The sequence below is a fragment of the Papaver somniferum genome, chromosome 7 (assembly GCF_003573695.1).
Source record: "Papaver somniferum cultivar HN1 chromosome 7, ASM357369v1, whole genome shotgun sequence".
NCBI classification, from domain to species: Eukaryota; Viridiplantae; Streptophyta; class Magnoliopsida; order Ranunculales; family Papaveraceae; genus Papaver; species Papaver somniferum.
The window spans coordinates 153,842,744-153,914,832 of NC_039364.1; the positions used below are offsets into that span (position 1 = coordinate 153,842,744).

Genomic DNA, 72,089 nt, shown 5'->3' on the forward strand with positions numbered 1-72,089 from the left:
TCAACCAAAACAAAAAAGAATCATACCTTGAGAGTAGAGTTGTGCAAAGGATGAATAGATTTGTTAATTTAGAATAAAAGAAACTGTTTGACATTAAATGTGAGGTATAACTCCCAAATAAATGACATTAAAAATATACATTCATTGTCTTAAGTAAAATTAATATGTGAATTAATCTGGACCATTCTTTATATGCCTAAAATGTGGAAAATTAATATGTGAATTAATCTGGACCATTCTTTGTATGCCTAAAATGTGGATTGAAAATCTTATTAAATATTTAGCTTAATCTGGACCATTCTTTATATGCCAGAAATGTAGTTGAATAACTTAAATATTTATCTCAATCTGCGCCATCCTTTATGTGTCCAAACTGTAGATCTCCGTCCATTAGTAAAAACACCATTCTCCCTTAATATAGAATATTAGGCGTGAGGCACCATGAATCCATTGATGTTAAAAAAAAAACTTAAAGAGAAAAGCTAACAAAAATTATCTCAATCAAGCGAAATAACAGAGAATCATACTTTGGAAATAGAGTTGTGCAAAGGATGAAAAGCTAACAAAAATTAAAGAGAAAAGCTAACAAAAATTATCTCAATCAACCAAAACCAAAAAGAATCATACCTTGAGAGTAGAGTTGTGCAAAGGATGAATAGAGTTGTTAATTTAGAATAAAAGAAACGGTTTGACATTAAATGTGAGGTATAACTCCCAAATAAATGACATTAAAAATCTACATTCATTGTCTTAAGTAAAATTAATATGTGAATTAATCTGGACCATTCTTTATATGCCTAAAATGTGAAAAATTAATATGTGAATTAATCCGGACCATTCTTTATATGCCTAAAATGTGGATTGAAAATCTTATTAAATATTTAGCTTAATCTGGATCATTCTTTATATGCCAGAAATGTAGTTAAATAACTTAAATATGATCTCAATCTGGGCCATCCTTTATGTGTCCAAACTGTAGATCTCCGTCCATAACGGCACGGGGCAATGAGTTGTTTTTGTGTTGGTTGGATATTTTTTTTCTTGTGAGACTACCAAGAACTGAGCGTGGAAAACTTAGGGGAACTATAATCTTTCTCAAACTGAATTCGAAGCTTTGATCAATATTATTAACATCAACCGGATCGGTTTCTTGTTAAATGGCGATTATGATGTCCATATGGATGTACACTGACATATATACATCATAAAGTATTTTTTTGGTGATAAAGATATCCAATGTAAGTGTGTATACTTGGATCTGCACCCATTTTCGTTTATGGTAATTGAGATAACCATCCATTCATAGTTGTTGGAAATAATACCAACAAACTTGAAAACCTAATGTCCCAAGAGGGAACACGTAGAAGTTCCAGGTTTGAATAAAAGTAAGTTGTCAATTGCATTCCAACTTACAAATACAGTTCGGTCATCATTTAAATAGATTGTCATTTTGTGCTAAAAAATAATTTAGTAATTTTTTTTTCGAAATTCAAAAATTTGAATCTGAGTTGGGAAGCCTTCTTTCATATCCTTAAAAAGTGTTATATCTACATAAATTTTTGGAACCGCCAACAGTTTTAAAATACAAATATTGAATTTGTGCTTGTGTCAATGTATAATTGGCATGGTTACACATTAGTAATACTCGAATCCATGGTAAAAAAAATTAATCGGTTGGGTTAATATACTTTACGGCCAGTCATTTTACGACCATTAAACGTCATCATTCCCTACAATATTCTAGGTTTGAGAGACGTTATACTGTAATATGAAACCTCCTGATAAAGAATGATAACTATACATTTGTGGTTTAAACTAACATATGAAAAACGCTCATCTTACAGCGTCACAAAAAAATAAAAATATATAAATAAAATGTTAAACATTAAATCCTACAGCATTCCCTTGGATATTTGTGATACGAAGCGTCCTTGAATCTTTCTTAGCGGTGAAAAATGACGCGCGTAGTGATACTGCATATATCATATGCCAAATATGCTTTTCCTTACAAATTAATAATACAATCTTATTGTCTTAACTAAGTAGTGAATGATTCTCATTAAATAAAATTGCATATCCAAACAAAATAAACTTCCCCCTCTAATACGATACATGTATAAGAGAGTTTCTCTTTATCAGCATATGCGTTTGAGACCTAGAAGTAAATAAGAGACCCAGTCTAAATATCAATGGTATGAAAACTTGCAAATGGAACTGATATTACACCTTAACCTAAGAGTACATAAGAGACCTAAAACATTCATAATATTATAATTTGCTAGCATAAAATGAAAATGAAAATGAAAATGACAATTCAATTAAATATTAAAATATTTTTAAATCAACTTCTATAAAGTATAAGATATTTGTACCAACTTTGGTTAGTTGGTATATTCAATGAAATAAAATAAGCTCAAGTATTAGATGATATCCACATAGTAAAAGATAGGTAATGGATCAAGTATTAGTCATGGTATCTTTAGATGCAAAATGTAGATGGATTCCCATGCACTAAGCTCTCTTAAACCAAGATAATCTTTAAAAAACTCGACAATTTAGTCATTGCAATCACGTCTGTGCATATGAACCACATCTTCTAGCAAAAATTAAACTTATACCTTTCTGGAATACCGAAACTTCTTCATTTGCATCAATGATAAAATGCATGCAATGAAAATTTGTGCAGTCCTGACACATATAGATATAGTGACGCATCCCACAGAAAAAGAATTGTATTATTGTATTGCTCCATAAACAACTTTCTTCATTGCTTAAAAACAATCTCTTGAAATCATAAAATGAAAGATTATATGTGAGTTTCAATAAGCCAGTTCTGCGTTGCTTGTTTTGAGGCTTCTTAAATTTCAGTATTAGCAAGATGGTTGACCATGTATAAAGAATTTAAGACGATCTTCTAAGAGAATACCTATTTTTAGATGTCAGCTGCATATAACCATTATTTGACTATGCATGAAGAATTTAAGATAAACTTTGTAAACCATCAAAAAGGTTATAAATATGAAGGTAATTTTAAGTTTCACATGATACAAAAAAATTGAAGAATAATATACATACATAATCAAGAAACTTTAATCCGTTTGATACGAACATGTACACGACTCTAATCCAACAAAGAGTATGAACTCTCTAACAACAGTAGCAATACAGTTAAAAAATGCTATTTACCGACCCAAGTTAAGTGCATAACAATAGAACATCGTTTTCTTCGTCATTTATTTTCACTCCATGTACATCCTCTGATATTGCCCCGAAAAAGTCAAATTCTAATTGGATAATTTCCTGTCCGGAGAAAAATAAAAAATTTAGTGTAAAAAATAGAAATTAAATAGTATGGTATTAAAAAGAACCTAACATAAGAATAAAAATGAATAAATAGCAATCATATCTGATCAGTACCTTTTCACTGCAACTGAAAAAAATCGAGATAACAAAATACAATATTAATGAAAAGTAACAAAGGGAAATTAAACTACATAAATGACACAAATAATAGGCGCGAGGCACCATGAATCCATTGATGTTAAACAAAAAATTAAAGAGAAAAGCTAACAAAAATAATCGCAATCAAGCAAAACAACAGAAAAATCATACCTTGAGAATATAGTTGTGCAAATGATGAAAAACTAACAAAAATTAAATAGAAAATCTAACAAAAATTGTCTAGAAAAATTAAACTGCATAAACGACACAAATATTAGGCACGAGACACCATGAATCCATCGATGTCAAACAAAAAATAAAGAAAAAAGCTAACAAAAATTATCTCAATCAAGCAAAATAACAGAGAATCATACCTTGAGAATAGAGTTGTGCAAAGGATGAAAAGCTAACAAAAATTAAACAGAAAAGCTAACAAAAATTATCTCAATCGACGTAATAATAGAGAATCATACCTTGATAATAGAGTTGTGGGATGAATAGAGTTGTTAATTTAGAATAAAAGAAACGGTTTAACATTAAATGGGAGGAATAACTCCCAAATAAATGACATTAAAAATCTAAATTCATTGTCTTAAGTAAAATTAATACGTGAATTAATCTGGACCATTCTTTATATGCCTAAAATGTGGGTTGAAAATCTTAAATATGTAGCTCAATCTGGACCATTCTTTATATGCCAAAAATACAATTGAATAACTTAAATATGTATCTCAATTTGGGCCATCATTTATGTGTCCAAACTGTAGATCTCCGTCCAAAGGGAAAAACACCATTGTCTCTTATAATATAGATCTGTATATGCCTAAAATGTGGATTGAAAATCTTAAATATGTAGCTCAATCTGGACCATTCTTTATATGTCAGAAATGTAGTTGAATAAGTTAAATATGTATCTCAATCTGGGTCATCCTTTATGTGTCCAAACTGTAGATCTCCGTCCGAAGGGAAAAACACCATTGTCCCTTATAATATAGACTAGGATATGACCCGTGACGTAACGGCATGGGTTTCGGTTCGGAATGTTTGCTTTACTTGTTCGTTTAGTTATATTATTGTAGATCATACTCCTTAGGAGTTCAATGTGGAATAAGACATCTTTATTGTGACGATTTCGCAAGACTATGAATTTGTATCATGTATATTACTTTATGGCATTAGTTGTTAGTGCGATGGACCTGTTGGTCGATATATCAGCAATGAAACCTTTTTCCACCAATGTTTTTATGTTTATGAAGTTGTAGAATGTGATGGTCCTATTGCTATACCGCCAAATTATCACTTACCGTTTTCTACCCATTTCAATCATTCGATGATGTCTGTGAATGCAGTTCAATTACTTCGAATTACTGTAATTTTTTTAGTATTCCTACTTAAAATTAAATGAATATCCAACAATATTATTATTAGTTCGGTTAGAGCGCCAATTCGTATACGTTAACCCAGAAAACTCAACTACATATGTGTCTCCCAGTAAAGAAATCCCGCGGTTGCTAATATTTTCCCGTCATTCGATTTTAGGCTCCCTTTGTCATTGCTTGAATAATTCTATTAGTTTTTCCATTTGGGTTTATCAGTGTAACCTTCAAAGACAATTAGTGCAGTATGTTAGTTTCTATTGGTACTGAACGACTATTAAACCTAAAACGTGTTCCAATTATGGTAACGTTTTTAAATTCCTATCCCGTCGGCGGTCAACCTAGCTAGGAGAGAGGTAATGTATTTCTAGGATATTTTTTGGTCTTATTTTATGTTCTTGGTGTATGAAAATTTTCAATAAACTTGCATTAATTATAAATTTTACAAGTGATACGTGAAAATCTGATTGATACCATATGATTTCAACCAAAGATTGTGAAGTAACACATGAGAGGGTGCTCTGTGATCATTCTATTTTAAAATCCTACATGAAGGATGTGCCAATCAAATCCTCATACGGATATCAGTAGGCATAAGCTGATCAATCAATGGTTCTTCATGTTCTAATGCAGTTTGTTTCATCCAATATAATTCAAAACCAATCACATCCTCTTGGAGTTTTAGGAGCTAGGGTGGGAAAGTATGGATCTTAAAAACGGGTTTGATTCATATTTCGTGTTAGTAAAACTTTTGCTTATTGTTAGATTCCTAGACAATAATGCTCTATAAATCTAATGCGAGGCTTCTAACAATCCGCGTCATAACAATATGCAAAATGGTTGTTCTCGGATTCCCCAAAAAAGAAAGGAAAACCTTTAAACATTTAAGATATACCTGCACCCTATGAAGAGATGTAATTTCAAGGTTCATATAATATAAAGAAAAAGAATATTAATCAGGAATCCCCAATCCATTTGATACCAACATGTACATGACATAGTCCAAATAAGAAGCAGAAACTCTCCCGCAGAAGTTGCAATACAGTTAAAAATTCTAAGGGCAATAACAATGGAACCAGGGCTTTCTTCGTTAATTATTTTCACTCCATGAAAATCTTCTTGATTTTGGCCGAAGAAGTCAAATTTAAATTGGACAATGTAAAAAAATAAAAGATTAAATAATATGGGTATTAGGAAACCTAATATAAGAGTAAAAATGAATAAAGAACAATCATATTTGAATATGTTTGTACTGCAAACGAATAAAAAAAATCTAGATCACAAAATACAATATTAAATGAAAAACAAAAAGAAATCGAATTGCATATATGATCAAAAAAATCAGGCATGAGGCACCACCATTCTTTATATGCTAAAAATGTAGTTTTTGATTATGAAAGGGATTAAGTTAAAAGGGTATTTAATTTAGAAGAAAAAAAATGGATTCACATTAAATGGGAAAAGTAACTCCCAGATAAATGACATTAAGAGGGTGCAATCTAAATTCAAAAACTTATTAAATATGTGGCACAATCTAGATCACTCTTTGTATGCTAAAACTGTAGATCGAAAATCTTAAATCTGGAGCTCAATCCCGGCCCTTCTTTATGATAAAAATGTATATTGAAAAACTTAAATCTTGACCGTCCTTTATGTGTCTGAAATGTAGATAACCGTCCATATGGAAAAACACCATTGTCCCTTAAAATATAGACTAGGATATGGCCCGTTCCGCTTTGATTCATAATGTTTGCTTTACTTGTTCGATTAGTTATATTATTGTGAATCATACTCCTTAGGAGTTCAATGTGGAATAAGACATCATTATTTTGACGATTTCACAATACTATTAATTTGTATCATGTATATTACTTTATATCATTAGTTGTTAGTGTGATGGACCTGATGATCGACCTATCAACAATGAAATATTTTTCCACCATTGTTTTTATGTTTATGAAGTTGTAAAATGTGATGGTCCTATTTCTATATCGCCAAATTATCATTTACCGTTTTTCTACCCATTGCGATCATTCAATCATGCCTGTGAATGCAGTTCAATTACTTCGATTTACTGAAATTTTTTAGTATTCCTACTTATAATTAAAGTGAATCTCCAACAATATTATTATTAATTCGGTTAGAGTGCCAAATTGTATACGTTAACCCAGAAAACTCAACTACATCTGTGTCTCCCAGTAAAGAAATCTTGTGGTTGATCATCTTTTCCCGTCATTCGATTTTAGGCTCCCTTTGTCATTGCTTGAATAGTTATATCAATTTTTCCATTTGGTTTTATTAGTGTAACCTTCGAAGAAAATTAGGGAAGTATGTTAGATTCTATTGGTACTGAACGACTGTTAAACCTAAAACGTGTTCCAATTATGGTAGCCTTCTTAAATTCCTATCCATCGGCGGTCAACCTATGAGGGAGGTAATGTATTTCCATGATATTTTTTGGTCCTCTTTTATGTTCTTGGTGTATGACAGTTTTCAATAAACTTTCATTAACCATAAATTTTGCAAGCGATACGTGAAAATCTGATTGATACCATCAGATTTCAACCAAAGATTGTGAAGTAACACATGAGAGGGTGTTCTATGATCATTCTATTTTAAAATCCTACATGAAGGATGTGCCTATCAAATCCTCATATGGGTATCAGTAGGCATAAGCTGGTCAATCAATGCTTCTTGATATTCTAATGCATTTTTCTTTCATCGAATATAATTCAAAACCAATCACATCCTCTTGGAGTCTTAGGATCTAGGGGTGAGAAAGTATGGATCTTAAAAACGGCTTCCCTTCAGATTTCGTGTTAGAAAAACTTTTGCTTATTGTCAGTTTTCTAGACAATAATGATATATAAATCTAATGCGATGGCTTCTAATGATCCACACCATAAACAATATACCAAAAACCAAAATAGTTATTTTTAGGAAATGTATTTTTGTCTGACATTTCCCTAAAAAAGAAAGAAAAAAAAAATAAAATCTCTAAGATATGCCTGCACCGTATGAAGAGATGTAATTTCAAGGTTCATATAATATAAAGAAAAAGAATATTAATCAGGAATCCCCAATCCATTTGATACCAACATGTACATGACATAGTCCAAATAAGAAGCAGAAACTCTCCCGCAGAAGTTGCAATACAGTTAAAAATTCTAAGGGCAATAACAATGGAACCAGGGCTTTCTTCGTTAATTATTTTCACTCCATGAAAATCTTCTTGATTTTGGCCGAAGAAGTCAAATTTAAATTGGACAATGTAAAAAAATAAAAGATTAAATAATATGGGTATTAGGAAACCTAATATAAGAGTAAAAATGAATAAAGAACAATCATATTTGAATATGTTTGTACTGCAAACGAATAAAAAAAATCTAGATCACAAAATACAATATTAATGAATAAAAACAAAAAGAAATCGAATTGCATATATGATCAAAAAAATCAGGCATGAGGCACCACCATTCTTTATATGCTAAAAATGTAGTTTTTGATTATGAAAGGGATTAAGTTAAAAGGGTATTTAATTTAGAAGAAAAAAAATGGATTCACATTAAATGGGAAAAGTAACTCCCAGATAAATGACATTAAGAGGGTGCAATCTAAATTCAAAAACTTATTAAATATGTGGCACAATCTAGATCACTCTTTGTATGCTAAAACTGTAGATCGAAAATCTTAAATCTGGAGCTCAATCCCGGCCCTTCTTTATATGATAAAAATGTATATTGAAAAACTTAAATCTTGACCGTCCTTTATGTGTCTGAAATGTAGATAACCGTCCATATGGAAAAACACCATTGTCCCTTAAAATATAGACTAGGATATGGCCCGTTCCGCTTTGATTCATAATGTTTGCTTTACTTGTTCGATTAGTTATATTATTGTGAATCATACTCCTTAGGAGTTCAATGTGGAATAAGACATCATTATTTTGACGATTTCACAATACTATTAATTTGTATCATGTATATTACTTTATATCATTAGTTGTTAGTGTGATGGACCTGATGATCGACCTATCAACAATGAAATATTTTTCCACCATTGTTTTTATGTTTATGAAGTTGTAAAATGTGATGGTCCTATTTCTATATCGCCAAATTATCATTTACCGTTTTTCTACCCATTGCGATCATTCAATGATGCCTGTGAATGCAGTTCAATTACTTCGATTTACAGAAATTTTTTAGTATTTCTACTTATAATTAAAGTGAATCTCCAACAATATTATTATTAATTCGGTTAGAGTGCCAATTTGTATACGTTAACCCAGAAAACTCAACTACATCTGTGTCTCCCAGTAAAGAAATCTTGTGGTTGCTCATCTTTTCCCGTCATTCGATTTTAGGCTCCCTTTGTGATTGCTTGAATAGTTATATCAATTTTTCCATTTGGTTTTATTAGTGTAACCTTCGAAGAAAATTAGGGAAGTATGTTAGATTCTATTGGTACTGAACTGTTGTTAAACCTAAAACGTGTTCCAATTATGGTAGCCTTCTTAAATTCCTATCCATCGGCGGTCAACCTATGAGGGAGGTAATGTATTTCCATGGTATTTTTTGGTCCTCTTTTATGTTCTTGGTGTATGACAGTTTTCAATAAACTTTCATTAACCATAAATTTTGCAAGCGATACGTGAAAATCTGATTGATACCATCAGATTTCAACCAAAGATTGTGAAGTAACACATGAGAGGGTGTTCTATGATCATTCTATTTTAAAATCCTACATGAAGGATGTGCCCATCAAATCCTCATATGGGTATCAGTAGGCATAAGCTGGTCAATCAATGGTTCTTGATATTCTAATGCATTTTTTTTCATCGAATATAATTCAAAACCAATCACATCCTCTTGGAGTCTTAGGATCTAGGGGTGGGAAAGTATGGATCTTAAAAACGGCTTCCCTTCAGATTTCGTGTTAGAAAAACTTTTGCTTATTGTCAGTTTCCTAGACAATAATGATATATAAATCTAATGCAATGGCTTCTAATGATCCACACCATAAACAATATACCAAAAACCAAAATAGTTATTTTTAGGAAATGTATTTTTGTCTGACATTTCCCTAAAAAAGAAAGCAAAAAAATAAAATCTCTAAGATATGCATGCACCGTATGAAGAGATGTAATTTCAAGGTTCATATAATATAAAGAAAAAGAATATTAATCAGGAATCCTTAATCCATTTGATACCAACATGTACATGACATAGTCCAAATAAGAGGCAGAAACTCTCCCGCAGAAGTTGCAATACAGTGAAAAATTCTAAGGGCAATAACAATGGAACCATGGCTTTCTTCGTTAATTATTTTCACTCCATGAAAATATTTTTGATTTTGTCCGAAGAAGTCAAATTTAAATTGGACAATGTAAAAAAATAAAAGATTAAATGATATGGGTATTAGGAAACCTAATATAAGAGTAAAAATGAATAAAGAACAATCATATTTGAATATCTTTGTACTGCAAACGAAGAAACAAAATCTAGATCAAAAAATACAATATTCATGAATAAAAACAAAAAGAAATCGAATTGCATATACGATCAAAAAAATCAGGCATGAGGCACCATCATTCTTTATATGCTAAAAATGTAGATTTTGATTATGAAAGGGATTAAGTTAAAAGAGTATTTAATTTAGAAAAAAAAATGGATTCACATTAAATGGGAAAAGTAACTCCCAGATAAATGACATTAAGAGGGTGTAATCTAAATTCAAAAACTTATTAAATATGTGGCACAATCTAGATCACTTTTTGTATGCTAAAACTGTAGATCGAAAATCTTAAATCTGAAGCTCAATCCCGACCCTTCTTTATATGATAAAAATGTATATTGAAAAACTTAAATCTTGACCGTCCTTTATGTGTCTCAAATGTAGATAACCGTCCATATGGAAAAACACCATTGTCCCTTATAATATATACTAGGATATGGCCCGTGCCGCTTTGATTCGGAATGTTTGCTTTACTTGTTCGATTAGTTATATTATCGTGAATCATACTCCTTAGGAGTTCAATGTGGAATAATACATCATTATTTTGACGATTTCATAATACTATGAATTTGTATCATGTATATTACTTTATATCATTAGTTGTTAGTGTGATGGACCTGATGATCGATCTATCAACAATGAAATATTTTTCCACCATTGTTTTTATGTTTATGAAGTTGTAAAATGTGATGGTCCTATTTCTATATCGCCAAATTATCATTTACCGTTTTTCTACCCATTGCGATCATTCAATGATGCATGTGAATGCAGTTCAATTACTTCGATTTACTGAATTTTTTTAGTATTCCTACTTATAATTAAAGTGAATCTCCAACAATATTATTATTAATTCGGTTAGAGTGCCAATTTGTATACGTTAACCCAGAAAACTCAACTACATCTGTGTCTCCCAGTAAAGAAATCTTGTGGTTGCTCATCTTTTCCTGTCATTCGATTTTAGGCTCCCTTTGTCATTGCTTGAATAGTTTTATCAATTTTTCCATTTGGTTTTATTAGTGTAACCTTCGAAGAAAATTTGGGAAGTATGTTAGATTCTATTGGTACTGAACTGTTGTTAAACCTAAAACGTGTTCCAATTATGGAAGCCTTCTTAAATTCCTATCCATCGGCGGTCAACCTATGAGGGAGGTAATGTATTTCCATGGTATTTTTTGGTCCTCTTTTATGTTCTTGGTTTATGACAGTTTTCAATAAACTTTCATTAACCATAAATTTTGCAAGCGATACGTGAAAATCTGATTGATACCATCAGATTTCAACCAAATATTGTGAAGTAACACATGAGAGGGTGTTCTATGATCATTCTATTTAAAAATCCTACATGAAGGATGTGCCCATCAAATCCTCATATGGGTATCAGTAGGCATAAGCTGGTCAATCAATGGTTCTTGATATTCTAATGCATTTTTTTTCCATCGAATATAATTCAAAACCAATCACATCCTCTTGGAGTCTTAAGATCTAGGGGTGGGAAAGTATGGATCTTAAAAACGGTTTCCCTTCAGATTTCGTGTTAGAAAAACTTTTTCTTATTGTCAGTTTCCTAGACAATAATGATATATAAATCTAATGCGATGGCTTCTAATGATCCACACCATAAACAATATACCAAAAACCAAAATAGTTATTTTTAGGAAATGTATTTTTGTCTGACATTTCCCTAAAAAAGAAAGCAAAAAAATAAAATCTCTAAGATATGCCTGCACCGTATGAAGAGATGTAATTTCAAGGTTCATATAATATAAAGAAAAAGAATATTAATCAGGAATCCTTAATCCATTTGATACCAACATGTACATGACATAGTCCAAATAAGAGGCAGAAACTCTCCCGCAGAAGTTGCAATACAGTTAAAAAATCTAAGAGCAATAACAATGGAACCAGGGCTTTCTTCGTTAATTATTTTCACTCCATGAAAATCTTCTTGATTTTGTCCGAAGAAGTCAAATTTAAATTGGACAATGTAAAACCATAAAAGATTAAATGATATGGGTATTAGGAAACCTAATATAAGAGTAAAAATGAATAAAGAACAATCATATTTGAATATCTTTGTACTGCAAACGAAGAAACAAAATCTAGATCACAAAATACAATATTAATGAATAAAAAAAAAAGAAATCGAATTGCATATACGATCAAAAAATCAGGCATGAGGCACCACCATTCTTTATATGCTAAAAATGTAGATTTTGATTATGAAAGGGATTAAGTTAAAAGGGTATTTAATTTAGAAGAAAAAAAACGGATTCACATTAAATGGGAAAAGTAACTCCCAGATAAATGACATTAAGAGGGTGCAATCTAAATTCAAAAACTTATTAAATATGTGGCACAATCTAGATCACTCTTTGTATCCTAAAATTGTAGATCGAAAATCTTAAATCTGGAGCTCAATCCCGGCCCTTCTTTATATAATAAAAATGTATATTGAAAAACTTAAATCTTGACCGTCCTTTATGTGTCTCAAATGTAGATAACCGTCCATATGGAAAAACACCATTGTCCCTTATAATATAGACTAGGATATGACCCGTGCCGCTTTGATTCAGAATGTTTGCTTCACTTGTTCGATTAGTTATATTATTGTGAATCATACTCCTTAGGAGTTCAATGTGGAATAAGACATCATTATTGTGACGATTTCACAATACTATGAATTTGTATCATGCATATTACTTTATATCATTAGTTGTTAGTGTGATGGACCTGATGATCGATCTATCAACATTGAAATTGGCAATGAAACGTTTTTCCACCATTGTTTTTATGTTTATGAAGTTGTAAAATGTGATGGTCCTATTTCTATACCGCCAAATTATCATTTACCGTTTTTCTACCCATTGCGATCATTCAATGATGCCTGTAAATGCAGTTCAATTACTTCGATTTACTGAAATTTTTTAGTATTCCTACTTATAATTAAGTGAATGTTCAACAATATTATTATTAATTCGGTTAGAGTGCCAATTTATATACGTTAACCCAGAAAACTCAACTACATCTGTATCTCCCAGTAAAGAAATCTTGTGGTTGCTCATCTTTTCCCGTCATTCGATTTTAGGATCCCTTTGTCATTGCTTGAATAGTTCTATCAATTTTTCCATTTGGTTTTATTAGTGTAACCTTCGAAGGAAATTAGGGAAGTGTGTTAGATTCTATTGGTACTGAACGGTTGTTATACCTAAAACGTGTTCCAATTATGGTAGCCTTCTTAACTTCCTATCCATCGGCGGTCAATCTATGAGGGAGGTAATGTATTTCCATGGTATTTTTTGGTACTCTTTTATGTTCTTGGTGTATGACAGTTTTCAATAAACTTTCATTAACCATAAATTTGGCAAGCTATACGTGAAAATCTGATTGATACCATCATATTTCAGCCAAAGATTGTGAAGTAACACATGAGAGGGTGTTCTATGATCATTCTATTTTAAAAATCCTACATGAAGGATGTGACCATCAAATCCTCATACGGGTATCAGTAGGCATAAGCTGGTCAATCAATGGTTCTTATATTCTAATGCATTTTTTTTCATCGAATATAATTCAAAACCAATCACATCCTCTTGGAGTCTTAGGATCTAGGGGTGGGCAAGTATGGATCTTAAAAACGGCTTCCCTTCAGATTACGTGTTAGCAAAACTTTTGCTTATTGTCAGATTCCTAGACAATAATGATATATAAATCTAATGTGAAGGCTTCTAATGATCCACACCATAAACAATATACCAAAAACCAAAATAGTTATTTTTAGGAGATGTATTTTTGTCTGACATTTCCCTAAAAAAGAAAGCAAAAAAAATAAAATCTCTAAGATATGCCTGCACCGTATGAAGAGATGTAATTTCAAGGTTCATATAATATAAAGAAAAAGAATATTAATCAGGAATCCTCAATCCATTTGATACCAACATGTACATGACATAGTCCAAATAAGAGGCTGAAACTCTCCAGCAGAAGTAGCAATACAGTTAAAAAATTATTTAAAAATTCTAAGGGCAATAACAATGGAACCGGGGCTTTCTTCTTTAATTATTTTCACTCCATGAAAATCTTCTTGATTTTGGCCGATGAAGTCAAAGTTAAATCGGACAACATAAAAAAATAAAAGATTAAATGATATGGGTATTAGAAAACCTAACGTAAGAGTAAAAATGAATAGAGAACAATCATATTTGAATATCTTTTAACTTCAAACGAAGAAACAAAATCCTTATCACAAAATACGACATTAATGAATAAAAATAAAAAGAAATCAAATTGCATATATGACCAAAAAGTTTAGGCATGAGGCACCACCATTCTTTTATATGCTAAAAATGTAGATTTTGATTATGAAAGGGATTAAGTTAAAAGGGAATTTAATTTTGAATAAAAGAAATGGTTTCACATTAAATGGGAAAAATAACTCCCAAATAAATGACATTAAGAGGGTGGAGAGGAAATTCAAAAATTTATCTATATTATAAGGGGGCTCACTATTTGGATGCTAAAAATGGAAATTGAAAATCTTAAATCTGGGGCTCAATCTCAACCCTTCTTTATATGATAAAAATGTAGATTAAAAAACTTAAATCTAGACCGTCCTTTATGTGTCCCAAATGTAGATAACCATCCATATGGAAAAACACCATTGTTCCTTATAATATAGATAAACACCCTAAAAAAGAAAAACAGTATATACAACACCATTATCTTGGTACATACATAAATTTATGCATGCATAAAACCCTTAAGAAAATTGATTGACTGCAAATGTCATTTATAGGAACGAAATATTTTGATTATGATGAGCACAAAAATGAATAGAGAGACAATCTTAAGTACAAACTGAACAATCCATTCATTTATAACCATAACTGCAAGAAAATTACCAGATGTGTGCATGAAAATTCAGCTGTATCACATTGGTTCTATACTTCTACTCCTTTGTTCCTTCAAAACCCACTTTATGTTGGCCTGGAACAACATTTTCAAAAAAGATCTATCTACAATTTAATATTTTGATTAAATTACATCAACAAAATCCAAACCAAATTAAACCGAAAAAGGCCATAAAAATGAACTTGTTATTACCACGTCCATGTACTGCGCATTATTTGATATTTTCGTTTGATAAATCATAAGTACCACAGGAATAAAGTTAACAAAGATCATCATACAAAAAGAGAATCATTACCTTACTTATGCCTTCAGATTCAATCTTATTGTTCCAGGCTTGACTATGAGGTTCATTCAAAGAACAAATTATAAATATAGATCAACCGTAAAAGGAATAAAAAAAAAAGATTAATGGTTGCTCAATATCGTATTTCTGTTTTGGCAAACAAACTCCTGTGCACGAAAGACAAAAGTTCATCACATCAATAGTAGAAACAAAGATTGCATCATAGCAAAAAAAATAAATAAAAATAAATTTAAAGATATACCATGAAAAAGAAGCTCATTACTTTATCTATGCACCTGTACAAAATAAAACCTACAGATTCAATTTTATTGTTCAAGCTTGACAATGAGGAGCAACAACTGCAAAACGAAACAAAATAAAATATAGATCAACGAAACTTTGAATTATGATTCACAGAAGTTCATTACCTCAAAAGTACACCAAATTATTCCATCTAATCGGTCAATCATTCATTGATTGAGAATATAACACCACCATTTACAAAAAGCCCAAAATTTCCAAAATAAGAATTCAACAAAATCAAAGAACAATAAAACAGTATAAGAAGAAAAAACCACAGCATGAACGATGAAAGCTTGTCTTTGTCCGCTTTATATAGAATTCGACCAAGCAGAAATTCCATAAACTTAGTACGATATTTTGGAAATAATATCATTTTATATCTTTAAATTTATACTAAGGATATTCTTTGATTCTTTAAATTTATATCCTTAAATTTAGATATTTTTGGATATCTCCATATTTACTTGTTAACTTACAAAAAAAAGATAACATTTTTACTTGTTGCAATAGTTTCACTCTAAAAAAATATAACGACCATCATTACGAATAAAATTCTTTTATTTTGTTTTTATGGAATGAAAAATATTAAGAAGTTTATTTTATGGAATGAATAATATTAAGAAAAAAGAAATTGATGCTCATTATTTTCTTTTTTGTTCTTCTCCAGAGTTAATTAATAGTACTTTGTTGTAAACATACACAATTTTCTACTAACCATTTCCTATTTCGACTATTGTGCAGGATTATTGTTTATTTATTTTTTTGTGGAAGAAGCACCTCCCGAACCACTGGTACGTATCGAAAACTTTATGCATTTTATTTAAATTTTTGATCACCCCTAATCGCTTTTTGATGCTTTATTAATTATATTCAAACTTTATGCATTTTATTTAAATTTTTGATCACCCCTAATCGCTTTTTGATGTTTTATTAATTATATTCAAAATGCAATTATAAAATTTTAATTATAATTATCGATTGTAATGGACATAAGTTTAATTATTAATTTGGAATTGTAATTAAGATAACTTTATAGTTATGAGAAGTGTAACCGGAAATTGGATTTTTTTTAATACTTTTATGATTGATTTAATTTTTTTGATTAACTTGTGATGAATGGTTTAATATCCTTTATTAATTGTGATTTTATCTAGTTTATTTATTTACATCCGTCACTTTTAATTTTAATATTTAATTAGCATAGTTAGAATATTTTTCATTTTTGTAATTTTAGGAGATTTTATTAGTTTTATCTTTGATCATATCATAGTGATACATGCCAGTGTTGACAAGTTTCAAGATAATGGCATACCACGAAAGAAAAAGATTGGAAAGAGGAAAGTAGTATCAAAACTTGCAAAACATCAGCCTGCTCGTTCTCATGAAAACATATTAAAGGCAAAATTAAGATGATAAATAGCAAATGCAATGACACGAGTATTGGGTGTAGCCAGGGAGATACAGAACGGGAAACTAATTTGGAAATTTTCTAATCTGAAAGTGAATATAGAACAACAAATTGCACAGATACAAGGTATTATCACCTGTTAAGAGCTCAATCCTGTCTTTTCTGAGCCTTTGGCGGTCTAAGATGATTCCAGTCTAGTTTCTCACGTTTTTGCTTCTTATGAGAACCTCTACTGTTGTTCTCATATTGTTGGCCACGTCCACCACGAAGATCTTTTGGAGGTTTATTTGGTTGCTGAATCTCAGTGACGCATTCATCGTCGTCTTCATAGTAACCATCGAGTTTAGCTACACTTGCCCTATCAGATTCCGCTCGCAAGGATCCATTTTCTCTACATAACATAGTAAGCTATCAGTAATTTTCTCGGACAGTTTCCACAGAGTACCACAACAAAAACCAGCCTCTTAAAGGGGGAAATACAAATATCAAATGACCATCTCCACTGACTTTCCACATGTCACATAAGTAATTTTATAAAGCAATTTTAAGGTTGAATCAAAGGTCACTCACCTATCAGGTGCTTTTCCATCAGAACTAGGAGAAGGCATTTGTGATTGACCGGGATTTGCTGCTTCTTCATTCAATTTCTACCAAAATAGGGCTTTGAGATGAGGAGGGTGAAAGCCAAAAAAGGAGGACAGTTTTTGAACAAAAAAAACAGTAAATTCAAGATACTTTATATCTTAATACTCACATCGATTACAGGATTAAAACTTTGAAATGACATCCTTCCTTTCACCGAACCTGGATGGGGATTCCCTTCTATTATGACAACACTGCAGGAAATAAACAGATATATGTTAGAAGCTTGCTTCATCACTCGTGAGTCGTGAACTTACAATTGATATGGTTGATACTGATAGACAGCCGAAACCTATTTACACCATAACAATAGACTTGTCACGTTCGCACAACCTCATGTACAATAAATTAACGTGCAGAAAAAGGCACTACAAATAATTGAAATCCGATAATAGCATAGTCTTAAAACAGTTTTGAGGAGCGTGGTAACTGGCACCTGAATTAAAACAGCTGAATGAAGCAACATAGAATAATAGACTGATTTTGATGGTTGAGGCCAACCAAAGCTAACTATCTTAGCAGTAGCTGCAACTTACAAGAACTACAAATTCCTACTATATATTATGTCGCCTCTTATCCTGGTTCTTACATGAAAATTGATCCCTATCTTCAACACGCTATCCGTTTCCTCCATATGTATCACAGCTAAACCATATGAATGTCATCACGACAAAAGTTAGACATACTTGTTCATACGAGTCCTTAACTCTCGATAATCCAACTTGGTTTTCACGAATTATTGACAATCAAGCGATAACACCAACATAAACATTACTGAACATATCTTCAAGGGTGTATCATTGTTTTACCCCTCACTTTTCCTTTTTTTTGTAAAAATACCCATGAATGTTAGAAAGTAAGTTTTAGTGAACCTTAACTAGTAGTTTCTTGTTGCAATGTAACACTATGTGGGAACCAAAACCTAGACCTTAAAACTTAAATAATAACCCTTTGGAATTACTTTGAAATTAGGGGTGTTTTTTCAGTTCTCTCTATCTTAAATTAGGGCAGTGGAAAAATTGGGGTTTGAGTAAAGTTAAGTGGCTCATGTCAATACTATTAAAAATCATAGATTTATATTTCAAATTCTTCAATTAGAGTAACAGAAGGTGGATACAACCAATAAACAAGATTTTATGCCAAGCAACATTGACTAAAGATGTAAAACCAGAAATATACAAAAAGGAAACCTATTCAAAAACAAATATACCATTTTTTCTTTTGGGTATTATTGGGTGAAGAAACGTTTGTAACTTCTTTAATCTCTACTACAAGTTCTTCTCCTTGTTTAGCTTTTTCTACTTTTGGGGCTCCCCTTTGCATGAACTGAAGTAACAAATTAAACCCAATTTGAGTAAAACATAATACAAAAGACATATCAAATCTTGATAATTAGGGAGCGACGAATACCTTTAGGTTCTTCAAAGTACTGGAAAGCTCACGCTTCGCCATTATTATAACTGAAGGAGGCGGAGGAGCTGTTACCTCTCTCTTTCGGAAAACAAGAAAACACAAGGGTTTACAGATTTAACACACGGGAACGAATCATGAAGAGACCCAAATACACGCAATGCCACTAATACCCTTCGCCTATGAAAGCCACCCAAGATGTGCCTTAAGACTTTTTTGATCTAGGGCCGGCCAAAGTTCAAGTGGGAGACGGGAGCAAGGCTGTACAACGGTTCGGTCGGTCCGGTTTTTGGCAAACCATCGACGGACCTGTACTGCCTACAGTTCGTGATTTTCAAACGGTCACCAAACTGTTGTATGTTCGGTTCGGTTTGGAACCGTTATGATTGCATATGGATTCTTTTACGAATTTTCAATATAAGTCAACATCAACCATAAAATTAGAAATTAATAAAAGGAATCCAATTTTGTAAAAGCCCTACAATTCTGGAACACTCTTGGTTAATACATCAAACAGTTAAGAAAAGAGAAAGAGCAAATCACACCAATCCATCAACTGTTGGATCAATTAACGTAAACCCTAAAACCTCACATTAAATTAATCAATCACCATCTCTATATCTTCTTAAAACTCTTAAATAGTTATGTTGGTGGTGGTAACTAATAAAGGATTATTGGAGGTGGTAAACACATGTGGTGATGATATTTTGTGGTGATGGTAATAGAGGGGGCAGATGAAGATGGGAAGTGATGCTGCTGCAACTCTGTAAGCGAGAAGAAGAACTAAAGAAATGAGAGTGAAAGTATTTTAGGGTTGTGAAATAGGAGTAGGTTATGTATAAACTATATATATGAAAGGTTAAGATAAAGAAGATCAATGACTCATATTGCACCGGTTCATACAGTTCACTTCGCTCAGTTTGGATGATTAAACTGTTGACCGAGTCGAAGATGTAAGGGAATTCAAAATTTGGCCGACCGTTGGATGAACAGTTTAGTTCCGTTTTGACTCGCTTTTGGCGGTTCAGCTCGGTTTATGTGCAACCCTAACTGGGAGTGGGAGTGTTATAAATACCCCTGCTTTTCATCAAACTTTACTAATAGCGGAAACCATCGTAAACCCCTTATTATATGAGTCATACATTAGGAAAACCACAAAATTGATTCAGTCTGTTAGGATTCTAGACCTTTTAACACTGGAAAAAGCTTAGAATGAGGAAAAGAACCGGATAAACCCTTTGAGTTGGGGGTTAGCCACCAGTTTTAAGAAGAAAATAAAAGTAAACTTGAATTGTTATTTGATTGATTGTCCAAAACAACTTATGGCCAAGCTATTTATACCTTCAAAGCCTTGGTAAACAAGAAAATGATTAGAGTTTAATAACTATTTAAACTGAGAAACTAAGCAAACTAAATATGATAGTTCTAAATAGGAAAATACGTGTAATGTGGTGTTGGTGTCACAATGTTCCACCCTACTTGAAAAATGGCTTGTCCTCAAGCCTCAAATTCTGGAAAAAAAAAACGAATAAGTAACTCATCTGCTAGTTCCCAAGAAGCGTCTTTATATTTTCCGAGATCAAACACAAAACTCAGATCATTAGTAATTGTATTTGAATCCGTCCTGCGAGCAGCAGCCACAATCATAGATAATTTTTCTTAAAATTTCTGAGCTACACCATGTGCATTCAAATGATTCATTCCTCTGCTGGTCCACGAAATAGGGTAGGCCATTCACTTCAGTATCTACAATTTTGTTTTGAAATAAAATTCTCCAACTAAGTCTTCTAACTTCGACGTAACGTCTAGCATCGATGATGTTATCCAGTATTCCAACAGTAATTTTCGAAATTATACGAGTTTCAGTGCTTCGACCCATCCGTTGGTCCCAAACAAATATCATTCTCTCCTCAAGTAGCAACCTGTCTGTGTACTGGGAAAGACCAATTAGTTTTTCCGTTGAGATTTCTTTGCCTCTCTCATAGTAATTATTACCGAAGTTATCCAGAAAAATGAAATCGGGTAGAACTGCTTGAGCTGTTCTATTTCTTTCGAATTTCGAAAATAGAAAACTAGTACTAAACTGTGACTTTAGGCCTGTCAATATTTGTCCGATATCCGGTATCCGTTTCCGAGTATTCGAGATCCTATAGGATTTTATCCGTTTTATCGGATATCGGATATCGGATCGGATATTTTATCGGATATTTCTTCCTTAACATATCGGAAACGGATTAGACCCCATCCGAAATGTTAATATTCGATATCCGATAGTATAGGAACTTATTTGTAATTTATCTTAATTTCGAGTCTAGTATCGGATATTATCGGATAAATATCCCATAAGTGTCAATTATGAAAATGTTTTACAAGGGTTTTTAAGCTTTTTTGTTATAACCGGATACTATCGGATATTTATCGGATATCCGACAGCTTAGCCTATCGGAATCGATATCTGATTTTGATATCCTATAGGATATTATCGGATATCGAATATCCGGTAGTGCTTAACATGTCGGATATCGGATTTCTAAATATCCGACGGATATTCTTCCATTGACAGGCCTATGTGACTTCCCCTGACAGTTCTCCGAACCAAATTCATCGACCTTGAAATTTAAAAATCTAGCATATTTCTGAAGCTGGTATTCTGAGAATCTTGCAAATGTTATATCTGGACCTTCTTCATTCTACAAGAGACTCTTGGCACAAAAATTTATACGATCCCACTTATGATCATCCATAATATAAAATGACGTATCAGTGGACGACATGCATATTTTCCCGTTCGCCCAACTACTTGTCCTCAGTGTAGTATAGCTTCCATAGTAGAAACTCGAAAACTCATTCAGATCGATCCAACGACCATTAACGAGTAAAATCTTTCGAAAACGCTTGATATCATCTGTCCACCATGCAGTGACAGTCTTAAGGAATTCTGGGAAGCATAAAGGTCCAGTCCATACTCTATAAAGGAAGGGTGCACTTTCATATTTGATGAAAGCATCATCCGCCATTCCATGTAGTAATACACCTTTAGGAGTTTTGCATTCATCTCTTTTAATTTGCCCAGTAAAATCATTTATGATTCCTCCCTCCACGTCGAGGATTTTAAGAGCATTAATTTTTGCCTCAACACTTGAAGTTGGTTTCTCTAAAGATATTGGTCATTCCACGAATAAAGTCCATTGCATGCCGACTGCGGCCAACTTCTCTAATCTGGAATTCTTTTTAACATTGTGCTTCAGATGTTTTCCACCAGGCAACAAGAGGTAAACAATAATCAAGTCCCAAATAGTACCAAAGTGTTTAAGCAATGCTCTTTTTACGGTCTTCTGTTCAGGCCCTGGATGACCTGATGGCATTATTCGCAAGCTTATGGTAGGAAGTTCCCCGCTGCAAAACAAAACATTACGTTTCAACCTTGCAAAAGTTATAGGTAGGTCAATGGCTAGGCTACCTGCATTTATGTCTTTATATTTGAATCGAGCATTCGGCAGAAACGAGACATAGAGAACCTTAATAGGAGCTGAGTTCATTGTCGACAACAAATCCATGAAAATATCTTCACTAATAGCCTTAACTTCAGATTCATCTTGAATTTTCACTGTTGTAAGTTGCTGAAAGAAAGGAGTCCAGGAGAGACAATAAGCCGCAGTGGAATCGTCCTTGCTTTGAGTGTAATGAAAACATCAACTGGAGCACCTAAGATTGAGGCGACAGCTATTGGAAGATTTGCATTACTTTGAACCAACAGGTTAATCAGCGCAGTCACAACACGCCTTTGTTCTTCCTTTTGGTATAAGACATTCCCCAAGATTGCTGCCACCGGAAATGGAGTAAACCTGGTAGTTGTATCCTTTCTTCTTTTTCTTCTCCTTACGAATTTACACGGCACAAGCCAATGAGGCTTTCTTGGAATCTCATACTTTTGGCTGGGAACACAATGCAGAGTACTTTCTTCACGTATATAGTGAATTTCAGACAGCTTAGATAAAACTTCATAAAAAGTCATCCAGTTTGAAGAGTTCAAACTAGAACTTAATGTTAAATCAGTATTTGAGTGCGAGAATCCAGCTAAGGAAAGCTTGTTATGAGAACCAACAAATACTGAACCAAAAGTGACGTGAAGAGAATCTTCCCAGAACGAAAGTGATGTGAATATGTTATGCACAGAACGAAGTGTTGTGAAGATTATATGCACACGAATTCCAGGATGAATTATATTCTTCCTACAACCAAACGGAACAAATTTCTCGCAGCTGTAGTTCAACAAAATCAACATGATGTTATAACCGTGTGATCCATTGACACTGATTCCAGGATCAAAGAGAGTAAAGTAACTCACGTCCCATGAAAGAAACCTTTTGAACAAAGATAACTTCTTGGGAATTTTAATCAAGTGCCACACTTTCAATTTCCAGTTTAAAAAACTGCCACCGTTTTTTTCAGAATTAATAAAACGCCACAACTGTTATATGTTCCGTTAAGGCCCACATGATTGGTCATTTATAGTTGACCTGGTCAATTTTTCATGATGCAATTACCTAATTATCCTTCCATTTGGTTATTATCTAATTCTCATTGAAGAGAAAATCAATTCTCTTCCTCTCTTGTTATCTTCTTCTTCACCTGCTCTTCATCTCTTTTCTTTTCTGATTTCAATACCAGAGAGTTGAACTTTAATTTGCGCAAGAACTTTATAATTTAGTGAATTCAAGAGAGTGTTTATGAGATTGTAGAGCTGTTCTTTGTCAGAATTCATGTTAATTGAGGAACTGTAAATTAAGGTTAGGGTCTCTCTGAGAATCGAGGATGAAGATGATAATTCTGAGGCTTAGATCGAGAGAAGAGGAAGACAATCCAGTAATGATTGGTGGGAGTGAAGTTGATTTGAGAAAACAAACAAGTTAACCTCAAATTAAAGGTAAATCAAATATTCAATTTAGGGCTTATGTTCTATTTTGGGTTAATATAAAGTTGGTACTGTTATTAATCCGCAAATGATGAGTTTTCTGATGTGAGAACCATGAAAAGAAAATTAACATATTATAATGAGGATTAGAGAATTAGGGTTCATGAAATTGGAATAGGGAAAGAAGATAAACTACTGTTATAGATGTAATTAGGGGTTTTGAAGAATGGGTATGAATCAGAGATAGGGCTTGAACGTGATTTAGGTTTTTTTTCTTCAATTTTTGCTTTGTAGATTTCCATTCTTATCTCTAACAGACAATTTAATTCTTTTTTTCCATAATTTTTCTCTGCTGATTTTGGAACTAAGGAATTGCTTTTGAAACATTGAGAAATTTATGTTTGAATTGGCAGAACTTGATGTTGTTGTTGAGATAAGATTCAGTGTGATTTTGGGTCTTAAAAGAAATGATGTTTGCTGAGATAAACAGAGAACTTGATGTTGCTGAGATATGGTGTTGGTTCTGTGGCTAGTGGTTGTTCAATATCGACACCAGATAAGAGATATCATAGGTGTTTTACAAGAGCAGAAAGAATTGTTGTTGGTTGAATATCAGGTGGTGGTTTGAGGTGTTATTTTCTCTGGAGAGTACAAATGGTGTCGTTGAGTGGAAAACAGGGAAATGAATTGAAAGATAATGCTGCGTAGGTGCTGGCTGTTATGGAGAATGAATAGATGAATGTTACGATGGAAATGTGCAGGGAAGAATAGCCTGAAACAGGATGTAGAATGACCAGAAAACAATCTAATCTCTTAAAGATCGTTATGATGACTTGATTTAGCTCTGACTCACAACTTAACCGGCTAATGACTCGCTATGATGACTTGATTTAACTCAGTATAGTGAGACGATTTGCGGGCGTTGATGTCTTTTACTAAGCTGGATAACTGCCACCTATGCACTAACGAATGTCAACTGTTTTTTTGAAAAAAACGGGATGGAAAAGGTCAAATGTGTGGCACTAAATAAATTCTGAAAAAAACAATGGCACTTTCTTGAACATGAAATTGAAAGTGTGGCACTTTATTAAAATCCCCTAACTTCTTTAGACGAGAGAAATTGATGAGATCAAGAGTGAAGTATTCTGCTGGCACGGACATGTTGGCACCTAAGATCTCCTCTCTGTCTTCTTCTGGCAAAGTTATAATCTTTACATTAACTCCAGGAAGACGTATATTTTCACTCCTACCAATATTCTCGTAGAGATAGCTTGTCGAACCCAACTTGGAGCCTGAACCATATCCTAATAGTCCCGACTTGGACAAAGATGATTGAATTTCATAAGCAACATCAGATGTTTGATGAGCAACTGTCCATCTTATTCCTCTTGGTGTCGAGAATTGCACAAGAGTTTTCTTCTTGCCAGTAAACTTGTCTACAATATCTTCTGTTAAAATTATCTTATCCGTATTAGAGAAAACTCGACCACGGATTCTCCTGTTGTAATTCTCTATACTTATGTCTTCTTGAGATAGGTAAGCAAGCTCATACACAGGATTATGAAACAATGGTTTAGAAATTATTTCTCTAGTCGGATATAAAGAAATATCAGGAGTTACACAAGAGACGATTGTACGTGTTTCCTCAAGATTAAGAACTTGATTATTCTCAACAAAAGATAAAGAAGAATTATCACTATCAGAAATCGTTAAATCATTAGATTGATGAGGATTTGAAAACGCACCAATAACATCCCGTGAATCATGCGAAATCTCTTCAACTAACGATGTAGCGGGATCATCCCTAGCACCTTTAGATGACGACGAATCCTCCTGATTCGCTGGTGAAACTGCTGTAACCTGATCTTCATCTTTCTCTTCAGAAGTAGCTTTTATATTACCATCAACTGATGTATTAAACTCTTGTAAGACATATGGAACCTCATCGACCTGTTGTTTTACTTCTTCCTGTCGAGAAGTAATTTTGGTTTATTCTTCACAAACTTTTGGTGCATAAATCAGATCAATGTTGCTTTCAGGTGAAGATGAATCTTACGATGAAACTTTTTGTTTAATGGTAGCATCAACAAATCTCTTGGGAGAAAAACGAGCACGAAATAATGAACAAAATTCTTCTAATGCAGTACTGCAGTCGTAGTCGTGGACTTCTTCCAACGATACCAAACATAGGCATCAGATGTGCAGTAGATATTGCAATCTTAATGGGATTAGCAGTAGTATGCAAAGCAAAGTATTGGTCGGCCTGAAATATCCAACCATTAGGGTCATCTCCATCAAAAGTAGAAAACCGCAAACTAGTAGCTCCATCACGAATATCGGTTTCAAGAATTCCATCACCATTATGAGGGTGAGAAATACGCTGATCAAATGGATGAGGACCAAAAACATGGGCAATAAATTGAGAAAGAAATTCACGAAACACATTAAATAAAGAAATTGTGAGTTTTGTGTTCAGAGTGTTTGGCAGATCTTCTGTATGCTCAGCTAGATCCAACTTACGATTAGTTCTATCCTCAGGCGCAACATCGTAAAAAAAAATTGGATGAAATTTAGGTATGATATAAACCTGCTGTGATATAGGTGTTAGGGTTTTAGACCTTTTAACACTAGACAAAGCTTAGAGCAAGGAAAAGAACCGGATAAACCCCTTGAGTTGGGGGTTAGCCACCAGAAAATAAAAGTAAACTTGAATTGTTATTTGATTGATTGTCCAAAACAACTTATGGCAAGACTATTTATAGCTTCAAAGCCTTGGTAAACAAGAAAAGGATTAGAGTTTAATAACTATCTAAACTGAGAAACTAAGCAAATTAAATATGATAGTTCTAAATAGGGAAATATGTATAATGTGGTGTTGGTGTCACAACAGAGTCATACATTAGGAAACCCACAAAATTGATTCCTTATGATCTACTCCATACTTTGAAAAGGTCATTACTATACCCAAAATATCAAATTCTCTTCATATCTGGCCCATAATTATATTTACATACTTTAATATTGACAAAACTACAATTTCTATATATACAAGTGGAATATCAGAAGATATTCTCCATTTCTCTGTTCTTTCTCTCCTTCTCCATTATCTTTATCTCTCAGCTCCAACGAAAATAATTTCTAGGTTTTTTTTTTCATTTGGGATAATTGATGTTCGATACTCAGGTTTGTCCAAAGTTAGTGTTTGGACTAACATTTGTACGATGTTAGGGCTTGGTACTTGGATCATACGTTGACCTGAGTTGACCGGTTAAGTCATGACCTGTCTAAAGGTTCTCGTCAATCAAATACGTAATTACTGAAATTTATTTATCTTTAGTAATAATGACTAACTGTGTCTGTATCCCATCATATACATGGACGATTCACATTAGAGCTGCTTCCATCTAAAACATTCACGACTAAGATTAACTCATCTAAAAAATTAACTCATTTTGTTTCTTCATCTCTCACACACGTTGAGAACCATCTGCATCTCCCTCTTATTCAAAATCATTACAAGCAGAAAAAACCCGTCATCTCATTTTCTTCTATTAATCATTAAAAAACCCCATCATCTCATTTTCTTCTATTAATCATTAAAAAACCCCAAAATCTGAAAACCAGTTTCGTCTCATTTTTCTCCTATCAATCATTACACGGGGAGTCATTCAATCTTTACAACATGTTTTTATTGAGCAACAAAATGAATTTGACAACAACGATAAAAAGACTGATGTTGAAGGGTTTTCTTACAATTGGTTAATAGGTTTCAATGGGTTTTCATCGAATCGTTGTTTGTTCCCCTTATATAGTCTTTCAAATCAGGTTTTGCAATCAATGTTAGCTTAGTAACAAAGCATTCAATATTCACCGTTAGGTGAAAACCTGATTAGATTCAAGTTAATATCTTTCAACCGTTAGATTTAAAACTTAGCTTGTTACACACAAATGAAATGTACGTTTCTAGGTTTGTGTAACCCTACCCAAACATATACATTTGTTGGTTCAACAATAGTCAACCAAAAGGTTAGCCATATGATCACTTCCATATCAACCATATTCTTCTTCACCGTAACTAGTTAAAATGACTTCGTATGAACTAGTTAGAGAGTTGTTCAATTGCAATGAAATCTTATATAACTACACAAGACACAATTGAAGCAAAGATGATTTGATTCACTTGAATCGGTTCATGAACTTTATAGCCACGGTTTGTAAACTGCATTCCTTAGTTTTTATAAATAAGTTCAAAACAATCATCTTTAGATATAACCTCACTCAAGTTCGCGGACTTAATTTCACGGAAGGAGTTCACAAACTCCAGCAGAAATTCTCGGGTCGAGAACTTCCGCAAGTTCGCGGACTTGGCTCACGCCACATTCTGTTTCTCTTGATCAACAAAGTTCACAAACTTTGGTTCAAGGAATAAGGACTTATATATATATGTGTTTCCACAATAATGCTTATGTCCATCATTGGTTATATAATCTAAACTCTTATTTCAATCATTGAAACATTCTTAGAGGACGTAATATAGTTGTTACACCATTTCTCGTCAAAGCAATTTTCAAAGTGATTGAAACATAACATGACTTGCGTCAATAGGTAAAGATAAACTTGGTTGAATCGAAAGCTTGCCAACACATATTTCGAGATATGAATAGACGAGATATACTCGGCTCGAAATACCAAATGTGTATAATCAAAGTCTATATAGCAAAACGACTTTTGTCTCAAGGTAGGAGATAGAGTATATAGTTCAATACTCCGCATACCTTTTTGTTGATGAAGTTCCATCGGTTCCTTGAGTAGATCTTCATCTTGTATGATGAATCGCCATGGAGTTCTTGAGCTCAACTACACTTACTATCCTAGTCCGAGACTTAGCTATAGTAGACCAGAAATCAAGACTTATAGTTTTGATCACTAACATTGACAAACATGCTTGAGATAGCAACGCATGCGAGTTCGACCGAGCAATGCTCTAACAATATCCCCCTTTGTAAATTTTAGTGACAAAACTACCAATACATATGGAATATAAAAAAGATAAAGAAACTTTAGTAGCTCCTATTCCACATGCCTAATCTTCAAGATTACTCGAAATCTTCGTCACTTCCAAGTACTCCAATGATCCCAAAGGTTGTAAGTTCAGCATCACCATTGTTGAAGATCCGTAGCTATAACAATGAGAAAACATAGTTCTCGATCATTGTTATACAGTATCATAGTATTATTACATGATGTCAAAGTTCAATTGTATAACAACTTCAACGATAATACTATGGTGATATGTATCACTCCCCCTTAGTCAATACTCCATCTCACATGGAAACCACTCCCCCTTACATAATGATCCGAAAACCATATGTATATGTAGTGTGAATTATACATTAATTCTCCCCCCTTTTGTCAATAAAATTGGCAAAGGTACAAGAACGGGATCATAATGAAATTTCTAAAAGAGACATTTCATGACTAAAAGAAAAAAAAAATACGTACATTTAGATGCAATCATAAAGCCGAAGCTAAATGCATTCATCAAGGAGTTTAAAGATACAAGATAACCCCTCTAATATTCCACAGCCGCACTCCCTTCAAGATTTGGCAATTAAGCACAAGTTGAAAAGAACTTCCCCCATTTGATGTCATTCCCGAAAGAACAACAACGAGCGACCTTAATTTCAAAAATAAAAGAAGGATTTTATTGGACACCAAAAACCATAAGAATGATTTTCTATATCCAAAAACTCAATCAAATTAACCACAAGTAAACCCATGATTAATTTAATCGGAATATTCAATCAAATTAAACACAAGAGTGATCAATTTAATTGAAAAATGCTTAACATAAGAGAACTTACGAAGCTACGACTAAGTTAACCATAAGGAAATGATTAGCCTAACCGTTCATATACTCAACGCAAGAGAAAATCATGGAGTATTGCAGTATACACATAAAATATGGATCAGGGAAGATCAATACTTCGGAATATACAAGGATTCATTCTATCTTACATCACTATTTGCATAACGACAATTAATAGACATAATCCTTGTTCACAAAATATTTTAACCTATCTTCCATCACAAATTGACATAATAGGCTTAACTTTTGTATTTGTCAAAAGTCCATTCACTATTTTATCAATACTTGAATATCAACAACGAACGACTTTACTTTTGACAAAGTATGGGAAAAACAAAGTTCACGGACGTAATCACACATACCCCACAACATATTGCAATATATAAAATCATAAAGATTAATACTGAAAAAATCATCTCCCAAATTTTTTTAGAATTTAAACAAATAACCTAATAACATGAAGATGAAAATACTGGACATAGCTATGTGTAACTTAACCAAACACTAGTTATTCTTCCAACTAAACAAAAAGAAGATTTACTAGGCAACAATCGAATCAGGTTTCTTTGACCACTTCATACCTTTGAAACAGACCATCAAAGTATGTATCGTTGATATCCTTGATCTTCTTGACAGTTGAAACACCATGTTCAAGAGTTAAAACATTAGTTTTTCGGTCAATAATGCGAGCAAGGTGTCTAGCCTCTAGCCTTAGCACGGTCAAGGATAACTTTCTTCTGATTCCTGATTAAGATATTCTGACTACCAAGGATTTTTTTCCTATCCATCAATGAGCTGTTTTATCTGCAATTGAAGGTTAGTAAGTTCGTTCTTAACCTCACTTTGAACGAGAATTAAATCCTTGACGGATTCTCCAATCCAGGAGTTATACTCTTTTCTTTCGAGCATCTTTTTCGGAACAAAATCTTGAGCTGGATCACATCCTTTGAGGTCTTCCTCCATTATAGGGTTTACTTCTTCTTTAGGAAGAGTTTCCATACACATCCTTTCTGAAGATTAAGAACACATATATGGAATATATATACATGTTAAATAGTATACCCTAGATAGAAACCCTAGAGTTCCTTGAGGAGATATGGACGTTCGTGGGATAACCCGGACGTAAGAACAAAAAGGATGGACCAAACAGGGAAAACTGCATACTGTGACATTTCCAATGCTCAACGAACATATTAGAAGAGTCACAATGAAGAAATACCAAAAACTCACAAAGTAAGATATCAATCATACAGACAAATGAAAATCAAATAAATACTTGAGCATCTCTCAATCATCATCCTTGTATCTCTCAAGTTAGATACGAGAATGAAACTTTCTACTACTAGGTAGTATAGGGAGATGTAATCTCACCATAAGTATTGAGAGAATAATTGTGATTTTCTCCTGGATATTTGATATTAGTATTTCTTTTCTTCCCTTGGCTGTTTCTAATTTTGGAAAAAAATTTCACAACCTTTCCTGAAATCTCGAGAAAAGAAGCTTTCTGATTACTGAGTCTAGGACCTCTGGAGATTGGTTCTAGAGGATTTTCGGAAATGGATCTCCATACTCTAGGCTTAGATTTACCAGAGTTGTTCTTATAACCATAGGAGATGCTTTCATTAGCAGCACAAGAATTTATACCACTAGAATGCACATATCTCCTGTAATGATTTATGGGAAAGAGATCATTTTTATAAGATTTCTGGTATCCTGTGGGCATGAGATTCACTGCAGTAGTCGACTGACTACTTACACCATTGATCGTGGAAAAAAGCAAATTATGAAGTTTAGCAACTTTTTTCTCCTGACAAAACAATGGATCGGATATGATTCTCTTTCCCACAGAATGTACAAGTTCGTGGAGGAAAAGTAATAACTGGCACTTGTTTTAACTTCATAGCCATGTGAGAAGATTGTAAACCATGCAAACCTTTCTAGGTACAGTCTTCTCTTGGAGAAATTTTCTTCATGTACTGTACGTTAGTTTGTAAAGAAGAATCTTTCCTTAAGACAGAGTTTTCCTTTTCCAAGGATCTACACTGTTCATGGGCTAGAGTAAGGGATGCTTGTAGTTTCTCTTTTTCAACACGAAGTCCGTTGATATCAGATGAATGTGTCATGATCAAACATTTTTCTCTAATTGATTCTTCCTTAAAAATACCTTCAAGAACACTAATCTTTTCGCGCTGTAGAGTAGTTTCTTGAAGAAGTTTTTCAATATTCTTAGATAAGGACTCAATGATGTTATAGAGTTCACGCTCTCGATCAGTAGACTTTTCAAATTCATTGATGAGCTGATCATGAATATGAAAATCAATAATCTCAGTAGATTTGTTTGAAATTCTGGTGAGCTTCATTTCATCTTTTGCCATCGTGTCCAGTCTCATTGACGGAAGAGTGGTCAACACAAGATGAACAACCTTCCTACCTCTGGATTCGGAAGAATCAACTAAGGAGTAATCCGTATTCCTGAGACAATTGACATAATTGAAGGAATTATGAGACGTTTTGGTATGCGTGAGAGATTTTGTCCCCAGACTCAGATTGCTACAAACACAGACTTGTAAGGTCTTAAACGTGTTTGCCTGCTCTGATACCAATTGAAAAAGCGGGGGTCTAACAACAACACCCAATATTTCGCTTAGCAATCTGTATGGACTAACTCCGATATACTTTCTAGAGAATCAACTATACAGTCAGTCTCAATCTAGATAAAAGTATCTCAAGGAGTTAATATCTCTCTCTTGATTTGATTTACTCGAGCTAATAGAATCAGTGAGTCTTTAATCAAATACAAGGAATAACTTGGATGGCACCAAAGACCAATATCCAAGGATCAATCAATTTAAATCAACAACCAAAGGTCGGATATTCTAATTGATGATCTACAACACACAACCTGTATTATTTCAATTATAAAGATAAACAATATAATGCAGAAATAGAAATAACACAGACACCAGAATTTTGTTAACAATATAATGCAGAAAAATCCCGGGACCTAGTCCAGATTGAACACACACTGTATTAAGCCGCTACAGACACTAGCCTACTCCAAGATTACTTCGGACTGGACTGTAGTTGAACCCCAACCAATCTCACACTGATCCAAGGTACAGTTGCGCTCCCTACGTCTCTGATCCTAGCAGGATACTACGTACTTGATTCCCTTAGCTGATCTCACCCACAACTAAGAGTTGCTACGACCCAAAGTCGAAGACTTGATAATAAACAAATCTGTCTCACACAGACAAGTCTATTGAAAGGATCAATCTGTCTACCACAGATAAACCCAAAGGTTTTTGTTTCGTATTTTGATAAATCAAGGTGAACAGGAACCAATTGATAATCCAGTCTTATATTCCCGAAGAACAACCTAGAGTTATCAATTACCTTACAACAATCATAATCATATGGTAGCGAAACAAGATGTTGCGATCACAAACAATGAGACGAAGATGTTTGGGATTAGTTTTTATATCTTGTCTATCGAAGATATCAATCTCAAGCCAATCAATCTGATTGTACTCGTACGATAGAAGATGCAAGATCAGATCACACAACTACGATAAAAGTAGTATCGGTCTGGCTTCACAATCCCAATGAAGTCTTTAAGTCGTTAACCTGGTTTTAGAAGAAGAAAACCAAAGGTTAAGGGAGAAAGCAAACTAGTATCACACGTAAGGTGTGGGGATTAGTTTTTCACAGATGCTAGAGCTTCCCTTATATAGTCTTTCAAATCAGGGTTTGCAATCAATGTTATCTTAGTAACAAATCATTCAATATTCACCGTTAGATGAAAACCTGATTAGATTCAAGCTAATATCTTTCAACCGTTAGATTTAAAAGTTAGCTTGTTACACATAAATGAAATGTACGTTTTTAGGTTTGTGTAACCGTACCCAAACGTATACATTTGTTGGTTCAATAATAGTCAACCAAAAGGTTATCCATATGATCACTTCCATATCAACCATATTCTTCTTCACCATAACTAGTTCAAATGACTTCACATGAACTGGTTAGAGAGTTTTCAATTGTAAGGAAATCTTATGTAACTACACAAGACACAATTGAAGAAAAGATGATTTGATTCAGTTGAATCGGTTCATGAAATTTATAGCCACGGTTTGCAAACTGCATTCCTTAGTTTTTATAAATAAGTTGAAAACAATCATCTTTAGACATAACCTCACTCAAGTTCGCGGACTGGGTTCGCGGACTTAAGTTCATATAAGGAGTTCACAAACTCCAGGAGAAATTCTCAGGTCGAGAACTTCCGCAAGTTCGCGGACTTGGCTCATGCCACATTCCGTTTCTCTTGATCAACAAAGTTCGCAAACTTTGGTTCAAGGAATAAGTACTTATACATATATGTGTTTCCACAACAATGCTTATGTCCACCATTGGTTATGTAATCTAAGCTCTCATTTCAATCATTGAAACATTCGTAGAGGACGTTATATAGTTGTTGATGGTGGTTTTTAGCTTAGAGTTAAAATCGTAAAACCTTGCATATGATGTGACGTCACTTTAAAAGGAAACGATGTCGTGAGTGGTAACCTCTCCACCGGCATATTTATTGAGACGTTCAATATATCTACATGAAATTTATCCAGACTGGCGAGTGTAGCAACCATCCCAGATGTCCTGTAAATTTCAGCGCCTTGCATATATTTAAAGTTCCTTTGAATTCCTTCTATGCTATGTTCTCCGGCTGAACCCTTAATGTTGATATGGCATGACGATTTGTGTTCACTCGCAACAGAGTAGCACGAATCTCCAAATATCAAGGATAAGATCTTTGCATAAGGTATTCAATCAGAAAGGCATGCTGCTCTCTGGCAATGAACTTAAAAGAACTATGTGTCAACACATAGAATTTAATCAATGGCCCTGACTAACTTGCAGAATTTAAGGTTTCGCGCCTCGTGCAATATACCAGACCTTGCTTGTCAAAATTAAGCCTAGGAAAACTAGGTAATTAATCCGCCATGGATTAGCAGGTGCAAAACCCCGCCCAGAATCAGGAAAAACAGGGAGCTGCAGTAGCAAAGGGAGGCGTGGCCATGATTTAGACAAGCTAGCGCCACTTTCCATTGGCCACGCCCCATCCTAATCCGGACCTATTTCCCTCGACCAATCAGGACGCTCTAAAGTTGCCACACTCTCACCAGAAGTGTAGCCACGCCTTATGTTTGGCCGGCCCCCTTTTCGTGGCCAATCAAGTTGCTCTAAACTTTCCACCATACATTAAAGGACAAACGCACCCTGCCGCGCCAACATATTGATCGGCATGCCAGCATGCCACTCTACCGCGGTAACATGCCAAAACATGCCAGACGCGCATACAAGGCGCACATGCCAAACGCGCATGCCAAAACATGCCAGACGCGCATGCCAAACGCGCATGCCAAAACAAGCCAGACGCGCATATAAGGTACACATGCCAAAACATGCCAAACGCGCATACAAGGCGCACATGCCAAACGGAAGATAGCCATAATCAACGGCTACCCTTCCTCCTGAGATGCAATCTCAGCCGTCTAAGTTCGCCACCAAACTGAAAGACTGGTGGAAACTTTTAGGCGACGATGCCAATTCTTTGGCCACAACGCCAAAACCTTGGATGTGCTGCCAAACCCTAATTTGGCTACGGTGCCAATTCTTTAGTCACGACACCAAACCCTAATTTGGATACAATGCCAATTCTTTGGTCACGGCACCAAACCCTAAATTGGACACGGCACCAAATCCCAACTTTGGCCATGCCGCCATGCCACAGGTGCGACTATGCCACCTCGGGCCCGCAACATCCCTCCTGAATTCTTCCTGAATTTTACTGTCGGGCTATTTTCACCTCATAAACGAGCTCAAAACCTAAATATTCTCTCGTAGAGATAGGAAATTCTTTTTCGATCGTAATGGAGGGGCGGACCGTAAAAATCCGAGTCCGTACGAGAATTCTACAACGATTTTAGTAGGGGCGCTAATTAGGGTTTCGACATGCCAAACCCTAAACAGACAAAGTTTCCAGGCGCCAACAGAAGGTAGCCATAATCAACGGCTACCTTTCCTCATGAGATGCAATCTCAGCCATTCAAGTTCGCCACCGAGATGGCAGGCTTTTGGAAAGTAGAAGGCGACCAGCCAAGACGAGCCAAATAACATCACATGCTATTTTTCTACGGCAAGCCTCTCAATTCTTAACTTGCCACACGTAGAAAAGTGTTGCATTTTTCCACGAAAATACTCGAGACATCAAAACATGTCACAAACTGGGGGATACTCTCAGGTTGTTGATCTGGAGGTTTACAGCGTGCGGCGTGCAATACGCCCTTCTTCCATTTACTCAAACGTCTCCACTTAAAGCTGTCATAAAGCTGGGCGGTTAGTAATGGCGTAAACGTATCCTTCATTATGGAAACATAAATTCCAGGCGTTACCCGTTACTCCCTTCTTCCATTTACTCAAACGTCTCCACTTATTATGAGACCAGGGTACGTTTTATTTGCGACTTGTATAAATAGGTCTCACCTATTTCCACCAGACAATAAGTTTTGGTCGGCGAACAACACAGTATCCAGGAATCACCTGAAACCACCTGGTAGCTTTCCATTCTGCTAGACAGCTCTACTTTTTGATACAAGTCGTAAAACAACTACACCTTCAGAATCAACTATTTTGGTCTCAACACTTTCTTGGTTTAGGCCAGGATTGTACATATTGATCTCTCGAATCAAAAGTACTCCTGTGCAGTACATTATTTAGGTTTTAGACTCGTTTCTCACCCACACACACGAATTTACTGAAATAAGCAGAAACCGTTTTCACCCACAAACAATAGTTGTTACACCATTTCTCGTCAAAGAAATTTTCAAAGTGATTGAAACATAACATGACTTGCGTCACTAGGTAAAGATAAACTTGGTTGAAACGAAAGCTTACCAACACATATTTCGAGATACAGATAGGTGAGATATACTCGGCTCGAAATACCAAATGTGTATAACCAAAGTCTATATAACAAAACGACTTTTGTCTCAAGGTAGGATATAGAGTAGATATACTTTTGAGTGATAGATAAGTTCAATTCTTCACATACCTTTTTTTCGAGAAGTTCCACCGGTTCCTTGAGTAGTTTTTCTTCTTGTATGATGAATCACCATGAATTCCTTGAGCTCAACTACACTTTCTATCCTAGTCCGAGACTTATCTATAGTAAACCAGAAATCAAGACTTATAGTTTTGATCACTAACATTGACAAACATGCTTGAGATAGCAACGCATGCGAGTTCGACCGAGCAATGCTCTAACAGTTACTAAACTGGTTGTAGAACATAGAACTGTTTTGGATCGAATACCGGTTTGATTATTTTAACCCGATTCCCTTACCACAGTTCCACAATGGTTTTTATACGAATATACATAGCTATTCGGATCACAAAACAAACAGATTTTCCCATGATGTACATACGAGTATGCATATCACACAAATCTGAACGTCGATATATAGTTGCTCCGCTACTTCTACGAATACATATAATATGGCTTCAGACATAACACTGTCTTGTTTTCTGAACATAGTAGTCCTATATTTCTCTAAATCGATTGGAAACATTCTTGAATAACATCAATGACACATATCACTGTTCCAGGCTATTTTTGAATGATAAACTTGAATCAAGATTTGGTTTCGAATAATAAATTTTTCTTCACCGAATTTGATCAAGCATGAACAAATGTTCATTAAGTTTAGTCATTATATTTCGAGAAATTCGTAAACTAAATAATTAGTTATCGACTCGAAATTCTTGTCTGTGCAAGATAATCTAATTAGTATGCAACAATCGTCTCAAAGATAGAAAAGTGAATATAACTTGAGACATAGGTGGTTCAGTCTTCACTTACCTTTTGTTGATGAAGTTCTCCAAAATCTTCGGTTGATCTTCGCCTTCAAACGGTAAAACGCAAATGATGAGTGGTTTGTTTCCTAACTCCACTATCCTAGACCAGGGCTTAATTAATTGTAGACTAGAAATCAAGATTTAGTTTTCACAAAAATCTTGATACAGCAACACTTGTGATTTCGCTCGAGCAATGCTCTAACAATCTTCCCCTTTGTTAATTTTAGTGACAAAACTATTTAATACATACGGATAACAAAAATAAAGTTTTGAAAAAAAAAACTCTTCGATCCACCATGTCTTCTTGATTTCTTTAGTTTCTCCAATTCTCCTTGAACTCTTCGTTATTTCAAGTTGCAATGATTCTGAACGTGTTCAACTCAGCATCGTGGTTGTTGAATAACCGTTCTACGGCGATATCAACTCTTTGAAAACAAATATTCTCAATCGTTGTTATACAGAAACATAGTATTGTTATATTCTCTCTAAAGTTCAATTGTATATCAACTATGAAGTAATACTATGATGATATATTTCTCCCCCTTAATTAATACGTACATCTTTTGTTTAGTAGGTAAATCTATTGCTTAAATGATTCACTCCCCGTTACATAATGATTCGTAAAGCATATGTATGTAGTATGAAACTACTAAATAGTTCTCCCCATTTTTGTCAATAAAATTAACAAAAGTACGAAAATTGCGAGATCGTAATGAATACAACCAAAAGATATCTCAAGTATTAAGGAAGATGGAGATACTACATAATAACATAGTTAAAATGCAACTCCTCATATCAACTTATTTATATGATATCACTCAGTAATAAATACTTAGCGTTCATCCTAGGAGTTAAAAAGATACAAGCATCCACTTTATAATTCCACAGCCACACTCCCCACAAAGATATAACAATTAAGCATAAGTTCATTTAATAACTCTCCCCCATAAAATGTCATTCCCAAGAGAACAACATGAGTGACCTTTTTTCGTGAAAAAGTAGGATTTTGGACATTAAAAAATCACAAGGATTTGAATCCATAATATCGACATAAATTAATCTCAAGGCCAGTTACGAACAACGAGACAACTTTACTCGATGTTACTCAACATAAGAGAATCTTACGGAGTATGTCAAGCAGAAAAACATATAAGTGTGATCACAAAAAGATCAATACTGAGAGAAAAGTCTTAAAGAGTTTGTTCTATTTTACGTTTATAAAAACATAATAGATTTAACTTCTGAGCATATATGAAATATTAGCTCGATTCACGAGAACGTAAAAGCACAAATATTTCATAAGAATTTTGCAATAATTAAAAGTTCATCTTCCAAAAACTCTAGAATTTAAATAAATAAATCTAAAAACATGCAAGATGAAAAAGTTGGAAATAGCTATGTGTAATCACTATCTTTGCTATACCAAACCCTAGTTATCCTTCTCAAGAATAAACTCCTTAAAAGAAGTTTCCTAGAAAACAAAAGGAAAATCAGGTGAAATCTAATAATAAGATCTTAAGAAAAAAAGAAAAAAAAAACTTAGACTTCGTATATTTTCTTCATACCTTTCTGCAACTCCATAAAATAATGACTCTCCGACATCTTTTACCTATTGGATGGTTAACATGTTGTGCTCCTGGCTCAGTACAACAACCTTTCGATTTACAATACGAATGTGCTTCCTTAGGGTTGTATATTCAGAGATCAGCTTTTTCAGTTTCCTAATCATGACTTTTTGTTTTTCGATTATCTTGAACTAACTATCGAAGAGTTGATTTAATTGTAACTGAAGTTTCTTCAGCAATTTCAATCTTAGAGTCATGTTGAGCATGAGTTAGATCCCTGAAGGAATCAACAATCCATGAGTTATGTTCTTGCTTTGAACCTATGCTTTTCAGCATTCTTTCATGGCAAGAACTTCCTTCCTTATAGTCATATTCATTGAGATTGATGGTTTCATGAGGTCTTTTTGAGCTTTCCATTCTTTTTCAAGGACGAAAGTCTGAGTCTCAACTAATTATTCCTTCAACCAAGGGTTTGCGAATAATAAGAGTTCTCTACCTCTTTTCATAAGGAACCCCTAAATCATTAATGGGATACGCGAACCGGATAAAAAATAATCGTTCGCCAACTACGATCCGTGAAAGTAGTTGCAGATTTGACAACAAGCAGGTTCATAGCTCAACAAACTTCGAGTAAGAGTACCCAAAGGATTGGAGCACTTAAAAGAACTACCGAGGAAGGAACTAGAATAAGAGACCAACCAATTGTCAATATTTAATCATTTCCTACATAAAGTAACACGGGTTAGTTGAACAAGAATCAGACTTGAGAAATCTCGACATCACGGGTAATCCTTGATATGTATAGTCCTTGTAACTCTCAAGTTAGCTTCAAGGACATATTTGTTGAGATTAACCAACAAAGTGAGACAAAATCTCACACTGGTATCAGTGGGAGATACTTCGAGATTTACTTTCTTGTAACGTCTATTGTGATTTCTTTAATTACTTTTCTTACGTTTTTTATGAGGTTTTGATGTAACTTCATATGTAGTATGGAAGTTTGAAAAACCCTCATTCTTAATACATTTTTCTGAAGAAAAATTTCCTCAGGGAGCAAGACGAGGACCTCTTGAGATATGTTTCGGGGAATCAGAATCACTTGGATTCCATTTTCTAAACTTGGATCTCAGAGAAGTACTTCCACTATCAGTACAAGCGCTAATATTTGTAGTGCAATTAGATACTACATTATGAAAGTAACTTTGCTTATGGGGTTTTCGTGTGGAATTACCCAGATTGATCCTCCCATAACTTTTCTGGTCTTTTGCAGAAACAGAATCCATTGCAGGCAGATTTTTTACCTCTTTGATTGCAAAGTTAAGCAATTTTTGAAGATTAGAAATCTGTCTCTTTCTAAAATAACAATTTAGAGCAACATGATTCTTCTTTCCACGGTGCAAACAGAATTGTGGAATAGAAACCTTTATTGCATTGTTTTTACACACAACTTCATTAGGTGTTGGCAGGTTACGTGAACGTTTTTTGCCAGACATCTTCTCAGAAGTAACTTTCTCAATGCACGGTAGTGTCACAAGAAATGTAAAAACAGGCGATGAGCTAATTTTACTTTTTAAAACAAAGTTTTCTTATTTCAAAGCATGACACTGTTTCTGAGATAATAGAAGATCTGCGACAAGTTTCTCTTTTTCCACACACCGATTGTTCGCTTTCAATTTGTGATACTTGAGAAAACATTTTTCTCGAGTTAGACTTTTTCTAAGGGTATTGAAAAAACGAGGGTCTAACAACCACACCCAATATTTTACTTAGCAATCTGTATAGACTCCTCCAATATACTTACAAGAGAATCAACTAGACAGTCAGACTCAATCTTAAGAAGTATATGAAAAAGCGGGGGTCTAACAACCTCACCTAATATTTCGATTAACAATTTGTATGGACTAACTCCAATATACTTTCTAGAGAATCAACTAGACAGTCAGACTCAATCTAGATAAACGTATATCAAAGAGTTAAATATCTCGATCTCTCGATTTGATCTATACTTAAGCAAATAGAAATCTGCGAGTCTTCATCAAATACTAAAGAGATAACTTGGATGGTACCAAATACCAATATCCAAGTGTCAATCAATTTAAATCAACAACCAAAGGTTGGATATTTTTGATCTTAATGCACAACCTGTGATATTTCAATTATATAACAAAATATAATGCGAAATAGAAATAATACAGACACCAAAAATTTTGTTAACGAGGAAACTGCAAATGCAGAAAAACCCCGGAACCTAGTCCAGATTGAATAACACACTGTATTAAGCCGCTAAAGAACTAGCCTACTACAAACTAACTTCGGTATGGACTATAGTTGAACCCAAATAAATCTCACACTGATTCAAGGTACAGTTGCGCTCCTTACGTCTCTGATCCCAGCAAGATGCTACGCACTTGATTCCCTTAGTTGATCTCACCCACAACCAAGAGTTGCTACGACCCAAAGTCGAAGACTTTAATAAACAAATTTGTATCACACAGAAAATTCTACGATATAGATAAATCTGTCTCCCACAGATAAACCTAAGAGTTTTTGTTCCGTATTTTGATAAAATCAAGGTGAACATGAACCAATTGATAACCCAGACTTATATTCTCGAAGAACGGCCTAGAATTATTAATCACCTCACAATAATATAAATAGTATGGTAGCAAAACTAGATGTTGCGGAATCCCAAACGATGAGACGAAGATGTTTGTGATTTCTTTTTATCTTGCCCTATCGGAGATATAATCTCAAGCCAATATTACAATTGAACTCGTATGATAGAAAATGACCAGATCAGATCTCTCAACTATAATAGAAGTAGTTTTGTCTGGATTCACAATCCCAATGAAGTATTTCAGTCGTTAACCTACAGGGTCTCGAGAAGAAACCTAAGGCTAAAGGAGAACCGACTCTAGGAAAACCAACTAGTATCACACAGGAGGTGTGGGGATTAGTTTTTCCAGTTGCTAGATGTCTCCTTTATATAGTTTTCAAATGAGGGTTTGCAATCTAAGTTACCTTGGTAACAAAGCATTCAATGTCACCGCTAGATGAAAAACCTAACTTAACCAAGCTAATATCTTTTAACCGTTAGATCGAAACTTAGCTTGTCACACACAGATGAAATGTATTTCATCTAGGTTTGAGTGATCATACCTAAACGTGTACACTTAGTTGGTTCACAAATAGTTAACCAATGGTTAGCCATATGAGCACTTTCATATTGACCGTATTCATCTTCTTCACAACTAGTTCAAATGACTTCAAAAGAACTAGTTGAAGAGTTGTTCAATTGCTTAGGTCTTTATGAAATAGACACAATTGAAACAAAATCGGTTTGATTCACTTAAATCAATTCATGAACAATATAGCCACGGTTTGCAAAGATTGCATTCCTTATTTATTTATTGTTTAAGTTCATGAATTTCCGATTTGAGAAATATAACTAGCTTGGGTACACGTATGGGTACGTGTATCATAGCTACTGTATTTGAGTTTAGAAACTCAGCAGAAATTTTCGGTCGAAAACCTCCGTGGGTACGCATACCTAAGGTGACTGGTTTACTAGTTTGCAAGTTTAAAAATTCAGCAGAAATTTTCGGTTCGAAAACTTCCGCTGGTACGCGTACCTAACCTGTCTCCTTCACCGATACCGTATGCACACATATGCACACACTTGGTTTTCAGCACATGGATTTATACACTAATGTGCGAACACACTATATATGCTTATATCCATACTTGGTTACGTAATCTCAACTTTACATTTCAATCATTGAAACATTCTTCTATAATGTTATAACAGTCGTTATTCACAACTATCGTCATCAAAGTTATTTTCAAGATTGAAACGTCATCATGAATTTCATCACGGGTTAAGATGAAAAGTAGTTAAAGCGAAAGCTTACTAACACATATTTCGAGAAAAAGATAGGCGAGTAAACTCGGCTCGAAATAGCAAAAGTGTATGTATGAAAACTATCATACTTATATGACTTTGTCTCAAGAGTAGGAGATAGAGAGGTAGAATTTTGAGTGATAGATAAGTTCAAGTCTCCACATACCTTTTTAGTCGGATGAAGTTCCACCGGTTCCTTGAGTAGTTCTTCGTCTTCGTAAGATGATCGTCGTGGAGTCTGGAGCTCAACTACACTTAACTGTCCTAGTCCGAGACTTAGCTATAAATAGTCTAGAAATCAAGACATATAGTTTTGACAACTAAACTTGACAAACATGCTTAAGATAGCAACGCATGCGAGTTCGACCGAGCAATACTCTAACAGTATATCCAAGAGTTATATCTCAATTTCTCAATTCAATCTGCAATCAAATAAATAGGAACTTTCAAGCTCGATTGAATATAAGAAATAACTTGGACGGTATCAAAAACCAATATCCAAGTGTCAATTAGTTTAATCAACAAACAAAGGTTGGATTCACAATTGATTGAAATTACGCACAACCTATGATATTTCAACTATGTAAACAAATATAATGCATAAAAGAAATAACACATACACTAGAAGTTTTGTTAAAGAGGAAACCACAAATGCAGAAAAACCCCGGGACCTAGTCAAGATTTGAACACCATACTGTATTAAGACGTTACAGACACTAGCCTACTCGAAGTTAACTTCAGAATGGAATTTTAGTTGAGCCGTAACCAATCTCACACTGATCAAGTTACAGTTGCGTTCCTTACGTCTCTAAATCCCAGCAGGACTCTACGCACTTGATTCCCTTAGCCGATCTCACCCACAACTAACAATTGCTAAGACCCAAAGTCGAAGACTTGATAAACCAATTTGTCTCACATAAAATTCTATTGAATAGATAAATTTGTCTCCCACATATAAACCTACGATTTTTGTTCGTCTTTTGATAAATCAAGGTGAACAGGAACCAATTGACATATCAAACTTATATTCCCGAAGAATAGCCTAGAAATATCAATCACCTCACAATAATCTTAATCGTATGGTAGTGAAACAAGATATTGTGGAATCACAAACGATGAGACGAAGATGTTTGTGACTACTTTTTATCTTGCCCATCGGAGATTAAATCTCGAGCAAATATTAGAGAAGATAGTACTTAATCACGGTAGAACACAGCAAGACCAGAACACACAACTACAAATAAAATAGTTGGGTCTGGATTCACATTCCCAATGAAGACTTCGAGTCGTTAACCTACAGGGTTTTAGAAAAACCTAAGGTGAAAGGAGAATCGACTCTAGTCTCAACTAGTATCACACAGGAGGTGTGAGGATTAGGTTTCCCAGTTGCTAGAGTTGTCTTTTATATAGTCTTCAAATCAAGGTTTGTAATCAATGTTACCTTGGTAACAAAGCATTCAATATTCACCGTTAAATTAAAAATTGATTAGAATCAAACTAATATCTTTCAACCGTTAGATCGAACTTAGCTTGTTACACACAAATGAAAAGTGACTTCATTTATATATGAGTAACCGTACCTAAACGTGTGCACCTTTGTTGGCTCAACAATAGTTAACCGAATTTATCCATACGACCACTTTCATATCAACCTAATTCATCTTAACCATAACTAGTTCAAATGACTCAAATGAAACTAGTTCTAGAGTTGTTCAATTGTTTATATTCTCATAGAAGTATACAAGACACATTTGAAGCAAAGTCGATTTTGATTCACTCGAATCAATTCATGAACATTATATCCACGGTATCAAAAATATTTCATTCCTTAATATATAAATGTATTAGTTCATGAATAAACCGATTTTAGAACATCCCACTCAAGTATGCAAACGGGTACGCATACCTAAGTAGCCGGACCGAGTTTGGATTCGCCAGTACGTGAACTGTTATGCATACCACAAACTCAGTAAAGTCTCGGAACTTGAACCTCACGCCAGTACTCGTACCAGTATACGTACCGAGTTCCCGTACCTTGACTAAACCAAACAGTATGCATACGGGTATGCATACCATGGTTCTCGGACTTGGATTACACATATGCAAGTACGTATACTGTGCTTATATCCAATTGTTCTAAACTCTCATTTCAACAATTGAAACATTCTCGGAAGACGAAAATAACTGTCTCACACAAACTATTAGCTTCAAATCAATTTTCAAGTGATCGAATGATCAATACAAAATATTCCGAGTCTACATCAAATGATTGTCTCACACAAATCATGTAAGATGTTACCATGCGATTTTCACATGATCATCTTTTGACTTTGGTCAAGAATAATTAAGATGAACTTGGCAAAAGCGAAAGCTTACCAAAATATAAATATGTAAGCGAGTTAAACTCAGGTCGAAATATCAAATGTGTATAATCGAGGTCTATATAGCTATACGACTTTTATCTCAAATAGGAGATAGAGTAGATAAGCTTTTGAGTGATAGATGAGTTCAAGTCTCCATATACCTTTTGCTGATGAAGTTCCACAATCTCCCATTAATAGTTCTTCGTCTTCAATTTATGGACTTCGTGAAGTCTAATGCTCAAATACACTTTCTATCCTAATCCGAGACTTAGCTATAAGTAGACTAGAAATCAAGACTTATAGTTTTGGAAACTAAACTTGACAACAAGCTTGAGATAGCAACGCTTGCAAGTTCGACCGAGCAGTACTCTAACAATCTCCCCCTTTGTCCATTTTAGTGACAAAACTATCAATACCATGGAATACAAAATAAATTGACTCTGTAGCTCTTATTCCAAATGCTTGATTTCCTTGGTTCTTCAACATTACTCGAAATCTTCGTCACTTCCAAGTACTCCAGTGATTCTGAATGTGTTCAACTCAGCATCATAGTTATTGAAGATCCGTATCCATAATAATGAGAAAACAATAGCTCTCAATCATTGTTATACAATGTCGTACTATTATTACACAACACCAAAGTCCAATTGTATCACAACTTTAACAACAATACCATGGTGATATGTATCACTCCCCCTTAGTTAATACTTCATCTCACATGAAAACCACTCCCGCTTACATAATGATCCGAAAACCATATGTATTTTTAGTGTGAACTACACATTAATTCTCCCCCTTTTTGTCAATAAAAATTGGCAAAGGTACGAAAACTAGTGGGATCTTAATGAAATTTCCATAGAGATATTTTATGACCAAAATATAACATATCAACTTTGTTTAGATGCAATCATATAGCCGAAACTAAATGCATTCATCAAGGAGTTAATAAAGATACAAGAAAACTCCTACAATATTCCACAGCCGCATCCCCACAAAGATTTGCATAAGCACAAGTTCAAAATAGAACTCTCCCCCATTTAATGTCATTCCCGAAAGAACAACAAGAGCGACCTTACTTTCACAAGAAAAGAAGGACTTCTTTGGTCATTAAAAAAATACATGAAACATGCATTTGTATCCAAATACTCAATTAAATTAACCACACGAGAACCCATGATTAATTTAATCGGAAATGCTCACATAAGAGAACTTACGGAGCCGCAGAGTATTTACACAAAGATGTGGATTAGGGAAAGACCAATACTGCGGATTATTCAAAGATTCATTCTATTTTTCATCCATAGAAAAGTTCATCCTATCTTTTATCAATATTTGCATAATGACATAATAGGCTTAAATTTTGTTGTCAAAAGTTCATTCAATCTTTTATCAATATTTGCATAATGACATATGAAAGACTTAATTTTTGACATATATGAGACAATCATAGTTCACAGTTGTAAACACACATATCTCATAACAAGTTGTAATTTATAAAACTATACAGATTAATACTGCAAAATCATCTTGCAAATAAATTTTAGAATTTAAATTAATAAATCTAAAAACATTGCAAGATGAAAATTGGAAATAGATATGTGTACTCACAATAATGGCTATTCCAAACCCTAGTTATCCTTCTTAAACACAAGAATAAATTCTCATAAGAAGTTTCCTAGACATTAAAACCTCTAAAAAATTCTTTATCGTCCCCGAATTACTTGTCGTCAACAACCATGGGAACATAAGGTTCATAAAGAAATGAGTCAGTCCCAACAAACCTTCTAGACTGATGCCGAACCAGGGCCTTCTGAATTTCGAGAGTCCTTAAAACAATAGCCTTTATTTGTTGAATCTCATTTCTTGTTTCAATCAATTATTCAAGAACACCAAAAACCTTCTGAAGATTTGAAGAAACATCTTTTGGTTTCCTCACATTCCTTCTTTTTCTTATCAAAATTGATGGAACAGGAGATTTATGTTTTTCCTTCATGATTGATGGCTTAACAATCATATTAACATATTTTCCATCAGAAGACATAATACTTGGATTCTCTACATAAGTATGAGATTGTGGGAGGAATTCACAAACCAGACTCAACAAGCAGTCTTGTGATAAAAAGAGTTTTCAGAGAAGGAAAAAAAGAATGTAGGGTTACAAAACCTTTATACACTAAAAGGATTCACGCACGCACAACCCACAACCCTAAGGGAGGCAGAATTGTCGATTTTAACCCTCTTTTTATTAATCAAATAGAGAAAGTCCTTTCAATATCTATTAGATATTAAAAAGATGGAAGAATTCCAAAACGGTGAAAACAAGATCAAAAATAAGAAACAAAACATGAAAAAAATCTTTTTCTCTTTTCCTAAAGCTTGAAGTGTGTAAACCCTTGTCTCTTTTGAATCAGGCACATGAGATAAGATGCACAACCAACACATTTAAGTTGTGCTGGGGTGAACCATAATTTGTCCACCATAACTTTTTTGAATGAAATTCTTAGAACCCTATTTCACAGACTGTTTAGACTGTATTCTTTTCTTTGGTGGTCTGATTTTTTCTTTGGAAATTAACTTATTCGGGGAAGAGATGAGATTACATACCTCAGACGACTTCTAAACAAGTTCGAGCTTGTTTGCTAATCGATTTGCTCTTCGTTGAAGTTTATTGACATATCTTATTTTATGTTTGTACTTGAAAAAATTGGAGAGTTCATGACCCTTGAGAGTACAATAAGAACATGTCAATAGAGAGGATGGTTCTCACGCCATAGTTGTGCAAGCTACTAGACACACGGTAGAACCTGAAAAATTAGAAATAGAATTTCCAGTAGACAAAGAGAAATCTATTTTACCCTCCAAGGTGGTTGAATTTTCTCCCGAAAGAATATCTAGGTTGATAAACGCATTGCTACAATTATCAAAATCAATATTTTCACAGAAGAGTGCAACGCTTGATTTTTTGTCTTCATTAGAATCATAGTGATCAGACATTTCATCAAGAGTTGTAGCAAGACCTTTGTTTCTAGTGTATTTTATATGATTTGGATTTGCAAAAATGATCAAAACCTTTACACTTGAAGCATTGTGGCATATACTCGTCATCAGTATCATCAATATCCCTGTTTTTATGAGGAACATGTTTATGAGGTTTAACCGATGACTTAGATTTATCTCTAGTGAACCGTTTACTTTTTTTTTTCAAAAGAAGATATCTAAATTGTCTTGTGATCAAGGAGACTGACTTGTCAAGATCTTCATCCGATGAATCAGTCTCAGACAGATCATCTTCAGAGATGCCAACACTTTTACTTTTGTCAAGTAATTTAGTGTTATTTTGTGCTTCGCAAGCAATATCCTTTCTAGATTTGGATACATGCTAATGATCAAAGATCTTTAACTTCCCAACGAGAGTATTTCTGGAAAGTGCATCAAGGTTATTTCCTTCAATGGTGGCATGTTTATTAGAATCGTATCTAGATGGCAAAGATCTGATAATTTTCATCACAATGTCCTTTTCAGGAAAAGTCTTACCCAATGCAAACGATGCATTAACAATTTCAGACACTTTGTGATTAAACTCGTCAAACGAATCTTCATCTGCCATGCGAAGGTTTTCCCAATCAGAATTTAGGTTTTGAAGCCTAGCTTCTTTTTCACAGGTATTCCCTTCAAATACGGTTTCTAAGATATCCCAAGCATCTTTAGACCAAGTGCACATAATCACATGGTGTTGAAGATCTGGGGTAATGGCATGGATGATTGCATTCAATCCTTTAGAATTTTTCTTTGCAGCAAGAATCTCGACAACATCATAATCACCGATATCCCTTGGAACAGTTGCATCGCCCACTGTAACAACCGTAGGAAAATATCCATTAACAACATGAACCCATGTTTGAAAATCTCGCGCTTGAAGAAAAGAACGTATAACAATTTTCCACCATAAATAATTCGAGCCATCAAAGACTGGTGGTACGTTTATAGAGATTATACTTCTGTACATAGAGTCAGATCGCTATAAACACAGACTTATGAGGTCTTGAACGTGTTTGCCTGCTCTGATACCAATTGAAAAAACGGGGGTCTAACAACCACACCCAATATTTTTTTTAGCAATCTGTATGGAAAAACTCCAATATAATTCCAAGAGAATCAACTAGACAGTCAGACTCAATCTTAAGAAAAGTATATCCAAGAGTTATATCTCAATTTCTCAATTCAATCTGCAATCAAACAAAACCAAAGGTTGGATTCACAATTGATTGAACTTACGCACAACCTGTGACATTTCAATTATATAAACAAACAAAATTGGGAAAAGAAATAAAACAGACACCGGAAGTTTTGTTAACGAGGAAACCGCAAATGCAGAAAAATCCCAGGACCTAGTCAAGATTTGAACACCACACTATATTAAGCCGTTAAAGACACTAGCCTACTCCAAGTTAACTTCAGACTGGGATGTACTTGAGCCCTAACCTATCTCACACTGATCAAGGTACATTTGCGCTCTTTATGTCTCTGAATCCCAGCAGGACTCTACGTACTTGATTCCCTTAGCTGATATCACCCACAATTAAGAGTTGTTATGAACCAAAGTCGAAGACTTGATAAACCAATTTGTCTCACACACAAAAGCCTATTGAATAGATATATCAGTCTCCCACAGATAAACATACGAGTTTTGTTCCGTCTTTTGATAAATCAAGGTGAACAAGAACCAATTGATATACCGGACTTATATTCCCGAAGAACAACCTAGAAATATCAAGCACCTCACTATAATCTTAATCGTATGGTGGCGAAACAAGATACTGTGGAATCACAAACGACAAGACGAAGATGTTTATGACCACTTTTTATCTTGCCTATCAGAGATTAAATCTCGAGCAAATCTTAGAGAAGATAGTACTCAATCACGATAGAAAACAACAAGATCAGAACATGCAACTACAAATAAAATAGTTGGATCTGGCTTCACAGTCCCAATGAAGTCTTCAAGTCGTTAACTGTTGATAGGGTAAAAGTGGGAAGGAGAAGCTAGTTCAAGTCACAACAAGCCTACCCCCTTGAAGGTGAAGAGAGAGAATGGATGAGTTAAGAGTCATTTTCTAAATATCATTTCTTCCCTTTTATAATAATCTTTCCCCCTCCTCTCATAAATAAACACCCATAAGATAAATATATTACAAAACTACAATTTCCTCTTTATCCAAGTTCCCATGGGATTTTGGCATGGAGTGAAGCCCAATTCTTCCATTTTCCTCTTTTTGGGAAAAGATCACCCATCACCCTATGGGTTCGGCCTAGTCCCCAAGTCTTTATATTTTAAAACGGATTTCTAAAGGGTTAAGGGGACTCATTTTTTAAGGATAATTATTTTCATGTATCAACATTAGTCCCTTGACTGTTGAAGAGGCGTAGTTTCATCAACAGTCATATCAGTTAGTGAAGTATCATTCGACACGTGTAAGTCTCTTAGATATGAATTCACAAGATCTACGCAAGTTGGTAAAACATGATGAATGATTTATATACGCGATGCCGAGTCCCCAAGACTAGCATTCAAATTAATGTTTGTCATTCTCCAATAATATTTCAATAAGATTATTGTGTGTCGGTAATTAATGGGTTACCCGTTTGCATCCTAGTATGTGCAGGATATTCTTAGCATAATATGTGATAAAGGTGCGAGCGATCAAGACAATATTGTCATTTTATAAGGCAGTCCACGAGTGCCAAAGCGAACAGATTCTGAGGCATGACGAGTAAATTATGTTTAATGTGCTTGCATATGCGGCCATGCCGCATGAGGCGCGAGTGTGTGATAATTATGATGTATGACTACGCGGATTTCAGAAGGGGGTTTTAGTTGCAGCACCCACATGGTCATATATCAATCAGCTAGCCTAAGAGGATAATCTTAAAGAGAATATGTACGTGTGTGTGACAATGGTTGAAAGAGATTTTGGATGTTGTTAAGATAAATAACAGTGCACGTATTCTTCTTCCAAAAGAGATTGCTAACCCGGAGAAAGAGCATGCTCGCCCGTTAAAGGTGGCGGAAGCCAAGAAGGGAGTATATGATCAGCCGACAGCGGGCGTAGGCAATGCTAATGCAAAGCTGTGGGGGCCAAGTCAGCCTCCGAGAAGGTCCAATGTAAGCTTGATCATAAAAGAAATGAGTTAGATTCTCTTGACGTGTGGCATTCGTTTACGAAGTTGTTTTATTTTCACTCATTCCCTCGTTCTTTTGTTGTTTTTATCTTCTGGTTTAATTGTGTGTTGTAACGTTTGGAAATTTCTCCTTTGTTTAAGTGTTGAAGTTTTATTAATTTGTCGCTTCCACCCTCTCTCTCTCTTTTGACAAATCAAAGGGCCAATGAATGTTTAGTATGAGAGTTATTTTTAAGTGTTTAAATGGAGGGCGGATGAGTGCAACTTGCACGCCTCCTAGTATTTTATTTAAGTGTTCAACTGGAGGGCGGATGAGTGCAACCTGCGCGCCTCCTAAGCACATAATTGTGACTTTTATTTAAGTGTTAGAAATATGATATATGACTCATTATCTGTGCGCCTCTGATGCAAATGCTTTCTAGATTTATTCTTTAAGTATAAATCAACCTGCACATCTTCAATGCGTATCGATTTTGTAAACTACTTAATTAAAGAGAAAGTGTGACTGTTGGGTGTTCATGTTGTATAAGTATAACCCCCCGATGTTAGTTATGCGCGCTTGTATGGTAGGCGGTGTTTGGCGCTTAACCGATTTGACTATTCATGCATGTTGTGTAAGTATAATCTTCTAATAATCTGTAGGAGCATTTATTTTTGTTTTGTGTATGTTGACCACGTGGCAAGTATTGTTCTTTGATCAATTACTTCTTTTTTTTAAGCATCATTTCGTTATTATGAACCGAGTTTTCTTGGTTTTGGAGTTGAAACACCTCAATCATCTAATGAACGTATTCCACGTCACATGTGATCATTTTTATAGTGAAAATATACTTTGATATTCCCGGCTGATAAATGTTGATCGATTTGAGATAGAAACTTACAGGAGCGGTGCACTACCTTCTTCTTTGCTTCTTAACGACATCGCTACTTATATATTTTCACCATTCGGGCATAAGTAGGCCGACACGGTCGTTCAATCCAATGTTTAATGATGTACGCTTAGCATGCTCACCCGTTAGTTGAGAGGGTTGTCGTATGTGCACTATTATTGGAATCATTTGACGATGCCGATAAAGATGGGTGATCATAAGCGTAAAATGGCATTTATAATTGTCTACTCAGTGGGCGAAAGCGCGTTAGTGGCCTTGCATAAAGCCTAGCAATACTTGGGAATACTTGTACATTTCATTGACCATATAGAAGGATGAAGAGAGTGCATCAAGTTCCAAGTGGAGATGCACAATCGCATGCGAGGGCTTCTTGAAGCAATTAAGTCCATATGTCTCCACTTCGTAGGAATTTGAGGATTCATTCTCAACAAACAAGCCAAGTGTTGTATTTGCATGGTATGAATCTTTGTGAGAATGTTTTAGGCACTCGACATGCTCCATTATCAGGCGAGAGAGAGATGACATTTGTACGCAGATATTGAAATCATTTATCAATGATCGAGATAAGATAGATTATTATAAGCATGAAGTAGCATATGTGTATGTCAATTTATGCTCCGCCTTAGCTTCTTTTGGCGGCCGTCTTGGCTTTACCTAAATGCATATGATGTATTTGAGGTTGTCAAAGGTGCATTGAGGGCCTTGCGCTCAATGTACTTGAAATGCGTTAAATGAAAAGTAGCATTACATGCTCCTTCTCTCTTTTCTTTTTTCATTCTTATTTTTCATTTTATCGGTCGTACTCGCAGCCTAGTCATACTTGGGGCTTTACTCATTTGTCATTCTCGGGGATTTATTCATTCTAATCATACCCGGGGCTTTAATTCATTCTAGACATATTCGGGGCTTTTATTAAATATAGCCATACTCGGGGCTTTATTTGTTCTAGCCATACTCGGGGCTAATATTCATTTTATGGGTTGTACTCATAGCCTAGCCATACTCGGGGCTACTGGTGCATTTCATTGGTCATGCACGGAACCTAGCCAGACTCGGGGTTGTTGGTGCACTTCATTGGTCATGCACGAAACCCAGCAAGAATCGGGGCTATAGTGCATTTCATTGGTCATACACAAAGCCTAGCCATACTCGGGGCTACTGGTGCACTTCATTGTTCATGCAAAGAACCTAGCCAGACCCAGGGATATTGGTGCACTTCATTGGTCATGCACGGAACCTAGCCAGACTCGGGGCTATAATGCATTTCATTGGCCATGCACAAAGCCTAGCCATACTCTGGGTTACTATTCAATTCTCATGGTGCATTCAAGGCCACCTTTTCTCATTTCTCATCCCCACTCATGGATATTCTCAATTCATGGTGTTATCACAATTCAATTCCTGACATAATATGACATGAAACTCTAAACTAGTAAGACGGTATTACATATGCGGCTAGCTAATTTGTGCCATGCGCGGGTTTCATGGAACTCAAATATCAATACACAAATAGGCGCTAAAATACATGAAATAGGCGCATGTACTCATTAATGGTGAGAAAAGTTGTGTCTTTGCATGTTAGGAATAATGTAAATGCCAGATAATATAATCATACTTTGACGGCCACCTACTCTTGACTTTCACTTGACCAAAATGAAACAATAATATATCTAAACAGCGAATCAAACGGAGTTGCATGCTCAGTTCAAGTTCAATAACACTGGTGGGCAAAATCCATTGTAATACAAATGATTCAAGTGGCATTCATCACTGGCAGAAGCTAACAGTGATGAATCAACTAGAATTACTGCGGGCAACAGTCAACAAGTTTACCGGATGTACAAGGTATTTATGCTACTGATTAGAAGCAGGATATGCAGTGCTAACCTAAAGTTATACCAGAGATGAACGCTCGTTGCTATTGAATCAATTCTAACAGTTATGAGTTTAAGTAAGCCCAAAAATGCAAAGGTTTATATTCTAAAAAAAACAAGGATCAAAAGATGAATGCTAATTGAGAGTAATCAAAGACAGTAGGTACTTATCTTTTCGAAGCAGTTTGAAGCTTTTCTTATTCTCGGAGCAGGGGTGGTCTAGTAGAGATGAGAAGTGTTGGTAGTGTAGCCGCTAGCTGAGCTGGTTGCGGCTAAGGATGAAGGACACGGGTGCTGTTACCGACAGTGGAGGGGTAGCTGGTGCAGTCGAGTGATGCAACGATTTTTCTTTCCACTTTTTGCAGTTTGAGGATTGTAGCTTCAAAGTAATAGTACGCAACGACGTTTTGAACTGATACGTCTAGAGAAAATATGAAAGCGCCTTGACCGAGAAGGTGCAAAATTATCTGCCTCAAGCCTTTGCACCATGATACTCGCAAAGATTATGAAATTCACACATGTATATCAAAGAATTTCATGTGTTCTCAGTGACAGATAATTTAATAAACAAGATGGGCTGGAGATATAAATAAAGATCAAGTAATAATTATTCTTTATATAACAACAGAGTTTTTTCGAGCGACGTGGTTAATCGGAGTTTCTGGTTGATTCTGGCCCCACCATTATTTATTTTTCGGTAATATTTTTAGATTTTGGAAACGAAAATATTTTTCAGATTTTTTAAATTAATTAATAGATTGATGTACCAAAAAACAATATAAAAATCGGATAGAAAAATATTTATTTCTATTATTAAAATATACAAATAAATTAAAATAAAATTGCATCAAAATATGTACTTTTCATCAAGATTAGATCACAGAATTAAATCGATCATAAAATAACGATAATAATAATAAGTTACCAAGTGTCCATTTTCCAGTTACAAATTTTATAGTTGCAAGAAACTGATAATAATACTAGCACTAACTGCAATACATATTTACAATTTCAATGAAATTTAAAGAGAACGATCAAATTTAGATTAATGATTAAAATTTAAAACAAAATTGGGTAGAGTTACGAATACTTATATGTAGATTAAAAATTGCTTCCTCTCCAGCAAAAAAAAAAAATTGATCAATAATCCTGTACAATAGTCGAAAACAGACCATCGTTAATAAAAAATTATGATAACAATACATAGCATTAAACAAAATTCTAAGAACAAGATAGAGATCGCAAGAGACAACAATGAAAGAATTTCAAAAGTAGTTTTCCCAATATTATTCTTTACATAAAATGAAAAGAAAAAACAAAACAATTTTTTTTTTATATTTTTGGACGTGTAGTTAAGATTACAGTATTTTTGGACAAATTATTGCATCAAATAATTTATCCAAAAATATAAATATAAGAATAAATAAAGAATGATATTATTTTCAATACAAAATAATCCAAAATAAATACAGAATAGTATAAACTTTAATACTGCTAATCTAGAAGTTAAAAGTAAAATTCTGGATACTTTCCTAAAAATATGCCAATAAGACAAAGATAAAATAATATTTTTAGGTTTTTATTGGTAAATATAACGTTCATTCCAAAAATTGCTTTTCATCTCCCTGTATATAAGAGCTCATTCCAAGACTCACTCATTCGATGTCGTTTTGCATTTGTTTTATTTTTTTGGGTGTCAGTTTTTATAATTATGCGGTTGTCTTTTCCGCTACTTTGCTTTGCATTTGATTTATTTTTTAGAGTTCCGGTATTTATGATTCTTAGTCTGATAAGCTGGTTGTCTTTGGTTTTGCAGATATAGTGAAAAGTTTGTTTGGTTGGTGCTATTTTTCTACCATGAATACAACAGCTCGGATAAAATTTCACTCGCTTTACATTCTTTCTCTTAGCCGTAAACAGGTTTGCAGGATTCTTGATTTATTTGGAGCTGATCCCAAAATAAGAAAAACTCAAAATCGGGTTACTCAATTGGAGCTGATCCCAGAGGCGTAAAAAATGATGGTGTACTCTCTTAGCTGTTTTTTTGTTGTTGCTACTTTCGGTTTTGGTTACATCTTCAAATCCATGAAACAAAAAAGAACGACTAAAGAATAATTTTAGGAAACAGGTTCTTCGGTCTAAACCTTTAAGTCCTATTTCATATACTTGCAATTGTCATCTTTATTCCGAGAAAAAAAGGCAATTATCTTATTTTGGACGGTACACAAGATGAGGTTGACAATCTCCCGTGCTACTACCTTTGACGCTTTTTGATCATTAAATTTATAATGTATGATTTGCTTTCAATGAGAGGTTTTCTTGCCAGAGAAAGAATCCGAGCATTTTACTCTGTTCCTATACTCAAGGTAAATCAGTTAGTATTCCCTTGGCGAGCCTACTCCAACCTAAGGCATGTAGTGATTGCTCATTTTCCACCTTTTTGAAGAATTATCAAAGTTCCCTATTCGATATGTTTGTTAACCCTTCCAAGTATGTTTATGAAGTACTTTATACGTTTCCTTCTCCAACTTTGTTTTGTTTTGATCATTCCCTGTGTGCATTGTCTCTGAATTTACATTCCCGATTTTGTAGTCATCTCAAATATTCTGTGTATGTTGCATGTACGTGACTCCAACAATATTAAGTAATATCTATAAAAAGATCTATGGTGTAATTCATGCTTCTGGCCACACTCTTAGTTTCATATTAGTCGTTATTATGGTGTAGGGGGCATCACGCGATTGTTTTCTTGATTCTTTCTAATGTGTATGTCAATTCGTTTATAATGGCTCTGCCACTGATTTGATGCAGGTTGGACCAACGGTAATTAGAAAGATCTATACATTTGGTACATAAACTTCGATCTATCGTCAATATCAATATTAGAGGTGGTAAAACTAATCTTGTGTTTTTTTTCTATGGTTATTTGATTTTAACCTTCAATTTTACTTGTTGTAGTAGCCTGGTGTAGATGTGTAGATCATCAAAATCAAAAAATTGAAGCATGGCTTTGATGAATCCGTGTTATTTGTTCGAGGGTTCGAGTGATGACCTGGGTAAATACTAACATTTTTTTTTTGTTAACGCCCTTACACTCTGAAAACTATTTTGTCTTTGATGCTGCATTATGTTCTTTTCTTTTTTTCAAGTTGTATTATCTATTCCTTTTCATCGCCCTTTAGCAATTTGCAAATTTAAATGTGGTTGCATTAAAATGTTCGGTAGAGGCACCATGATAATGCTACTTAGTAACTTGGATATCAGTTGAGGACTACTTAAGAATGCAACTTTTTGATGCAACGGCATTAGGTGATTATTTGATCCAAGCTGTAGTACAAGAAGAGAAGAATTTTTGTGATATTGTATGGATACCACAGACTAAAGCAAAAAATATCAATGCAGTAATTGGGTTTCCGTTTTCTCTTTAGCTGGAGAATTAGGGTTCGATTTATTTATTTTTCTTGTTTTAGAGAGTGATTAAAATATCTCAAACATAGACAAAAATACAGGTTCATAAATTTTCTAGAACACGTTTAGGTATCTTGAATATTCTATATTGAGATTATTTTTTTTGCTTTTGCTAACTCTGTTATCTTTTTTCTTTGTAATTGGATATGTGATTAAAATAAGTTGGCATAAATTGTTTTTTAATGCTGACATTATGTGTAACTCCTATTTGCTTCAAAAAAATAAAAACTCCTAACAGTGATTTTCTTATTCTCATGGATACAATATCTATTTCAGGGAAAACCAAGTTACTAAAAGATTAAACAGTGTGGTAACTTCTTGTGGCGACAAGGAAAGAAATACACATGTGTTTGAAAAATAGCTGGCACTGCAAAGTTAGGTGGCTTGGTTGTAGGAAATCCATGGGATTATATAACATGTAATGTTTGTGTTTACAAGATTATTCAAGAGAGCACTTACTACTCATTGTGTGGCATCACAAAAATCACGGTACGTATGAGAGGTTCTAAAGAGGTTGAACATAGTGTTAATATATTTAACCTTATTGGTACATGTAGGTACGAGGTTCACTTGAAGGTAAGAGATAAGCATTCCTGCACAATTTTATTGTTGTAAGAACAACTACAAAATTTGCTGTAGTGTAACTTTCTAGAACATCTTGAGAAGGTACGGAAAATTAATTGTGCTTATTACTATGTAAATAACATCGTATAGGAAACCAGACAAACGTATAGAAAACCAGACAAACTAATGCCAAAGTGGTAATGTTTTTCTTTACAGGAACCGAAAGAGGCGTTGATGGCGCATTAGAATATTTATTTCATTTTAGTTCTTACGGTTTTGGACTTCCAGCTTATATTCAGTTCTTACTTAATACTTATTTCCAGTACAATAGAATATTTAACCATTGGTTTTGGACTTCCACATGGTTATTTTACTTAACCATTGATGACAACTATAAGTTGAAGCATATTCTCAAAAATAATTGAAGTAACAAACTATTATGGTCATATTAAAGAGTATATACAATATAATGCTCAGGAAAAAGAAAAAGAAAAACAAAAAAAACAAATTATGGCCATATTATCAGCTAGCTACTCCCCTACTCTAATTCAAAAAACTGATTCCGAGTTTTCTTCTCCGGTTTACATTGGTTTTCACACCTTAGATTTTTATCTACTACACCAAATCTCAAGGCCTATGCCTGGAAATCAATTTGGGAAACAAAAAGATCGAAAAACTTTCTGACTGATAGTAATCAATAGTCATTTGTTATCATTGGAAGTAGAGCTGGTTCGCTTGCTTAGAAAAGTTAACGAAGACATAGTTCATATATGGAATACTGAATAGATTAGGGTACAAATTTAATTTCTATCTTCCATTTCATATTTTATAGTTTCTGGCCTTTTTTTTTTGGTACAATTTTAGTTTGGGTTATTCTTTGTCTTTAAAAGCAGAAATGGCATCATGGCATCTATAGTTGCACTCACCATATAAAAATAGAATGAACAATGTACTGCAAATTTAACCTGAGAAGAGTACCATTATATACAGATAGTGTACAAATGAGCTAAACTCTTGCACTTTAATATTTGGCCCAGCATCAATTGGAATTAGTTAAGGATCCTTCTGAAGATAAGGATCCAGTGCCATCATTGGTGTTAACCAGAATTTAAGAAAAGCAAAAAATTAAAAAAAAAAACAAAAAACAAAAAAAAATTATAAATACATAATTGACTTCAATTAAGCACGTTTTTTTTTTGATAAAAAAATACAAGTATAGAAATCCTAAAAGAGAAAATGAAGTCTTTATAACTCATAAAAACTAAAACAAAATTGTTTTCTAACAACAATTCTGTAAAAACAAATGCCCGGCCTTATAAACAATAAAATTATTCTCTTTGTAGATAAACACTGCGCGATTGAAAAGTTGGAGCGTAATGTGATCCATAGGTTTCCTTTTACGGGATCTGAAGAAAGGAGATAAGCACGCAGAGAATGGACTCACAAGGTATTGATGGAAGAACCTAATATGCCAGTAAAAAGTCTGGCAACATTCAAAAAAAAGGTCTCGTGCAAGAGTAGAACCAACACAAAAAAAATTTGGAGCCAAAAAAATAATTATCTAATGCAAATTAGAAAAACCACTAAAGAGTTTGTGGATTATAAAATACCAACCACGGGGATTTGAATATACTTTTAGACTCAAAGAAATATCATAAGAAAATGGAAAAATCTAATGGTAGACCAGATTTCATAACCCAACTGTTGACCAATGAAATCCAACCATCCAACAAAATTGTGCAGGCCCCACTAACACCTTAAAACCTAGGTCTACCTCTAATGGTTCGCGCCTAGGAAGGTCGGTGTTCGGAAGAAAACCCTAGATAGCAATATGAGGTGAAGACTTTTTGGAAATTGGTGAAGACTCAACCAAAAATACATATTTTTCTTTGGAAGATACTACATAATGGTCTGGCGGTTCATAGCAATCTGTCAAGATTTAACAATCATGTTCAAAACTTTTACCCATTATGCAGTTGTGAAGATGAATCAGTGCATCACCTGTTTTTTGCCTGTCCCTTCTCAAAAGAAGTGTTTCAAAGAAGTCCTCTAACTATTGACATCCCAGATAACACAACTCCGATGGAAGTTATTCAATATTGTCTAGAAAAGGAAGACCAAGGTATAACTCTGAACTTGGCTGCGTGTATTCTGTGGAATATATGGAATATGAGGAATGATAAAATTTTTAGAAATACTCAACCTTCAATATCTCAATGCATTGAGAAGGCTCTGCAAGATTTCAAACTGTTCGATCTTCACCATGCTTTGAACTTCATCTCAATGATTCAGATCAATCAACAATAAACAGTGCATTGGGTACTCCCTCCTCAGTTCACGATTAAGATCAATGTTGATGCAGCGTATAGCAATGGTAGAGGTGCAGCTGCAGCTATAGCGAGAGATTCTTCTGGCATTTACCTGGGATGTGGCTCTTTCTGCTTCGACTCATTTTCTTAAGTGTTGGTGGAGTCTAAAGCTTATGGACTTGGTTTACAATTGGAGAGTCGAATACAAGATCCAAAAATAATTGTAGAAGGAGATGCTGAGGAGATACCCAAAGCAATAACAGGGAGCATGAACGATATTTCGTGGAGTATCCGCTCGACTGTTCTATCTATCCATGATCGCGTCAAGGAATTTAGTGATATAAACTTTACATCTATTCCTAGAGATGCAAATTCAATTGCACATGACTTAGTTCAATTTGCAATTTCAAACAATGTAAAAATGTGGTGGTCTCATGAATAACTACCCTATTGTATTATGCAACGTCTCAACTTGTTTGAAGATTAATATAATAAAATGCATGTTTCCTTCAAAAAAAAATATGAGGTACTGCTGTAGTTTTATTTTGTACATATCCGAACAGTTTTTTTATGTGTGTTCATACAGTTTTTAAGGACTGATCCATTGTTTAGAAATAATTATTAATGTTACATTGAATCTAATGCGTAAGACTCTGCTATGGGAAGAAACATATATTCATATACAAGGAAGATATCTTGAAACCAAAACATCCTAAGGTGTTCTTTGGTCGAGGTTTTCCTGTTGAATTCCTAAAAGATCCGCAACAATGTTACTCAGAGAAAAGATAATATTCTTTCCCTGATAAAATTTCTCCGACAAATTTACCAAAGCTAAGAGAACATAGGAGTTGATGAAAACAATCAATGCATAATGCATTACTTTTCGCACAATAGAGGAAGCAATTTTCAATAAAAATTGTACACTTAATGGATTTCATCTGATTTATTAAATTATCATTTTTGTGGTTTAAGCAGTAATTTTATTCCAAAGTTTTATCCAGACGAATGTTTTTTTTTTCTCGGACAAAGAGGTGGAAGAATGCTAATTCGAAGTTCATTTTCATTGTTGTCTCCCTTGGAATTTATATTTGTTTTTACCCTTTTTCTTTTTCTTGCACACTAACTAAGGTATTAGCTTATTGATATTTTAAACAAATTTTTTATTTTTTAATGAACTTAAACAGACTCATGCATCGCACGGGTGACAAACTAGTCCTTCAAATAATCTAGGTGTCTTAGCTCATGTTCAATATCCATTCCGGATGGTAATGAAGTGGTGATCGACAGTGGAGCTTTTCGATGAAAATTTGCTCCTAATGCTTGTGTTTGGCAGATTACAAGGAATTTTCAAGGCTATTCTGAGCTAAGTATCCTCACTGCCCCGGCATCCCAAGGACATAACTAGAGGCTTTGAAGAAATAAAGAGCAGTAGGCTTCATAGTAATGACAGCAACAATAGACAGGTTGGGTAGTCAGCTATGCACGGACGCGCGGTGGTTGGAGCTGAGCGCTCTTCCTTAAGTGATAATCCTCCGACTCTTGGCCTTTGATGAATCAAAGGAGTAAAACAACAGTAGCTTGGGTAGTCAGCTAGGCATTGTGGGACTGCAGGCAGCTTCAGTAGTTTAACCTTTTTGTCTCTGAACCGGGCTGGTGGTCATGGTGAAATAAGGAGCGTTAGTGGTGTCATCTATTCACAGGGATACCATGAAGTTGCCAGCCATTGCAAGACAGTGGTTCTAGAAAAATTCAAGCCAAATAAATGAAAAATTTGATAGAAAGTTTTCATATTTGTTTGTTCCCGAATTCAATATCCAAAATAAAGTCGAGAATGTGTAGTGCAACATGACAGAGGGAAAGTTAATGAGTTGATGCTTCATGCATTTTTCGTATTCAGTGATTCGCAAAAACAAATCATGCTAAAAGGCCATTCATGCTTTTGTATACAGAACAAAGTCATTAAAGCTATTATGCTTATGAGGAGCTCTATATGATACTCAACAGACTTATTGTAAGCTATACCGATGCATCAGACCAGTCTTGACGAATTGAAACTCACAAACTCTAAAAGATTTTAGTTGGAAATTGATATTATGGGTCAGCTACAACTTTCAAGCAAGATTTTCAGTTTAAACATATTAAGTCACGCTCATCGTGCTAGACTTTTGAATCTCACATGCAGTTATAAGCAAGCATTAAAAGATAATTCAAAATTGAGATAGATGTACACTTAGCTTTATTCGCAGTCTTTGGAGTTTGAGTTGTTTCAAAGCATTTGGTTGTTTCTGTGCGACTTGCCAACCTCTTTCAAAGAATCTTTGGGTACTTTAACTCTTCATCCTTCACAACCTGGTTGTGTTTAAACTTGATATAGCTCCAGCGATTATGTATTGATATTGTTCATATATGTCTTGTCTTCTTGAGACTCTCAAGCTCTAAAAGAGATGCAACACATAATAATATTAGTGACATTCAATTTCTTATGCATCACATAGTTACTGAGAACAACCAAGCTATAGATATAAAATTTAATGCTTGTATAGTATCTAGCTTGATACGGTCACAGATGAACATCACAAATTAGGTTCAACTTAGTCTTGGTATAAATTTTTTCAAGAAGATAGTGAGTACTTATCTTTCATTTGATTCAGTAATGATAACCATGTGCTTGTCTGCGTGTTCTCGTAGTTCTTCTAACCACCAAGGGATATCTTCAAAACTTTGGCGTTTTATGGATGCCGTAGACCAACATAGCCCTTACAGCTCCTACTTAGTATGCACTTGTGAATACTCTGTTTTCCTTTGTCCAAAACTAGTATAAAATCTTTGTGTAGGTGTTAGAGCATAGCTCGGTTGAACCCACCAAGCGTTGGTATGTCAAGTTTGGTTGTCATATTTTAGTGAACTAAAACTCATTTAAAGAGTCGCTTGATTATATGCTAGATTCAACTTCGTATAGGTTAGATTGAAAGTATTAGGATATGAGACATTACAAGTATTACGTGAAGACTTGAAAAATGTGAAGAAGCAAGGAGCTACAACGACGACATCACCCTTCCACTTGAGGTTAGTAATATATGACTTGAACTGTTTCATTCCCTAACGTATCTTTCAAGTCGTGCATATTGAAAACATAACTGTGAAGCTATGAATGATTATACTCTAGTTAGACGTAGTATTAAGGAATGCAATACGAAGTATAACGCTTATCTTTTGAACTTCGTATATAAGACATCGACATAATCGTATGAACGCTATTGTGATTATGTGTATGGATAAAGGTGAAGATTTCATCCTAGGAAACAATATTTTACATTCGTTTAAATGAAGTAAGTTCATAAACTTGTTTTGTGAATCGAAAGGGAAATCACTAGGCTTATTGGTATTTGTTATTCATTGCAAATCTTTGGATTACCAATTTAGTATAGCCGCTCATGACTTGTTTATGTTCTTGGTAAAACTATTCACAAGGCCTGAATTATGTATTGGTATGACTTTTATTAGTTAAACCTATCTTAAGTAATCACCTGAGATGGTATGATCGATTTGTTGTTATTGGTATGACCAACTCTATACACTGGGGAATCGATCCTACGAAGAGGTGCAACCGATCACAAAAGAGGAATCGATCCTTGTAAGAGGTGCAACAAGTTTTTAGTAATTGGGAAACCTATCCTATGGACATGTGCACCAAATACAAGTTAGATACCATATATATGTGGGAACCGATCCTAGTACCTAGTCAACCGAATTTTGGAAAGCTAGTGTGACTAATTCTAGTACCCACATGGAGGTAAAAGCGAAACTTGTTTTGGTAGAACCGTGAAACCCATGATTAGTGATTGAGTGTTCTTGATCAATCACATAGTTCTTGGAAGTCAGATGAACCAATTCTAAACTTGTTTGGAAGTGTGGAAAATCGGTTCCAAGATTGTAAATATGAAAGAGGGTTTACAAATTAAAGATGTCGACATACTTTGAACATGTGCAGTAACGCTTATCTTTTATTGTTCAAAGATATTCCTTAATAGCTAAAGGAAGATCCCGGATCGAAATAAATTGAAAATCTTTTAATTAAGGTTTTTAGTTTTGTATGCTTTTAATTTCCAACAATTAAATGCATATACTCATAAAGTTAAAATTGGTGATGTGCATCTACTAATTGAATATTTTCTACTGAGATTTCAGTCATTAACTGGACAGAGTATTTTCAAGAATTATAAAAACCGATTTTGGTGTTTATTGCATATCTTTGAGAATCTTCGGTTTTGGAAATTCCTTGGTGTCCAAACTTCCTTGGTCTATAAATATTAAAGTTTGCATTTCAAGCAAACTAATCCTCAGAGCCGGCAAAACTACCTAGTTGTGTTGTTACTGGTGGAGCCGCCTATTCGGAGAGGAAAGTAACCTAATTAGGCGAAATCTCTTACGGCCGCTCGGTTTAAAGACTTATTCGGGGTTGAGAAGCTCTATTAGTACCGTTGGTGGGAAACTAGATAATTGCAGTTTATTATTAGTTTTCGATTGACTTGATTGACTAACGGTTGTTGAAATTTCATTGCACATTGTTTGTTTATGCTTGAGAATCTTCTCTTCTGATATAAGATTCACTCAAACTAGATCGAAGTTTCGAGGGGATCTTTAGACTGATTGTAGATCTAAAGACGTCTTGTGATAATCCAACGTTAACAGACTCCGTTCAGTGTGTGTTTGATCACAAGAGATTCAAGTTTATTGTGTGCAGGTGTTTATTGAAGATCTAAGAAGATTTGAAGACAAAGAAGACATTGAAGATATCTTATTTGAGTTCATAATCTTTGGTGTGCACGAAACTTGTTTCGGCTGGAAAAGGATCCAACTATAATCGGTTTATCCTTATGATAGATTTGATTGATTAGTTGAGTATATCGGCGTCAATACAATTCTTTGTGATTCAAAGTATTGATTGCAAAATCTGGACAATTACATTGGTGATTGTTATTGGTTAAATCTAAGGACCTGACAAAGGAGTTTATCGGGATAAACGAAAGAGCCTTTTGTCAAACTCATATCACGTTGATTGAAAAGATTTGTTACCGAACATATTTGTTGTTCCTTTATTGTTTGGAATACGAACCAAAGGAATTGTTCCAAGTGCGTGACTTATTACTAGTTGGAGGCGCAGGGATACAGACGGAACTATAGGTTTAGTTGCTTGGTCTCAACTATACGAAGTTGGTTTAGATTTTATATATCGGCTTAATCCTGAGAGTATTCAATTCTGGAAAAGGTCCCGGGGTTTTTTCTGCGTTTGCGATTTCCTCGTTAACAAAATCTTGATGTGTCTTTTTACTTTTCTATTTCCGAAATTATAATTAGAAGTAAAATACACAAACGTTAATCCCTATTTACTTGATAGCAAACCTATTGTGTTTGGTTAAGTCTGAACCTTTTATAAAGTAAACATACTTTGTTGTTGTATTGTCTCGATCTTGAATCCATAGTCAATCACACAAGTTATCTTATTGTCGTATTGTCTCGATCGTATCCATAGACGATCACATGAAGTGTGAACCGATTAGTTGTATTGTCTCGACTCAGTCCATAGACAATCACTTTCGAATAAAGGACTTATAGGTGGAAAAGTTTTAGATTGAGGTATATTTGGGTACCCTCGTCTTTTCAATTGGTATCAGAGTAGGGGAAACACGAAAATATCTAACAATCTGTGTTTTGGTGCGATCCAACCTATAATAATGAACTCGAGTTCTCATGAATCGACTTCAATTAACGTACCGCCAAGATTTGACGGAACAAACTATCTATGGTGGAAATATGCTATGAGATTTTTCTTCAATCACGAGACTTTAATACATGGCTATTAGTCGTCGATGGTTATATTCGTTCAAAGATAGAAAATTCAGAAACTGAATTTAAACGCTTATTAGATTTTTCAACGAAGAAAAGGCTCTTGCAAAACAGAATTCAGATGGTTTTAATGCTATAATACATGCTATAAGCCGTGATCTACAACATAACATGTCAAACTTCGAAAGAAGCTTGGGATAATCTTCAGATCGTATTTGAAGGGAATTCATCATAGAAAGAAGCTAGACTTCAAACTCTCACGTTCGATTGGGAAAACCTTCGAATGGGTGACAACGACCCTTTAGAAGAGTTTCATATTAAACTCTCTGATATAATTAATGTTTCTTTCTCACTAAGAAAGATTATTTCTGAAAAGGATATAGTGTCCAATCAGATCGTTGCCATCTAGATATGATTCTAAGAAACATGCAATCATAGAAGCAAACATCTTTCAACTCTCTCACGAATCACACTCGTTGGAAAGTTAAAGATCTTTGATCATGAATCACAGTCTATTCAATCAAAAGGAATTGCTTTTAAAGCTGCAAAGATTTCGAAAGCTCCAATGGAGAAAAATAGACAGATGGATGATTCAGAAGAACAGATTGCAGAAATTTCAGATGATGAAATTGAATAATCATTATCATTGATTACTAGATAGTTTCGAGATCTCTTAAAGAAAATAAATACGAGATTCATAAAGGATACTCATCGATCTTCTCGTCCACTTGATCGAGTTCCTGTCAAAAAGGATCATGAAGAAGATGATGATTATCGGCCTCAGTGCTTTAAGTGTAAAGGGTTTGGTCATATTGCTAAAGACTGTCCCAATCTTAAGAAATATACCGGAAGCAAGGCTCTGGCTATAACTCTAGATGAGTCCTATGATTCATGATTCTGAAGAAGAGGAAACAACTAATATTGCATTAGTTGTCAATCTTATTCCTTCCTCCTTCATTAGTTATTTAACCATTTTAAGAATGGACATGTCTTCCTCCTCCATTAGTGATTTAACCATTTTAATATTGCAAAATCTGGACAATTACATTGGTGATTGTTATTGGATAAATCTAAGGACCCGACAAAGGAGTTTATTGGGATAAACGGAAGAGCCTTTTGTCAAACTCATATCACGTTGATTGAAAAGAGTTTTTACCAAACAAATTTGTTGTTCCTTTACTGTTTGGAATACGAACCAAAGGAATTGTTCCAAGTGCGTGACTTATTACTAGTTGAAGGCGCAGGGATACAGACGGAACTAGATGAACTATAGGTTTAGTTTCTTGGTCTCAACTATACGATGTTTGTTTAGATTTTATATATAGGCTTAATCCTGAGAGTATTCAATTCTGGACAAGGTCCCGGGATTTTTTCTGTATTTTCGATTTCCTCGTTAACAAAATCTTGTTGTGTCTTTTACTTTTCTATTTCCGCAATTATAATTGTTTTATTATAATTAGAAGTAAAATACACAAACGTTAATTCCTATTTACTTGATAGCAATCCTATTGTGTTTGATTAAGTCCGAACCTTTTATCAAGTAAACATACTTCGTTGTTGTATTGTCTCGATCTTGAATCCATAGTCAATCACACAAGTTATCTTGTTGTCGTATTGTATCGATCATATCCATAGACGATCACACGAAGTGTGAACCGATTAGTTGTATCGTCTCGACTTAGTCCATAAACAATCACTTTCAGAGAAAGGACTTATAGATGGAAAAGTTTTAGATTGAGGTATATTTGGGTACCCTCGTCTTTTCAGTAGGAATATCAGGGATGATTATTGTACAGATTGATTATTGTGCATATTGATGAGTTTTCATGTTACTATGAAAGAGTTCATATCATGTTGCGCTTTGATGTAATGACTCCGCCATTAATGGGGAATTGCTCAATATTTCTGAAAATAAACCATTCAAGAATAAAATCTTCATTAGATATCATCCTTCTATGACTAAATTCAAACCCTTTCTTGCTATTTAAATCAGCTAATCATATTTTGATATAAAAAAATTACTCAAATTTTCATGTTCAAATTTAGATCAAAATACAAAATTTTCTGAAAATGAAATCGATTATATGGGTAACATAGACCCAAAGATGTTGAATGCGGATCTAGAGACCGATTTTGAATCAAGCTAAAAGATCAAAAGTTTGATTCATCAAGAAATCATGAAAATTTTCTGAAATTTTTGTGAGATTTTTCTCTCAAAAGATAAATCAAGATGAAGGGATTATGGATCTGTAATCGCGTCTAGCTTTGAATAAAGGTTTTCAAGATGCAATCCATGAAATTAGGTTCTTAAGTACAATAAAAGATTTCTCTGAAATCGGTTATAAAGCAGATGAAATAACAATTACATAAAAATTTCAATGAAAAGATGGAATATGACTTATCTTTTTCATTTGTTTTGACAGTTGAATCTTCTGATGCGGCTGGTAGTTATTGTTAGAGCATTGCTCGGTCGAACTCGCATGCGTTGTTATCTCAAGCATGTTTGTCAAGTTTAGTTGTCAAAACTATATGTCTTGATTTCTAGACTACTTATAGCTAAGTCTCGGTTAGGACAGGTTAGTGTAGTTGAGCTCCAGACTCCATGGCGATTATCTTGCGAAGACGAAGAACTACTCAAGGAACCAGTGGAACTTCATCCGACCAAAAAGGTATCTAAGACTTGAACTTATCTATCACTCAAATGTCTACTCTATCTCCAACTCTTAGAGACAAAGTCGTATAAGTATGATAGTTTTCATACATACACATTTGATATTTCGAGCCAAGTTACTCGTCTATCTTTTATCTCGAAATAGGTGTTGGTAAAGCTTTCGCTTTATCCATTGTTCATCTTTATCCCGTGACGCAAGTCATGAAGATGTTTCGATCTTGAAAATAGCTCTCATGACGATAGTCGTGAATAACGATTATAATAACATTATAGAAGAATGTTTCAATGATTGAAATGTAGAGTTGAGAATACGTAACCAATTATGGATATAAGCATATATAGTGTGTTCGCACATTAGTGTACAAATCCATGTACCGGAAACCAATTTTGTGCATTCGTGCATACGTATTGGCGAGGGAGACGGGTTGGGTACGCATACCCGTACGCGTACTGGCGGAAGTTTTCTAACTGAAAATTTCTAATGAGGTTTGTGAACTTTGCAAACTGGAAAACCGTAGAAGTTTTAGATACGAAAATTTCTACTGGGTTTACAAACCCAATTCCGGTAAAGCTAGAGTACACGTACCCGCACGCGTACCCAAGATGGTTATATCTCAAATCGGTAGGAATGCAATCTTTGCAAACCGTGGCTATATTGTTCATGATTGATTCAAGTAAATCAAACTGATTTTGTTTCAATTGTGTCTATTATAAAGATCTAAGCAATTGAAAAACTCTTGAACTAGTTCTTTTGAAGTCATTGGAACTAGTTATTGAAGAAGATGAATATGATTGATATGAGAGTTAGTCATGTGGCTAACCATTGGTGAACCATTTGTGAACCAACCAAATGTACACGTTTAGGTACGGTTACTCAAACCTAAATGAAATACATTTTATTTGTATGTGATAAGCTAAGTTTCGATCTAACGGTTGAAAGATATTAGCTTGGGAAAAATCAGGTTGATCATCTAACGGTGAATATTGAATGCTTTGTTACTAAGCTAACTTAGATTGCAAACCGTGATTTGAAAACTATATAAGGAGGAATCTAGAATCTGTGCAAAACTAATCCCCACACCTTCTGTGTGCTACTAGTTAGTTTTGCTAGAGTCGTTTCTCCTTTAACCGTAGGTTTCTTCTCGAGACCCTATCGGTTAAACGACTAAAAGACTTCATTGGGATTGTGAATCCAAACTATACTACTTATCTTGTAGTTTGTGATCTGATCTTGCCATTTTTTATCGTACGATTTCAATTGTAAGATTGGCTTAGGATTTATATCCGACAGGGCAAGATAAAAAGAAATCACAAACATCTTCGTCTCATCGTTTTTGATTCCGCAACATCTAGTTTCGCTACCATACGATTTAGATTGTTGTGAGGTGATTGATAACTCTAGGCTGTTCTTTGGGAGTATAATACCGGATTATCAATTGGTTCATGTTCACCTTGATTTATCAAAATACGGAACAAACGTTATTAGGTTTATCTGTGGGAGACAGATTTATCTATCAGGTAGACTTATTTTGTGTGATACAGATTTGTCTATTAAAGTCTTCGACTTTGGGTCGTAGCAACTTTTAGTTGTGGGTGAGATCAGATAAAGGAATCAAGTACGTAGTACCCTGCTGGGATCAGAGACGTAAGGAGCGCAAATGTACCTTGGATCAGTGTGATATTGATTACGGTTCAACTACAGTCCAGACCGAAGTTAGGTTGTAGTATGCTAGTGTTTGTAGTGGCTTAATACAATGTGTGTTCAATCTAGACTAGGTCCCGGGGGTTTTCTGCATTTGCGGTTTCCTCGTTAACAAATTTTCTGGTATCCGTGTTATTTCAATTTACGCATTATATCGTTTATCTTTATAATTGAAATAATACAGGTTGTGCGTTGAAGATCATCAATTAGAATATCTGACCTTTGGTTGTTGATTTAAATTGATTGATCCTTGGATATTGGTCTTTGGTACCATCCAAGTTATTCCTTGTATTTCATAAAGACTCGCTGATTGTTATTAGCTTGAGTAAAGATCAAATCAAGAGAAAAGATATTAACTCCTTGATATACTTTTATCTAGATTGAGTCTGACTGTCTAGTTGATTCTCTAGAAAGCATATCGGAGTTAGTCCATACAGATTGATAAGCGAAATATTGGATGGTATTGTTAGACCCCCGCTTTTTCAATTGGTATCAGAGCAGGCAAACACGTTTAAGACCTCAAAAGTATGTGTTTGTAGCGATCTGACTCTATGGACAAAGGTGATATCTCTATTAACTTACCCCCAGTCTTCGATGGCTCCAATTACTTATGGTAAAAAATTGATATACGAGCTTTTCTTCAATCGCGTGATTTTCAATCATGGGTATATGTTGTTAATGGCTATGATGCTCTCGTTGTTGCAGTAGGTAACGCTAAAAATATTGGCGAATACGATGCTACTGAGATACTTGCTGCAAAGCAAAATTCCGACGG

General features: G+C 34.5%; 1 protein-coding gene across 4 annotated transcripts; it reads right to left on the minus strand.

Moving 5' to 3' along the window:
* Positions 1-15,277: 15,277 nt before the first annotated feature.
* LOC113298806 lies at positions 15,278-20,087 on the minus strand. 4 transcript variants are annotated; one of them, XR_003334394.1, is made up of 8 exons: positions 19,286-20,087; positions 19,086-19,201; positions 17,988-18,069; positions 17,804-17,880; positions 17,370-17,624; positions 15,785-15,881; positions 15,535-15,689; positions 15,296-15,314 (listed from the first exon to the last, which is right to left on the minus strand). XR_003334394.1 is itself a non-coding variant. In XM_026547638.1 (6 exons), the coding sequence occupies exons 1-5, from the start codon at positions 19,325-19,327 to the stop codon at positions 17,381-17,383; spliced, it is 561 nt and encodes a 186-aa protein (XP_026403423.1). In that variant the 5' UTR covers positions 19,328-20,087; the 3' UTR covers positions 15,521-15,881; positions 17,370-17,380. The 4 variants fall into 4 exon arrangements, 2 of the variants coding, with proteins under 2 accessions (XP_026403423.1, XP_026403422.1); XR_003334393.1 differs by having other exon boundaries at positions 15,278-15,314; positions 15,535-15,881; XM_026547638.1 differs by lacking the exon at positions 15,296-15,314 and having other exon boundaries at positions 15,521-15,881.
* Positions 20,088-72,089: the final 52,002 nt, after the last annotated feature.

Coding starts and splice junctions, on each gene's coding strand:
- LOC113298806 (XM_026547638.1), bottom strand. CDS start 19,327: ATGGCGAAGCGTGAGCTTTCCAGTACTTTGAAGAACCTAAAG. Junction 18,070..19,085: donor AATACCCAAAAGAAAAAATG/GTATATTTGTTT, acceptor TATTTCCTGCAG/TGTTGTCATAATAGAAGGGA. Junction 17,625..17,803: donor GATGGAAAAGCACCTGATAG/GTGAGTGACCTT, acceptor TATGTTATGTAG/AGAAAATGGATCCTTGCGAG.